Source organism: Abrus precatorius, unplaced genomic scaffold (assembly GCF_003935025.1).
Source record: "Abrus precatorius isolate BTA unplaced genomic scaffold, Abrus_2018 Scaffold7, whole genome shotgun sequence".
Lineage (NCBI taxonomy): Eukaryota > Viridiplantae > Streptophyta > Magnoliopsida > Fabales > Fabaceae > Abrus > Abrus precatorius.
The window spans coordinates 30,349,281-30,414,223 of record NW_020874417.1 but is presented as its reverse complement, the minus strand read 5'-3'; the positions used below and the strand labels follow the sequence as shown (position 1 = coordinate 30,414,223).

Here is a 64,943-nt window from a genome sequence, read left to right as displayed (position 1 = left end):
TGAACATTAAACGTTAATGTAGTGGTGGAGAGCAATTAGGCCTGCAAATTTGTAATGTTAAAGTAGTCAAGAAATACTCATACAAGGGGCCACCCCGCCAGTTACTCTCCCACTATCCATTGTTTCCTGAGCCAGCCCTACGTACACCTTGTAACATCTGGTTCAGTGCTTCCACAGTTGGAATTTCGAAACTAGATCCTCAAACAAATTGCCTTTATCTCTCAATGCTTGAGACATTTCTTGTATGCCTCCAAAAGAAAATGGCATGCCAAGAGGGCTCAAGATTTTAGACTGTGTTAATGAATAACTAAATTAAATGTTAATATCATTTTTTAAAAATAATAATCTATATAAATTTTAAAATTTATTAAAATAATTTAATTTAATTAACTATTTTACAAAATTTATTTTAAAAAACTTTAACAATTGTAAATTGCTTTTATAAATGTTTATAACCTCTTTCAACCATAACCCTTGGTAAGAATGTGGTTTTGATTATATAATCAAGATATAAAATGCCATAAGGTTGATTTGCAAATTATGTACAAAAGGGTTCCAGATTCGAATTAGGGGGGTGTCCCCTCTCACAAAAAAAAAGAAAAAAAAGCAAAGTCTCTCACAAATAGGCGAATCTATTTCGTCAAATTTTTAAAGTGGGCAAAATTTTTTAGTCTAATCCATCTAAGAGTAGGCTAGTAAGATAGCAACTCGCTAAAAAACCAAAAAATAAAAAAAATGAGTTAGTGAATTAATGAATTAACAAATTTACCTATACTTATAATTAATATTTTAATTAATAAATAATAACAATTTTAAATTTTAAAATAGGTCCAATGGGCTTGCCCACGTTTTAGCTGATTAAGTGGGACAGCAAGTGCAGAACTCACTCAGCCTAGTATACCATGTTTTTGTTAATTGCAGGCCGGCCCAGCCCACTTTGCCAAGCGCCGCGCTGAAAACTGAAAGGGGCTCATAATGTTTAGGAGCTGAAAGAAGAAGAATGCATGTTCGCCACCCAATTTTATGATGTTTCTAATTATTTCTTAAGCGTATCATCAGTTTGCACAAACATCTTTGCAAACACTTTTAAAACCAAAATAAGCAGATAAAATAAATCATTTTTTAAATAAGTTTAAATTAAATTATATACTTTAACTTTTATAGTAGTTAAATAATAAAGTTCAAAATAGTTAAGGACTTAAGGTGCATAGATTAATTTTAATTTATAAAAAAAGTCTAACGTGTGTTATTTCCTTATATCTTTTCTTCTATAAGTATTTGTTTAAAAAATTATATTAATCTACAGCGCACTTAACGTGATTCTTCCACAATCACGTGCCAACCATCGTGAACCTTTAAAGATTGAAACATATACACTAGGAGAATACATTTGAAAAGTTTATAAACTTTAAATTCCGTTTCAGAAATGAACATTGTATACACGTGTATAATAAACACATAAATCTAAATAGTAGCAAAAAAAGAATTTAAATTAAAGCCTCAGATAAATAGTTTGTTTATGATTTAGTATTTCATTATATTGTGTTTAACTTTAAATGAATGCTTTTACTTGTAATTGTGTGCCTTAAACAGAGCCCAAATCAAGCTTTTAGCCCATCTAAGAAAGACGTTGAAAAATACCGAAGCCGATATAAGAAAGACTCGAGTGAATTTAAAAGACAAGTGCACTACACTTCCTCAAATCCTCATTCATTGTTGTCATATGGGCTTTTCCCCCGTGATCTAAGTTTTTTTTTGTCGTTTATCCTATTGTTATTATAATGTTTTTTTTCAACAGGCCATCACAGTTGGAAAGCCCATAATTTCGAACTCTTATAATCGAAAATGAAGTTAATTTTTTGCACTCCATTAAAATAATATAATTTTTTAAAAGTATTCTCTGTGATGATAAAAAAAAAATTATTTGGTTTTTCACTGTTTATAATTTAAGTGCGAAATTGAAAGTTTTAAAATATGTCTAAATTTGACTTTCAGAATTAAATTTAAAAAACTTGTATAAAAAAATTGTTTTGCAAACTTCAATTTAAAAATATACGTAAAAATGATTAATTTCAGAAGTGTAAAATTATAATTTTATAAAATTACTTGTAAAGATAGTTAATAATTTTAAACATTAATTTTTAGAAGTATTATAAACTAATTTTTGAAAATGTTAAATCTTAATTATGAAAAATTATTTTCAAAAACATGAAATCTTAATTTTAAAAATAATTTCTAAAAAACGTTACTCGTTTCAAATTTTAATTAAAAAAAATGTGAAAACTTGGTGCATTCTCTCTTGCCTTTTCGTACGAAGGGACAATGATGCCCTCTTTGTGTGGATTAATTACTGGGAGGCAGGTTTCTTATGTTTGTATATACGTGTTATGATGTAAATATGTTCGATTTTATAAAGAAGTCCTTCAGGGTTTAAATTGTTAATTTTAAAGGTTCATTCATCTAATAATAATTTAGTGGATTTTAACCAAAATTAAATCTTAGTTTTTTTCAGTAAGAATAAAAAAACTGAGAGGAAGTAGTCCTGGATAAAAAGGGGGTGTTTGATTTTAAAATTTATTTATTTCCAATGGATAGGAAAATAATATGAAAAATATACAGAAAAATGAAAAGCACTAATGAATAAGATTCATATTCAGATCTTAGATACGACCACTTTGGGAGTAAATCTGAAATTAGCCCATGTTCTTGGGAATAAGTCACTTGCCCACTGCCTCTGTGCCATTTGTTTCCTCATTCACCTCTCTACCACACTATTGTGCACTGAATCCACGGTCACGAGGTTCACCTGCAGCATGTTGTGTTGTACGCCATGGTCGCTCCTCATGAGAATGTAAGGGTGGCAAATCGCAAGGAAGAACTCAACGGCGAAGAGGTGGTCATTGACAACTACAATGGCGTGCTTGGGAAGTGATACAAGTGTCGCAGTGATGGGCTTCGAGGAGGTCACCATAGATCTCTATGATTATTATTGCAAACATTTGAATGGCTTAGGGTCAATGTCAATGGAAAATGAAAATTTATTAAGTTCCAGGTAAAACTGAAAATTTTATTGCCATCAAAATCAACCCCTTAAATTAATAATATTAAACTCATAGGAAATATTTTTTTGTAGAGTCATATAATTAGTCCACATAAAGATAATATTGTTGCCATGTAGAAGTACTAGACAAAACCTTGTTAAAAATTAATTTCACGATTAAATTTTCACTTTAATGGATAATATAGTAAACATGAAGCATTTTATTCTTTAAAATTTTTAAAAACATTATATTAGTATCTAACTCTTAGTCTATTATTTTAATTATTTGAGTCATACATCTTAAACACATAATAATACAATGTTAACATATTATATGGAGTGATATGTGTAATTTATTATGTAACAAAAATAATATAGTATATTGTGTGATATATATATTTTTATTTTATTTTAATATATTAAATTATTACACATAAAATATTTTACTTTTTAAATTTAAAATTATTATTTATTAAATATTTTAGTTCTTAATTTTTAAAATATTTTATTTAATTATTATTATTCTTTAATACTATCACCATCGGCTATTTTTTACATTTCTACATTTTTTTTGACAATTTTTTCAAGTTTCTCTATAAAATAATATGGTTACCTATTAGAAGGTTAAATATATCAATGTTAAAAACTTTAATAGAATGAAAAATATTAAATTTAAATAATTATCCAGAAATCCGCAAGTGGAGGAAAAAATGACACGTAAGAGTGAAGATAAAAAGAAATTGACAGAAAACTTCAAGTTATTATTAATGAAAATAAAGAGTAGCAGTAATATATAATTATTTTTTATGAATTTTTACTAAAAATTTATATATTTCCAAACAACTTTTAAACAAGTAATATTTTTTTATATTATTTTTCAAATTTGTATACTCGTATTTTTTACTAACTTTTGATAAAACAAACCTTTTTGAAGAATTTTATTTAATATACATATTTTAAAATTATATAAAATAAAATAAATAAATTGTATTAATAAATAATTTTTTAAAATATAAATAAATATAAATTTGATATACATAATTATTAAAATATTAAATTTCCAAGTTTGACGCTGTCAATTGATATGACTTTTTAAAAAATATATAATATTAGCCATGATCAAACACGTTCCTCGCGTGCAGCACGTTGTATCAGTTTTGCATAATCATCGTTTAAGTAGGAGCAAATTAGCTTATTTTAGAAATGTTTAAACTATATTTTGTTATTTTATTTTGGTTTATTTTCATGTTAAGTAATATGTGTATATATATATAAATTATGTAATATACATTAAAATATGTTGATCTTAGTAGAGTAAAGCATGTGCTATGGTGTTTAAAGTCCAGTTCATACTAATTTTAGCAGTTCAAAGTTGGTTTAGTGGTTTGAAGACGGATTCCTTAGTTACCGATTTTAAAAGGTTCGAGCCAACCGATTACAGAGAATTGACTAATTCGATGTCGTTAAATTTCTTAAAAAATATATTATAAAAATTAATATTTTTTCTTTTAAGTTATAAATAATTTATTTTTAAAATTTTTAAAAAATTAGAAGAGAACTTCAATATATATACATATATACACACAAATTTTTCTAATCTATAAAAAATTATTTATTTTTTATTCCAATTTTTAATAAATAATGTAGTTTAATCATTTATTATTAAATAAATTCAAGTATTGAAAATTGTAAACTACGATATAATACTCAAATCAAGAAAAATAAAGACAGCAAAAAATAGAAGAATAATTAGTTTTGGGGTTGATATTTGAAGAACTATAAATATCTTCTTCTCTTTTAAATATAAGACTTACACGTGTTTACATATTACGGCCCACATTCCTAATTTTGTGATCTCTAAATCCACGCGACACTCGTACTCGACTCCTCTCAAATCTTCTATTTTAACTTTTATTTCGGTTAGATATTTTAGATTTTAAGCTAAGACATAGTTAATAAAAAATTATGTTAAATAATATGTATAATTAATTGCTTTATAAAAATAATTTTATATAAAAAATTATATATGTTTTTATTTTATTTTTTAAATTATTATATATTAAATATTTTTTCAAATTTATTCATAATAAATTATTTTTTTTTATTATCACTTTAACACTCACTTGGGTCGAGTTAGTCTCTTTAAATTTTTGGATTTTTTTGTTTTAAGGATTTTGAACTGAATAATTTCGTTCTTGAAAGTTACACTCTGGATTGTTTGCCAATTTTTTCTTCTGCAATTTGACTTAATTAGTGAACTTCATTTAAGATTTTTTTTTCATTGATGAATAAATAAGTATTTATCATACCTGTATTCTGTAGTATTGTGACATGACATTGATATTTTTTATACAATAAATAAACTAATCAATTTATTCAGTGTAATGGGAAAACTACACTTACTAATTTAAAAAGCAACTTAAATTTAATATATAATACAAGGATAGATGATTATATTTTAAAAAAAAAAATTCTAGTTGAAGCATAGGATGCTCCAATTTTTTTGGGTGGACCAAGTTCCACCAACTTAATTCATTAGAAGATGGGGGGGGGGGGGGGGGCATGGGTAGTTGGCCCTTGGCAGGTAGTGCTATTGATATTTTTATTTGTTTATTCATTTTGTCTGTTGATAATATTCTTGAGATTATTATTATTATTATTATTAATGTAATTTGAGTATTCTTTAATTTATTTATCATCTCAGAATGTTAATTTTTTTAATAATACTTTATTTATTAAAGACAATTTTAATCAACCAACTATTAATATAATTTTAAGATTAATCATTACTTAACTATTATAATAAATTTAACATTTTAATAGAGATATTTTGGTTTGATTATTTTATTTTGTCATCCTACCTAATAAAATCAACCTTTTTATCGACATATGTGTGCATTAGTATCGAATGAAATGAAAAAATCATCATTCCTCATCATATTCATAGTTACTCTTTATTTATTCCGACCACTAATTAATATTTCTTTGCTACCGCTGCCGGTTAATTTCTATCAAAAATAAAAAAATTTAAATAAAATGTCAATAGTAAATTATATGTCTTGAATTAAATTTTTAAAAACTAAAAAATCATAAAAATTAAATTATATATTTCTTTTAGAATAAAACAAAATTTCACTTCAAGCAAACTCTGATATGTATCTTTTTAGAATACTTCTCTTTTCATGCTTACAAGAATTGTTGATTTGTATGGTACTATCACATAATTTGAACAGGGTAATAGATGGGTTTAGGTGGATTCGGACTCTAATATTTAAAATTGAAGGAATCAATTTTATAAAAGTTTAAGATTGTTTCTGTCTGAATCTTCTCTTAATGAATAAAAAGTGGAGCATAAAGTATAAAAAAACATACTGTATAGACAGTGTGTTTCTTTTGTAGAAGGTTAATTGTGAATCAATAAATGTTTATGTTTAGTTTCTTGTACTTTAATTGTTATGATCATATGCAGCAAAACACTCCTTATCATGTGAGTAAATGAATACAACCTCTTTTAAATTTCAGATCAATTTTATATTACTGATATTGTTAGTCGGTTGAAATTGTGTCTTTGTCGTTATTGATATTTATTAAATTAATCAATCAAAAATTAATATTAGTTAGTCAATTAATATGTGGTCATATTATTCGTGAATTAATGAAACTAAGAATTAATTTGAGTTTTAAAATTATAAAAATTAATCTATCACTTAAAATGAATTTAACAAATTTAAATGTTACTAATGCTTTTATTTATTTGTTATTATTTATAATTATTAAACTAACATATAACTAAAAAGTCTACAATAACTTTATATTCATTTAGGTAGTTGTAATGATTGTTTAAATTATTAGTAATTGGTGGAACATAGTTAAATAAAACTAATTCAGAGATATACAAGTAATCATAATAAAAATCTGAAAGCTCTTAACGGTAAAATTAAAATAACAGTAATACATGCTTCCGATTATAATATTTGTATAACAATATTGGAAAAATTTAAAACACTTTCTTTTTATCATAATTGATGAGTACACTGCTTGTATGTCAGAATTTTTTTTTTTAAGAATTATAAAACCATAATAGTGTTATAACTCTTTAGAAGTAAATTTGTCTATAAAGTAAGTAAATAAAAGGTATTTACTATTTATTTAATTTAAAATACATGATAATGCTAACTCATAAACATTCAAAGATAAATAGTTACTTATTCTATTATCTTGTAAAAAGATTAAACTCAAAATATTTTTTTACTATATTATTTAAAATTATATTTTTTAAAACTATCATTAGTTTATATATTTGCAAATATTTAAATTATATAATTTTTTATCGATCATATTAATGACAATAGTAAAAAATTAATAGTTAAATTCACCTTTAATAAGAAATTATAAAAAATATTAGTTTACTAAATTTAAAATAAATATATCAAATGAGCATATTTAATATTATACAAAATTGTATAAATATCCAAATGAGAGGATGGATATTTACTTCACGTTATCTATTAAATATACGTAAAGCATGAAGATAAATATTCTTACTATATCCAAAAAGAAACTTTAAATTTATACATGTTAATTATAAAGTTATGTTATAGACATTTATATTATATATAAAAAATTTAATATACTACATATATTTTGATTTATCTATTTAAAAGGAAAATAAAAAAATGATTTATCTTTTGGTACATAGATTTAAAATAATATTAATTTATTAATACATTTTTTTGTCTATGTGAAATATTTATATTATTTAAATATTTTAAGAATCAAAAGATGACCTTTAGCAAAAGACATATAAATTTAACAATTAATTATAATAAATTAATTATTTCTATTGGTATATAAATTATTTTTTTCTGAACAATAAATAAAAATGAAAAAAAAACGTATTATAAGAATAAATATTTGTAGTTTAAATCACATATAAATTGTATTTCAAAATATTTGTTTATTATAAAATAATTATATAGTCCGTACATTATCCGAATTAATAATGAGTTAATAAATAGAGTGACGTGTCAGTTTATCTATCTCAAGAATTTAATATATAAAATTGGTGCTCCTTCTCAACAAAATAAAAAAGATCTATATAATGCGCACTCCGAAAACTTCTTATTCAATTCAACCAAATCATCTTTCAATTTCCTTCCCTCCAATAACTCAGTGCGCGCACACACACACACACAAAACAACGATCATGTTTGGTTCAGTTGCATCTAAAGTTACTTCAGCTGCTTCTAAAGTGGCTAGTAGTGTGCCTGTGCCTGTGCCTGTTACTACTAAACAGGAGACAAGTTTCTCAGAGGCTGAAGCATTCAAACATGTCAATGCTTTCTCTCAAATGGCCTCTCACCCTGGTGCCTCTTCTCATCAGAATCCTGCCCTTCAGGTTATTTTATCTTAATCTTTTCATATGATATAACATACATTCACGGTCCTTCATACTGTCACAGTTAATAAATGTACATATATGTGTTTTAATTAATTAATTACCATGGATGCTTGCAACTAATTGCAGTATGTTTTGAAAGAGAGTGAAAATATTAAGGAAACAGCTCACGGGGACTTGAAGGTTGAACTGGATCTTCTCCCTGCAATCTCTGGTGGATCGGATCAGAAGCATGTCGCTCTAAAATTTTTGCCAAAACATGAATCTGAAGTGAAGAACAAATCTATTCTGGTCTCTGCTCATGTTGACACTGTTTTTTCAGAGTATGCTTTCCTTCATTTGCTTGACATTAATGTGATCCGATTCACTCGCATAATTTTTTTTACATGTTTGTCTGTGATTATGAAGTTGATTTGTTCGTTATTATAAAAAAAAAAATTCATATATTTTTTTTCTAAAGAAGAGATTAGGATTTTGTTTTTTTCAAGTATTTTTAACATAGGTGAAGAGAAAATGGAAGAGACATAAATAATTATACACAATGTTTCTTTTATTGGAACTGTTTTTTTTAAATGGAAAAACAAAGTTTCTTTTATTGAAAATCCAAATTAGTAATAAGATTAAATATATTTTTTATTTTTAAAATTTTCAATGATATTTTTATTTTTATTTTTATGTTTTCTAAAACGGAAAGTTTTTCAATTTAATAAATGAAAATGTTTTAATAATATATTACTGCATGAATTGATGTTTAACGAGTTTATAAAAATTAGCTTGTAACATATATAAGTTTTTCAAAATTTTATTATAATAATTTTTTTAGAATAATTCATTAAAATAAGTAACTTTTTTTTAATGAACTTTATACCGTAAATCTATATATAAAAAATATTGAATAAATATTTAATTAAGTTGTTTAATCGTATTCATTCTATTAATATAAAAATTTAAACTTAGCGTAAAAATAAAATTACTTTAAGTTTACTGTATTTGATGATTAGAAGTTTTGTGAATTAAATACATATTATTTGCTAATAAAAGTATAAAATTGAATTAACAGAGATGCAAATGACAATTCAAATGTTGCTGTTATGCTGGAACTTGCTCGTGGATTGTCTCATGCTCATAGTATAAAGAATCCTGTTATATTCTTTTTCAATACTAGCGAGGAGGAGGGTCTTGATGGTTCTCACAGCTTCATCACTCAGGTCTGGAATCATTTGTCAATATATATATATATGTATATATATATATATATATATATATATATATATATATTTTAATAATAATAATAATAATAATTATTATTATTATTATTATTTCACATGAAATAGTTGGAGTTGGTCAGTTGGAGATAGTTTTAATTAATTACTGACCTACAGATGTGATTGTGTGTAGCATGGAAAAATATTTAAATTCACCTTATAGATTTACTTAAATGATATATATATTATGTTATCACATAATAATAAAATATAATATTAACAGACCAGTTGGAATAAGTTAAACCCACGTAAGAAATTGAATTTATTACATCAAAGTTGCATTTTGATAATGAAATTAAGAGAGTTTTAGAGGGTTTCTTTAATTTCCTTCTCTTTCTTTCTCTTGTTCTGCTTTTCAAATTTTATGTTTCATTCTTCCATACATCTTCTTTATCATTGGAGCAGTTATTATGATAATTTATCATTATTTTATTATTAAAAGAAATTTGTTATGCAGCATCCTTTTGGTGAAACTGTTCGTTTGGCTATTGATCTGGACAGCATTGGCTTGGGAGAGAAGTCTAGTACTTCTGAGGTATGCTATCAAAGTTGACTATAATCAGTATTTGATTCCCAATGTTATTTGCAAATTACTTCTGTTTTTCAAATCAACAGAATTATATGCGACCACATGGGTTCGGGTCTGCAACTTTGGCTTGCAAAATCTTTGCATAACATGGAGGTTAAACATATAGCTTTAAATATTTAAAATCTATCTTACTTAACTCACTAAACAAATTTTTTTTAAACTGTTTTACTTATTTTAACTTTAAGCTCCAATATATCAGAAAAATGGTAAGTAACAATTAAAAATGGGTTAGCTAACCTTTAAATTTCATTTAAATAAATTAGTTCAAGCATTTTCATAATAAATAACTTAATAAATTTAGTTAATGTTATTTTTTATTATATATCTATTGTAACTTTAAAATATTTATAAAAAATGTTTCTAAAACAATTTTATAAAAGAAAAAAGAAAAATGTTAAAATGTAAATTTTTTTTATAGTTAATACTCAATAATATTATAAAATAATGTGTTATAAAATTATATAAATATAAAATGTAACTATGATTTAATAGTTATCAATAATACATGAAAAATGAGATAAATATGTAACTTAATTTGACAATTAATTAATATATTTTATTTAATATTATTCAATAATAATATTCATTCTAAATATTAACATCATACAAATTTAATTATTTTTTCAAATAATTTTATTCATCTATAAATTTATAATGAAAAATATATAAAATAAATATTTTTAATAAATAATAATAATTTTTAAAAATAATTAACTTATAATTTATTGTTAACTCACTTAATTTTATGGACTTCTTAGTTCATATAAACTTTTGACATAGTCAATTTTTTTATCCTAATATACATAAATTAGAACTAAATTAGTAACAACTAGTCTATTTGACAGCTCTAGTTAAATAATTAAACCTGTAAATTTGTAAGTTAATCTACAATCATAAACTCATTTATTTATAAGTTTATGCAAATTTTAACTGTAAACACGTTTAATTTCTAGCTTTATTACTTTAACCCATTTAATTAATGACGGCCATAGGTAAGATGCTGCGGGATAGACCCACATACCTCCCTGTAGATTGGATGTAGATACCATATTATGATGTCATAATTTGTTTTAGTTGGATGAGTAATATCATGCAAGTCGTTTATGTGAAAATTCTAAAAATAAAATAAAATAAAACTTAACTTGTTTAGGAAGGTGCAACTCATGAACAAATTATTATTGCTTTTTAATTAAGCTTATTTTTTTTTATCTAATTTAATTCAAATTTAACTCAAGTTACGCGTTGAACGTGGTGAATAAATCTATTATAATAAGCTTATTTTCGTTTGTGTGGTGTTTTGCTGATGTATTTATGCATATAATAATGTGAAATGAAATGGGTTTTAAAAAATGAAAATTAATTAGCTTGAATATTATCTGCAACGATTGTTCTTGTCATAGTTGACTTGAAGCCTTGTTTCTAAAAAAATGACCGCCCTTGACTTTCACTATATGTTATGTTGAAATATTGAATATGATTTTTTTATTAAATTCTAAACAGAATGCAGTGAAAAAATAAAATAAAATCTTCACCCCATTTTAATTGTGTTGTTAGAAATAAAAAATAAAGTTATTTCTCGGTGACTTGGGCTGTACGGTTTTTCTATGTTGCATTATCCCACTTCTTATATATGAATCTTCATTCATTGAGACTTTGAAAATAGGGATGAAATATATTCATCCGATCTCCAAATTTATTTAGTTTGTTTATTCTGTGAATAATTTAAGTTCATGTCACTTACAAGTTTGGTGTTTCTATTTAGGATAGTGGATTAAAGGATGCTTTTATTACCTTATTTGACATGGAGAAAGAAGCTCAGGTATGGACTTACTTGTGAAATAATTAATTTTTTATTGGATTCTCACCCGTTTGAAGACTAGGTTTCAATCAATTACTGAATTATAAGAGTTAAGCCTTGGTTGAATTAAATCTAACTTAGATTATAATGGTTTAAAGAAACTATTAAAAACAAGTTTCTAAACTATGTCTCAAATTTTTTAGTCCGTTTCACTTTTTTTTGTTTTGTCATGCTTATAACTTCATAAAATTGAAAATTTAACAATATTATCATATTTTAAACGTAATTTCAAATGCACGTTAAATTCCATTTAAAAAGATGCATGTGGACTCATAACTTTAAAATTGAAGGTTTTGGTGCATAGTTGGTAGGATTTGTACTCCTATCAGATGTGTGCATGTATTCACTCTTTTGTTGTTCTATATTTAGAAGTTTTCTGAAGTGCACATAGTGCAGAATAATCCTTATGTTGCCTGTAAAATAAATTTACAGATGCAGAGATATGTTCTTGATTTGGGCGCCTATTCCACTTATCCTCGAGGGTCTATAACTACTCAGGTCTGGTTGCTGTTCACAATTTAATCATATCGAAATTTTAATGTTATTCATATACGTCAAGTGATTGAAGTTTTTAAAAGTTAGACTTAAAATCTTTCGTGCATTAAGGATATGTTCAACAAATATGTAGCTAAAGTTTCAAGAGATTGCACCTTGTTTTTTGGTTGAATTTTTCCGTTGAGGCAGATATTTTTATATGCCTTCACATTATTTTGAGTTTAAGTTAAAATAACTAATAACTCAACTTGAAATAACTTTCCAATAAATTAATTATTTTAAGAGATAAAAATAAAAAAATAAACTGAATATTTTGCATAATTTAAAATTATTTTTTATTTTTGAAAAATATTTTCACTTGATTTATCTAAAAGCTAAGATGAATTTTTAATTTATGAATTTTTTTTATTTTTTATTTTTTATTTTATAAATATTTTTTAAAATTTTGTTTTAATGGAGTTTGCTTATAAATCTCATAAACTGGATCAAATTTATGACTGACATAAATTTTATATAAAAAATATTAAATAAATTATACATTAAAATATATCTTATGGATGTGTCGTATATGGCTAAAGAGACTTGTATATTCAATTAAATGTATATAGTATTATAAACTTTACTCATAAGAAATAGTGCAAGGGCTTCCTCAAACCCTTATTACCAATATGGCTCGGGCCGTTGAAAAATTCCCATTGGGCTTACTTTATTTCGTGACTTTGTTTAACCGATGTCTTTGATGAATTGATAAATTGGAAAATATTAAAAATTACTTTAAAAAATTCGTAAAATATACAATGAAAATATATTAATAGAAAAATTTAATTTCTTAGAAGACTGATTAGTATTTGTCTAATTTTTATACACAATTATTATATCATTGGTTTTTATTTTCAGTTTTTTTTAAGAAGCCACATAAACTAACCGGAATCATTGCTGCAGGATCTTTTCGCTTCAGAACTTATAGCTAGTGCACCAGATTTCAAACCAATCCAACCTAACAGAGGGCTTTCTGGCCTTGAATTCGGATTTGAAGACCGGGGTGTTACACACCATGCCAAGGTTTCCTTCTGTCTCCATGTTTTACTTAATATTCAGACTGTTTTTTTGTTCTGCATTTTATTTCCAAACAATGTCGAGGCCCAACAATGTCTTCGAAAAAACATGTCCACATTAAAATGAAAGTAAGAAGAAAAGTTCATAACCACTTAATAAATGAAGGTGTATTATGCATTGACGTGGCTCAAGTTATTACAAATAATTAATTATTAATTTAACTTGACTTAATATGATTTAGATTTTTGTTAATCTCAGCAGGTTGAGTTTAAGCATTTACAAATAATTTTTTTTTATAAAAAAGATATATAATTATTGTATTGAAGTTATAAAAATATAATAAATATTTCTCTTTCTAATAAAATTTTACTATTATTATCTGTTTATTTTTTGCCATTCAACCTTAAGGATTGAAGTTAATAAAATCTTATAATTTATTGTAGTGAAAGAAATAATGCTTTATTCAAATATTTGCATATATGTAATAATAGTAATAATAATAATAATTTATGTTTTTCCTTCACAGAATAAAACTCTGAAGCCAGGATCTCTTCAACATCTGGGAGAGAACACGCTTGCTTTCTTGCTTCAGACGGCGACCACTCTGGATACTAATTAAAAGTTTAAAATTTATTATTAGTTCTTATATTTAGTAAAAACCTGAAAATAATATGATTTTAGTTCCTTATCTTATTGAGGACTAAAAACCTATGGTTTTTGTAATTTTTAAGAACTAAAAATAAGGAGTGCAGAAGTTGAAGATGTGTTAAATAAAAAATGACTTATGTGTTGTGTATATTAAAGTGTGATGGATAATAAATATTGGAAAGTTTGAGTGTTGAGATTTATGTGAATTTATGTTTTTGCATGTATCAAAACAGTCAAATCTTTGTGTTTAATTGCAACCTTTGAGTGAAAGAAATATTTGAATATGTGTTTAACCAATAACTTTACAAAATTGTAATAAAAATATTGGCAATCAAACAAATATTTCACTGTGGTTAAGAATGTCAAATTAATATTTATTTAAATTCCAATAAATTATGAACATATGAAAAATAATTTAAGAGAAAGAACTTTACAATTGCTTTGCTCCACTATTTGCAATATTACATTTCAAAGTTTTATGAGATGAAAGCCACTAGCAAAAATCAGGTTTTTAATTTTGAAAAAAGAAACTTTATTGGCATTGACCTAATCAAAATACATTGTTAGAGTAAAAGTTTTTGAATCATCAGTAAGTACCTATGCATTAGAAAATTTAAAAAATATAAAATAAATAACATACTTAAAAGTTTTTAAAGCTACAACACAAGACAACATAGCTAATTTAAATAAAATTTAAAATGACAATTTAGAAATACTTCAAATTATAAAGCATACATGATTAATTTAAAAGTACATTCAAGTTAAGAATGTTGCATGTTATTTTTAAGAGAAGTAAAATAACATATTAAACTTCTTAAAAAATGTTTTAATTTAACATTTTAAACCGCCATACTTAAAATTATTTCACATTTGGCATAATTAATATGTGAAAATATTATTTATAAAAAAAGTAGCATTGAAAAGAATATGTAAATAAAATTAATTAATTTTGAATTGATTTTATAATGATTACAATAAAATCAATAATAAAAAATTCAATTTAGTTTATAAATTAATTAAATTTGTCATGTCACACTTGACATCATTTTAAATATAGATTTCAAATATAATAAACAATATAGTTTATCCATTTATTATTAGAAAAAAATTAAAGTATAAAACACTAAAACTATAACTGTTTCAGTGTTAGAATCAGAATAAAAAAAAAATTCAAAAACAATAATCACTTTTTTTTACAATATTAAATATATATATATATTCCTCTTCTTATTCAAATATTTTCACATTTTTTTTCAATCACAAGACATATACATGATTTTGTACTAGATGCTGCTGACTTGATTAAACTAAACTTGTGGATTTTGTAATTTTTAAATTCACACAATATATTCAAATTCTTTTATGTTCGGGCATGAACACTAGCTTTATGTTGATATTTGTTTAAGTAAATTTTTTTATTTACATTTTATTATAAACAATTTTGGACCATTAATGAAATGAACTATTTATTTATGTTTTGTTAGCATATATTAACTGTCTTTGGATGAGAGAAATTAAATATATAACAAATTTTGAACTATTTTAACATGTTTATTTTTGCATAATTTGTCATTTTTTCTGCATTATTTGCTTAAATTAATATTTTTGCTTAAGTTATTTGCAATTTGCTGCAATATCACAAAAGTTGGTTCAAGTGGTAGTTACATTCACTTAACTAGATCCTTATTAGCTTAAGCGCATTGGTGTAGGGATGGCAATGGGTAAAGTACCCAATGGACACCCGCAAAATTTACCCATAATGGGTAGAGTATTTATCCGCTATACGGGTACGAGTATGGGTGTGGGTAAAAATCCACAAATTTTAATGGGGATGGGTGCGGGTATGGGTATCTAAGTACTCACTCTGCCCCATACCCGCATATATATATATATATATATATATGCTTGAACTTTATTCTACAATTATGCATTAAATTTTTATATTATTATATTATTTATGTGAAGTTATATAAGATTAATATAAAAATATATTTAATAATAAAGTAAACCAAAAAATTTATTTTGGTTTATATTTTTAATAGAAAAATTTATTTACTATTTTATATCATTTAATTAGGCTAACACAATTTAATTATTACATAGTTAATATAAGATTGACTTTTTTTAAAATATTATTTATATATGACACACATAAAATATTTTTTACACAAATATTTTTGTTAATAAAATCATATTGATGTTTAAATCATAAAGTGAATGATAAATAATAAATATATTATAAATATTTTATAAATTTTACAATCACCTACTATTACTGTAAACTTATTATTTATTAATAATATTTAAATTTTATTTTTATATTTTAATTTAAAATAATATTTTTCTATGTAACATATGTATTACAAGCACAACTATAATCTATTGAATCTAAATAATATTATTCTAACTATTTATTCACATTCAAAGAAGTTTTTGAAAAGATATAAATATAAAAAATTATTGTTAATTTTTATTTGTTAATTTTTTAAGATAAAAAAGTATAATTTTTTTAATATACACGTATATTTCTTTATTATAAAATTTTATTGTAACTATTTATCTTTTATTCAAATTCTTTTTTTTTTAATTTATATACATTATAAATATTTAATTCACTAAAATAATTTTTCAAAAATTTATATTTTTGATAAAATACTTTCGTATAGTATATGAGTTAAAAAATACTAGTATTAATATATATATATATATATATATTAATTATATTACATTATTTTAATTAAATCTATTATTTTTCTTACAATTTCAAATTCAAAAATTAAAAAAAGTATTTTATGTATCAACTTTCTGTTATTAGTATTGAACTTGTCTACTTTAACTCTATTCTCATTCTCAATGTCTGTCTCACTAAAACTTAATAACTATGAAATGTTATTCATTAGAGTTAGTTGTTAATGCCGTCACAAGAGGTTATTAAGTGATTCTACACGAAGGGACAACCATTGTATAGATCTATTTTGTTGTCGTTTTGACATTACCAACAATCAAATCTCACACAAGATAGAATTATCACTGACAAATAACTTGTGTATTTAGTTTTTACTTATTGTTTCTAAGAATTTTAGTTTAGAAAATTATTATATTAAGATACATTTAACATTTATGATCTTTGAATATTTGTTTTTTTTATCTATATTTGTACCTTATTCGGCAACTATATATTAAATTTTTGTATTATTATGCTACTTATGTGAAGTTATATAAACATATTTTTCTTTATAAATATTTTTTTTCTCAAACAAGCGCGGGTAATGGGTACAAGACGGGTATGCGGGTACTCAGAGGGTACGGGTACGGGGATTAATATTCATACCTACGCGAGTGTGGGGTCGGATATGGGTATTTTTTTAAAACGCGGGTATGGGGATGAGTACTGTAGTACCCTACCCATTGCCATCCCTACATTGGTGCTCTCTGTCCTAAATTCATTTAATAATAATTAAATTTGCATGCTAATTTTATTTTCACTAAAACTAAATAAAAATTACTTAAGTGAGTACTTAGCATGAAATTTATGATTCTCTGTTCTAAATTCGTTTAAGAACAAATAATTTTGTTTGGGTAAAGTTGAGTAATTCCTGATTTGCTTAAGCTGTGTGTGAATTATTCAAGCGAACATTGTTTGTCCTCACCTATACTCATTTTGAAGCTTGAATTTTTAACATGTGTTGCTTAAACCAACAATGATATATTTAAGTGAAATTTTACTTAAATTCATTTAAGCTACTAAAAATTTGCTTAAACAAATATCAACATGAGACTAATATTTCTACCAAAACATGAAAGAATCCAAAATCCTCGTATAACACACTTATCTTCATATTTTTCTTCCAAATATTCTTTCAATTTTCTTGTCTCAAATTCACTTCTACATCCACCTAAACAGGTTCTTTCTTTATGAATATACCCTTAACTAATATAAACAACAGTAAAACTTGATTTATTATATTAAAAGAGTTAAAATAATTAATATAATTATAAAAATACAAATATTACATGTATGTTACACTTGTGTACATGTATGCATTATATATTATTTTTTATTTGGACTTTTGTTATTAATATTTAAACTTTAACTATTTGAATTTTAAAAAAATTATAAAAATATTTAAACTAAAAAAAGATTGGGAGAGTTTGCTAATACAGAATGTATATTTTTAATGAAATTTATTTAAAAGTAATGTAAATTTGATTAATTATATTAATATAGTTAAAATGATATTATATAATTAAAAAGTCATACATGCTGCACGCACACTGCACGCATCCTATTCTTTTAGTTAGTTAATGTTATAATTAGTATAACTAAAACTACTTTTGTTACAAAAATTTTATATTAATTAAAATTTAAATAATATTTTTAAAATATATTTTTCTTTTAAATTAGCTTTTGACATAATTTAGACTTAATTTTTTTAATATATTATTAAAATTTATCTAATTTAAATGTAGAATCATCTAAAAATATTTAATTTTATAAACTTTAAGTGCCAAATATTAAGTCTTATATATTTTTTTAAGAATAAATTAGGTTTAGTATTTTTAATACTTGTTTGCATAAAATTTAAAATAAAAATGTAAAACTTATAATATAAAAATGGATGATTAATTTAAAAATACATTAAATTCCTAAAAGTAAATTTTTAATTTGATATTTAAAAATATATTACTTAGAATTATCCAACATTTGGTATATTTAATATGTACACAATATTATTCATAAACAATTTGACATTTTAAATAATTTGAATAAGTAAACAAATTAATATAATTTGAATTTATTTTATAAATATGATTACCATATCAAGGATAAAGATTGTAATTTATTTTATAAAAATAAATTAATAAATTTTGTCACATCACATCTAACAGAATTATAAATACACAGATTTTAAATTTAATCAATAATGCACTTTTAACAATTTGTTATCAAGTATACATTGTAAACTACAACTGTGTCAAATCAGAATCAGAACGATACTCAAAGCGAGAAAAGATGAAGAAAGCGAGAAGAAAAAGGAACAATAATTGTTTTTGATAATATTGAAGTACTATAAATCCCTCAGTTACACAGATTATAGCATGAAACACCTCTCTTCAAATATAAGACTTACACATAGTTCCATACTAGTACTAGGTGTCATTATATCGATCAAACTATGCACTTGTGAGTTCGGCCATCTCTAAATCCAGGCAACACACTCATTCTCAACTTCTTCGTTCCTCCAATTGACTCCTCCATCTGCGTACACAGGTTTTTTCATTCTGATTTTACTCGTAACAATATAAATTACTCTTCTTCTTGTGACTTTATGTGCTTAATTAGTTGCGCGATAATGGGTATAATTTGGATTTAAAGGTTCTGTCTTGTTTTTCCTGTGGAATTTGGCTTAATTTGTGAAACCCATCTAAGATTTTTTAAATGTTTTTCGGTTGATCAATGAATAAGTATTTGTCATCCCTATCTTCAGTGTTATTGTGACATGACATTGATGTTCTTTTTCACAATTTTGAGCAGGTAACTGCACCTAAAATTTGTTTAAGATGAGGCAGAGGCGTGAAACTGCTTCAGCTGCATCAAAAAGGTCAAGCAGTGGTGAAACAAGTGAGGAGTATAGTAGTAATGGTGTTGAAATCAGCACCAATGTTCATGTTGGAAATCCAAGGAGGTCTTCATTTGTGTGGCTGGCCTTGTTTCTCATAATCACTTATTGCTGTTCAGCTGTTTATCGTTACCAGTATCAGAACTTGCCTATGCCTCTCACTGCAGAACAGGCTGGTAAGAGGGGTTTCTCAGAGATTGAAGCATTCAAGCATGTCAAGGCCTTGACTGAGGTGGGCCCTCATCCTGTTGCCTCTGAAGCACTCAATCTTGCACTGCAGGTTGGCTCCTCAACTTTCTTAATGTTTTCCACATAGTTGTTCTTACTTTTCATTGATTCCTTGGATCACAAGAATCAAGAGTAAGATGTAGTGAACTTCATGAAATTTACAAATAGCTATCCAATTGATTGTGGTCATTTATTAGTCCACTATGTGTAAATTATACATTATTTTGACAAGTTTCCAACTGCAGTATGTTTTGTCAGCATGTCAAACTATCAAGTCAACAGCTCACTGGGAGGTAGAAGTTGAAGTGGATCTTTTTCATTCGAAGTCTGGTGCAAACCGTCTGATCAGTGGCTTATTTACCGGGAAAACACTTGTTTATTCGGATCTAAGTCATGTTGTAGTAAGAATCTTGCCGAAATACCTATCTGAAGCAAGAGAGCAATCTATTCTGGTCTCTTCTCATATTGATACTGTTTTCTCAACGTACGTTTTCTTCATCTAATTGCTGTCAATCATTGCTTTTGTCTGCTTTTAAAATGATGTTACAGATTATTGGGATGCAATGCATTCATATAATCGTGTGTTGTTGTGATGAAATGGAGAGAAATTGAAACAATAATATTGCTAATAGTACTTTCAAGTATTTACCAAATACACAAGTACCCCAATTTGGTTAAGACAAACCTTAATGTTGGATGCAGTATGGTAAAATTCAGAATTCTCTAGAAATGAATTTATTATTGATTAATGAACTCAGTAGTGGCTTCTTATATTTATACAGAGAACTACGTGTTACTACAGATAGTGATCCTAGCTGACACAGTTAAGACACAACTAACATAACTAGCAATCCAGCTCTTAAATTATTTCATGTATACGGTATACCAAAAATAAACATATATCTAACAGCACATTTTCACTATGCATTAAAAGGAAATAATGATTTGTTGAGAGGTTGCATTAAGATGGCTTGAGGTGCAACTGCTTTTAGTTTCATGTGAAATTTATGACTTGCATTCTATAGATCAAAAGACAAATATTATACTTAAGAAAACTTTCCTTTTTTCCCCATTGAACAACAGATACTTTTCTGTACATGAACCAAGAAATTGAAATTGTAATATGTTTACATTTAAATGTGGCTGATTATATAATTAGGTTGAACATTGACCCATTTCTTCTATGCATTTATTATTTTCTTATTATTTTTATTGTTTTCATTGTCATCATTACATAACAACTTATCAATGATTGAGGGAATGTTGGTCTGAGGCAATTAGCTTGGTTCCTTTTAAGCAAGATCTCAGGTTTCCCTTTTGTCGAAGAGCTTGGTTCCCTTACGTGGGCCCTCTTGGCCGGGTTCAAATTAGCCAGGATCTAAAGTGGCTTCTGAACACCAGGGGTCTTGAACCAAAAGAATATTACAAATTTAGTTTTAAAATGAAGAAACTAATTAAAAATAGTATCTCTAATGTAAAATTTCCAATTCTTTCTTTGATATGCTGATTTTGTTGTCTTGTCACTTGTGCATGTTAAAATTACATGCCTTTTCACATCTGTGATACATCATATGTAATTGAATATTGTTCAATAAGATTTTGATTACTATCCTTTGTCAATATAAAGCTTTTTTATAAGATCATCCAAGTATATGTTGCTGTGTTAGAGGCCAAAATCTTTCTGTGATTTGACATCCCATGATTGGATGATAATGAAAAGAAGTTTGAAACTAAAAGTGGATCAAAATTAAACTCACTAAATAATAATGTTATGAAGCATATTGGTCCTGGAATGGGATTGTAATAATTCAAAATCATAGCAGGGACAAATATAATAGTGTAAGTCATAGTGAAAAATATTTACAGTCTCAAGCTTTTCTAGTAAAGATCATTTTGCTAAAGTTTTTCTTCAGCCCTCCCTTATGCTACTTGTGCTCTGTTTCAGAATTTCCATGCAATCATGTAAAAGTGTCAGCTCTGAATTTTTTTCTTTGGTGATATTTGATTATTTGAAGTTTTCCAGTTAGTTAAAGTCACTGTATTGTTTACTACTAAAAATATAACATTGATTTAACAGAGCAGGGGCAGGAGATTGCAGTTCATGTATAGGTGTCATGCTGGAACTTGCACGTGGAATTTCTCAGTGGGCTCATGGATTGAAGAAATCTGTTATATTCTTATTTAATACAGGTGAAGAGGAGGGACTTAATGGTGCCCATGGCTTCATAACCCAGGTATGGAATTATTTGTTAATGCATCTTTATATTGATTGGTTTTCTTATTTGCTTCTCAGCTGGTTTGAAGATGTGGTTTTTAATTTTACTGATTATAAGACTGATGTTGGCATTAGAAGAAATCTAAATTATAAATATTGGAGGGATTTTTATTGGCATCTAAAACATAAATGTTATATAACAATCCTTATCTCATCAATAAAAGAATTTTTTATGCAGCATCCTTGGAGAAAAACTGTTCGTATGGCTATTGATCTTGAGGCCATGGGCATAGGAGGGATGTCTAGTATTTTTCAGGTATGATTATTGATCGCTATAAAATTTAAATTTTCACAATTTACAAATTGCTTCTGTGCTTTTGCTCATTGAAACTGTTTTATCTCAGTCTCTTTTGATTGTACTTGGTCCTAATAACAGTGATATTTCTTTCTTTGTTGGTAAAACTCATGGTATTAGAGACTGTATGTCCTAATGGTCCTATGTTCAGTCTCCATTGCTTTCCTTCTTCTAAATAACACCTGAATTTCAAAACAAAGTTGAGTTGGCATGTGTATTGTCCATGCTTTAAGCTTGAAGGGTTCTTACAAGAGGGGGTGAGTTGGAAATAAAACCAATCTTGTGCATTCACTAAACTATTTAACTTTGAAGAAAATTAGCTATCGACATCTGTATATTCTTCATATTAATATTTTCAACAATTTAAGGTTTAAAAAAAAAAGTGTTGTACAGGAAGTTGCATGGCATGAACTGCATAGATTATATTTTTTTCTTTTCCCACATCCTTGTTATCTTTATATAAATGCCTTATTTTAAAGTATTACTAGCTGTCTCTTCTGCATGTTATGTCATTTTGAAAATTTATGTTTTATCTTTTAATACCAATATATTGAAAATGGGTGACAACATTATTTACGCCACTTTTCTGTTGGAAATAAAGTTGTTTTTCAATGGCTTGGGCTGCATGGCTTCCTGTGCAGTCTTATCCAAAACTTTCTAGGTTCTTCATTCTCTGATGAGATATTTTGATTAGAACTTTGAATGGCCACAGTATTGTTTACCTTTTCTGTACTTGTGTAACTTGAGTTATGTCACTAATTGCTCATTTTCACTCGGTTTTACTAATAAAATAAAGTGAAAAAAAAATAAAATTTCAATCTTCACTGAGTAGTCATCCGTTTTTGGTGGTTGTTCATGTGTCACGTTCAATCTTGATTGCTTTCTCCTTTAAAAGAAGGGAAAAGATATTGCACATTTGCAGATTAAAAATAATGGTTCAGTCTTCGTTAACCGAAATTTTGAAAAGATAAATTTATTCAATTATTTGATATCCAAATATATTAGGAATTAGGAAGTTAGGATAATAATTTGTTAGTTATGGGATTAGTTAGTTAAATAAATATAAGGATGTAAAGGGAAATTATTCATTCAAGTTTTGTATCTTTAAGAATTGAACTTTTGCTCTTTTATGGAAGGATAAATCCTTTGTGAAGAGAAACCCTTTGGATGAGAGTTCTCTTTCCTTTGTTTTGTTCTTTTGCAATCAATCAAGAAATACAATCTTTCTTTCCTTTTCTGCATTTTCTAATTTGTTAATTCTAATATTAAGTTCTTGGCTTCTTGCCTCTTGCTAATGGCTTTGGTTTTAATTTTAGGCTGGTCCTCATCCTTGGGCTATCGAGAACTTCGCTTTAGTAGCAAAATACCCATCTGGTCAAGTTATCGCACAGGTTTGCATGTTTCCTTCATATTATAGTTTTGTTCTTTACCGATTTTTTATTGATTACTTTTAGGCTTAGTTGCATTTTTGGTTTTTAACTTGTGTTTGTTCGAATTTAGTCTCTCAATTTTAATTTTGCGATTTTAGTCTCCCTATTTTCTTAATTGAGCAAATTTTGTCATTTTATTAAGCTATCATCCAATTTTTAATGACAACTGTACAATCTTCTTCCTCTAGTTAGAATTTGCCATTGTTGATGTAGCTCTTCTTCCTCCTCTCCTCCTAGCCGGACATTGGCAACAAAGCTCTTCTTCTTCTTTTCCCCCTAATTGGGCTCTATCATTGCCGATAGAGTTCTTTTTTCTCCTTTTCTCTTGGTCAGAGTTTTACTGTAAAGAGTTCTCTGTCTCTGCCAACATCCTCTCCCTCTACCACCTCTCCACCATACTCATTACATTTAGGAGATTCTTTGTTTTTTGGAACAAAGAGAACACAACATTGAACCTCTTCGTTGCTGATTCTTGTGTCATCATCGAAAGGCCATCGCAAAGAGACATTGGTGTTGAATTCTTTGCTAGGGACTTTGTTGATGGGACTTCCAATTTGTGCCTGAGGACAGTGAGATGCAGTGGAGGATGGTAACATGCGATTGAGGACAATAAGACACAGAGGATGTCGGAGATCTAGTAGATACAGTGGTGGCTGTGGGCAGCGATAGAGGAGGAGGAAGAAGTGGAGTCTGGGTAGGGAAAAGAGGAAGAAAAGCTCTGTTAGCAATGGTGGAGTCCAACTAGTGGAGAGGAGAAGCAAGAGCTCCATTGGCAATGGCAAATTCTGGCTAGGGGAAGAGGGAGTAGAAGAAGACTGTACAATTGCCATTAAAAATTGGATGAAAACCTTACAAAAGGACAGAATTTGCTTAATTACGAAAATAGAGAAACTAAAATCTTGCAATTAAAAATTAAGAGACTAAAATTGAACAAATAAAAAAATTGGGGACCAAAAATGCAATTTAGTCTTATTTTTTATTTTTAAATAATCACTTACAAGTCACATTAACCAATATTTAACCAATATTTATGCTCCAGGATCTCTTTTCTTCCGGGGCCATAAAATCTGCAACAGATTTCCAAGTGTACAAAGAAGTTGCTGGCCTTTCAGGACTTGATTTTGCATTTGTAGATAACACTGCTGTATATCATACCAAGGTTTCCTTCTGTTCTTATTGTTTTATGAAATAATTGGATTGCATTCTGTTTGGCATTTTATTGCAAACATTAAATTCATATTGTATCGGTTGAAAGATTGGGACTTCACAGAGCAACTCTTGAAGAGAGCTCTCAGTACAATAACAAATTCATTACTGAAGTTTGACTTGATTTGAAGTACTAAGCCAGTTGTGTCAAAATCCAAACTTAGTTGTCAGCCATGTGTTCCCCTACTTGAAAGTTATTTTTTGTGAATGAGATAAGAGATATGAAGAAGCAAAGTGAAAGACCTAGCGTGGATTGACCTTTTGCTGAATCCTATTACATTAAATACACTTTACGTTGCTCTTGTGGTGTTAGGTCACTGAAGGGGATTGGAGGCTTGTTTCTGCACAGCTGGTATTGAAGGTTGGGGATGGTAAATGCATGTTTCAGGATCATGTTGCAATAATGAGAATCCTTTAAATAATTCCCTGATTTTATTTATTTGGATTTCATAGAGAAGTTACTAGGCTAGTGGGCCATCAAGTGATGATGCTGATGCATATATTTCTGATTGATATTGCACATATTCTTTGCACTTAAATCCAAATATTATTTTTTCTACATAATTAAAATCAGTATGCTAATAGTTGAATGTGATTTACGTGCATATTCTTTTAATAGATTTCTTTGATCTAAGGAGATCTTGTCATAATATTTTTCAGCTACCTGTTACCACAGTTATATACAAATTTTTAGAACCTATAAATAATATTTGAACTTTGTATTATTACTTAATGGATGCATAACTTCAAATTTCCATCTCTTACTTTTATTATAAAGTGTATGATGGGACAGATGGGTAACTGGGTGATGTCATCTCTTGATATATTCCTTTTGGCCATTCAGGATTTGCTTTGAACTATTTCTTTAGTGTAAATAGTGTTTTCCGTGCAACCAGTTAGTAATTTTGCTGAAAATATGAATGTGCTGGAGTAAGTTATTGAGTAAATACGCAAATATTTTTTTTGTCTATGTAACGAGGAAAATAAGAAGAAAAAGTAAATCCATGGTAAGTGATGATATATTATTTCTTCTTGTTGATTAAGCTAATACAAATAATGGTAGCTAAAATAGTTCAAATTAATATGATTTTATAACTAATGACATTTTCTGGATTGACAACTATACTTTTGCCTACAATTTATCTATTATTGGTTCAAAGTTGGATGACAAAGTGGCGGTGGAAGTGAAAAGATATCACAGGGAAAATTAAGGTTTTATTCAAATATTTTCATATCTGATGACAATAATTGAATAATATAATGCTATATTTTTTCCTTGTGCAGAATGACAAATTAGAGCTTTTGAAGACAGGATCTCTTCAACATCTGGGCGAAAATATGCTTGCTTTCTTGCTTCATGTCGGTGCATCATCTCATTTTCCCGGAGGGAATTCAACAGAAGCTGAGGAAGATACAAGCAACAATAATGCCATATATTTTGACATTTTGGTAATTTTAGCTAAAAAACTTTTTTGTTCTTGGTTATGCAAATCATATTCCCATTCTATGCTTTATTGTGTGCTCCATGTGTTATTTTTTTCATATGAGAGGGTGGTTGTAGCTTGCTATGCTACCATCATATCGTTAGGCTCTAATATATGGTACTTATCTGACCTTTTCAGGGAACATATATGGTTGTATATCGTCAAAAGTTTGCTAATATACTCCACAATTCAGTGATAATGCAGTCATTTCTAATATGGATTACATCATTGGTTATGGGTGGTATACCAGCTGCAGCTTCATTGGCCTTGTCATGTTTGAGTGTTCTCCTCTTGTGGATCTTCGCACTTTCTTTCTCCTTTCTTGTTGCGTACCTCCTTCCTTTGATATCTTCATCACCAGTGCCATATGTCTCAAGTCCTTGGTTGGCAATTGGATTATTTGGTGCACCTGCTTTTCTTGGAGCATTGACTGGTCAACATTTTGGTTATCTTCTACTTCAAAAATATCTTTTGAATTCACATTCAAAGAGAAGGCAATTGCCCCCTATTATTCAAGCTGCTGTTGTCAAGCTGGAGGCAGAAAGATGGCTTTATAAAGCTGGATCATTTCAATGGCTTATACTTCTCACTTTGGGAAACTATTTTAAAATTGGTTCTTCTTACTTGGCTCTTGTGTGGTTAGTTTCTCCGACATTTGCATGTAATGATCACTACCCTCATCTTTGTCCCTTGTAGAACAACTTTTGTTGCCTATTTCTAAATCTTGGTTGAAATATACAGATGGATTTTTTGAAGCAACGCTAACTCCAGCCAGGTTACCAAAGCCACTCAAACTGGCAACCCTACTTCTAGGGTTAGCCAGTCCAATTTTAATTTCTGCTGGCACATTCATTCGGTTGGCTGCTACAGTCATAGGGGGTATGGTTCGACTTGATAGGTAAATCATTTTTTCCCTAATCAGTATTCATGGACTAGCATGTTAATGAGCCATGTCTATTGCTTAGAACTTTGCTGATGGTGCTTATTTTCTTTTTAGGTTTGGTGTGGGTTTAGTGCCTATTTTAATTTTACATATTTGTATTCTTCACAATAGTCTGCCTGCTGCCAATAGCAGGTTAAGACTTGACACATCAAAAGCAAATTATGGAAATAGATAAAAAGAAGATCCTGTAGGATCTCACAATGTTTTACTTTTAATGTGCTATATGAATACCTATTGAAGCCAAAATTTAGAATGGGATTTTGGTATTCAGTTCTTATTTAGTCATGTGTTAATTATGCAAGAGGCCATTCTTATGTAAAATTCATAGCATTTATTGTTATTAAATAAAATTTCATGATAGTTTCCCCTCATTTCCACTCCCAGCAAAAAATAAAAATAAAATTGTACTAATAAAAAAAGTAAATTGATTAATCTTCCACAAATGCTAAAATGAAGTCCAAAACAGCTGTTAGATTATTGCTATTATTATTGTGTTAGGAGTTATATTAGGTAATTATTAGTATAAATAGGGATATAAGGCCAATGTTATGTTTTACATCACATATAACAACTAGTTCTGCTTTCTGGTGGGTGGTGGCTATGTTCATTGTTCCAGACATCATTCATCATCGTATTCATCCCTTTGTTTTAGTGTGTCCTCTATTCTCTTACCATTGTTTCCCTGAAGTTATCCTGCAGCCCTCTTTTCTACACTTGCTTCCATGATTGGGAACTTGCCTTCTATTTCATGCCTAAAACATGAGGAATAAGTAGAGAAATCTTTGCCATCCAATCTTGATTCTTGCTGCATGACTTGGTTGCATTTACCACCACTTCACTATTGTTGCCATTAGATTCACTACCATTACTTTCACCATCTATTTTGTCAAATGTCAATTTTCACTTTAAGTAGTTAGCATCTAATTTATTTTTCTTTACTGTGCAGGAATCCTGGTAGTACTCCTGAATGGCTGGGAAATTTTATGATTGCTGCTTTTATTGCTGTTGTCTTGTCTTTGACCTTGGTGTACCTTCTTTCATATGTCCATCTCTCAGGTTTGTTTACTGTATCTCGATCTTTTGCTAGCAACTTTGAAATCTTATAATTTATGATAATAGAATGCTAATTGATTGATTTTTTGTGGATGCCAATTTTAAAAGAAATTCTCCTGTCACACAATATGGTGTTTCAACTTCATAAAATTTTGATGACCTGGGGCATGACTGATCTTTTCCTGTGGTCTATTTCTTTTTGGTTGGGTGGGAGGTATATGAAATGCAAGTTTAGTAAGAAGTGCAATAACTTTATCTTAGAAGTAAAACTTGGAGAGCATATTTTAAGTTCCATGAGTTAAGTATCAAGGGTCCATTTTACAGAATGACAGTGGAATAGGATTCAAGTGGGTGGATGAAATGAAGGAGCATTTTGAGTGCAATTTGTGACAAAAGGGTAACTTAGTTGCCAGGGCAATGAAACATAATTTCTTGGTTTACCCAAGGAATCGTGAATTGCTTCATGGGTGCCATTCATTTACAAATTGGTTCACTCCCATTCTAATTCTGGTTTGTGAAAAAGACAAACCAAGTATAGAGGCATTGAGGTACATGAGGTAAGGCAGTGAAGTTAGCAATAACAGGGATTTGATGAAGACGGAATAAGAAATGGAGATGGAGCAGTAGAAATGTAGAATGTGAGAATGATGATGATGATTGTGAATGGTGAGGATGTCTTGGGTGCATCTAATAAATCTTTAATTTCTTCTTCATAAAACTGTTATATATGGTGGGTGTGTGAATAGGCAAAGTATAAAAATGTGTCACAAACCCATAGCATACCAACTAAGTATATCCCTTACCTACCGCATACTTGGCTAAGTACTGTATTGCATACTGGAGAGTATTGAGAACCTGGTCCTCCATTTATACATTAAATTTGTCCTTCAAAATGCCCTGAAAGTGAAGTTAAATTGGTTACTAAAAAGACAAAATTGATGTTTCCAAATCCAGTAAGTGAAAAGGTCAATGTGACGTCATACATATCTTTGGAGGATCATAATTGACACACAAATTTTGATTAGAAGGCCCTGAAACATTACTTTGCTCATGGAATTTTCATTTGTTTATAAAATTTAACTGTAAAGTTTCCTTATATTTTGTCATTAAAATTTTTATCTAATTTCAGTTTTGTGACATTTGGGAGTTAGTGGATCTGTGTATTGAGTTTGTCTTGCTTGTCTCTGGCCATTTTGCATAACCTGTTAATCCCTTCGTGCTCCTTGTTGATACATAGCACTACCACTCTTCTGCCTCGCTGGTTGACCAATGGAAAGGAAATGTTCAGACTTATGAATTCCTCTCGATTTTGACTCTGCAGATGAATGAATGCCTTGATTGAGATTGGCTTAAGTGTCTTACTTATTTCTAAATCAATTGTATACTTTATTGACTCTAATTCAAGGGTGGTTCTTGGACATTATTTTTTGGTATCAAGGGATTATCAACTTTGTAAATTTGAAGTATAATTTACTGATACATCTTGTAAAACACAAAGCAATATACTTTTAAAACATGTTATTTTAATATTCCATGTTGTTTTTCATTCAATTGGTAATTGTGTCCAGATGCAAAAAGGGCAATCATCCTAGCTACTTTGGTGCTGTTTAGTATATCACTTGCAATTGTATTATCAGGTGTTGTTCCACCATTTTCTGAAGACACTGCTAGAGCTGTGAATGTAAGTTTTCCATTTGCACTTATATTTTACTGTCTTTTTGCCACTTAACAGACAATCACTTGCCCCTGGTTCGTATCATTTATGATATGTCCATCTACTATCGGTAGTTTTAAGTGATGTATCCAATACAGATGTTGGAAGTGATTCGTGATCTGTTTATGAATAGTTTATTATTGTTGTTAACTTGCTTTCTCTTATTGTCATGTACTTTTCATGAAAGAGATTTTCATGTAAAATAAGGCAACATAGCTTTTATATCGGACAGATTTTGTTAAATTAAACATATCATTTGCATGTAAAATTCATAGTTTCTTGAAATAGTTGCCGTTAAATTGTCATTTCATGGTCATCTATTCTCGTGCACATTTACCAAACCCCCACCCACCCTATTGTAGTATTTATGCCACTCTACTTCCTCTTCATCTTTAGCAGTGTTTATTACAATCTTAGGTCATCGAAAACCTTACTTGATGCATGTGTCATTATTTCTACTGCCCTTGGAGCAACTACATGTGGCACTTCATTAGAACTTGAATGTCATATGCTTATCTGAAAATTTTATCACTAATTTCTGTTTTCTCTTCATAATGTTTCTTGATTTATTTGGGTCTGGATTTGTTACTTAACTGAAGTGACGTGTCTTATTATCACTAGTATTTGATCTAATTTTAGTATTAGTACCATGTATATTATAACACATTTTTACACATCATATCAACATAATCTCATTATTCTCAGTAGTTTTTTTTTCTCTGTCCTCTTCTCTTTCCCTACCATAACCATATAATTTCTACAATTAACAAAAAGAAGCAAGTATAATAAATCAAAAAAATCTCCCTGTACTTTCAGGTTGTGCATGTTGTGGATGCAACTGGAAGACTTAATGAAGTGCAGAATCCTGTATCCTATGTATCTTTATTTTCTACTACTCCAGGAAATTTGAACAAGGAGGTAGAACAGATTAATGAAGGTTTGGTATGTAGTAAAGATAAAACAATTGATTTTGTGACTTTCTCAGTCAAATATGGTTGTTGGACCAATAACGACACCATGAGTGGCTGGACTGAGACAGATATTCCATCAATGCACGTAAATAGTGATGCTAAAGGAAATGGAAGAATTACAAAAGTTTCAATAGATACAAAGGGTTCTGTCCGTTGGGTTCTTGCAATCAATACAGAAGAAATAGAAGATTTCAAGTTTAAAGGTATTGAATTTTTTGTTAGCTAGCATATTTGTAGTTTTTCTATATGTATACCAATTCATTCATAAAATGTGATTTTTCCCTTTTTTTTTTTTTTGTTTTTCTAAACAATACTACTATGACCAACAGTCAAAAAATAGGATGACCAACATCTTAGATTAAAATGAGATCAGTTCTCATTTGGTATGCTGCCTATATATATAAAAACACTGTCATGAGTCAATTATCCTAAATTGGGTAAATGATTATTTATATTAACAACTTTAATAAACATCATCATCATCATTAGGAATCTTGCTTTTGGTGAATGCTCTGTTGATGGATTATGTTTAGTCTTTAAAGATTCACTAGAAGAATGAACACAAGCAGGCTGAAGTACTAAAAATTCTTTAGAATTCTCTGACTTGTAATGCAGAAATGTGTCAACAAACTGCAACAGTACTTTGGTATCATGTTGCTCTAGGCCAATGCCATCCCATCAAATAGAAAATACTCTTCTTTTCCTTTTAAATCTTTTACATGAAGTAAATGTAAATTTGCAGCATAATCCCTCCTGGCATGTTTCTCACACCGAGTTGCCAGTTCAGGAGCTTTGAATAGTCTGTCTTATAACCTACTTAAAATCTTAATCTTTTATGAAGAAACCTACTCAGTAAAAGGGTAACTTCAGTATAAAAGTTTAGCTTGTTGATGTATGCATCGAATAAAATGATCGTTATTGGTACTTCATTGCTAGTGTTGTTGCTATTTATTATTATATTTTATGGTCTGAAGTAGTCTTTGTTCTTCTCACCCAACCTCAGATGCAGTGGACTCTGAAGAATTGATTTCAGTTGATAAAAAGAGTAGTGTGGATGGTTGGCACATAATTCAATTTTCTGGAGGAAAGAATGCACCAACATTGTTTGATCTGACTCTTTATTGGAGGTCAGGTTCAACTCATAACACTGATGTTCCTCTTCTGAAACTTAGGACTGATGTGAACAAATTAACGCCTATAACCGAACGAGTTCTTAAGAAGCTTCCTCGTTGGTGTTCATTGTTTGGAAAGTCTACATCTCCTCATACCTTAGCTTTCTTGAAAAATCTTCCTGTTAATTTTTAGGTACCAGAAGTTTATCCTTGATTTACTAGTGTTAAAATCTTAATATTTGCAGTCATAGGAGTTCTAATTCACTATACCATTTTTGTTCTGGTTGTAGAAAATAATTATATTTAATTTTCGCTGATGTGTTTAATGACTTTAATTATGGGATAAAATGGAATAAGGAGTGGCAATAATTAGATTTTATTGCTCTTTGGCCTGCTCTACTTTCACCTATTTCTTTTGCGATAAAGGGTAACAACACACAGGTACTCTCTGTTATTGAAATGAAATTCATGTTGAATCTATTAAAAATGTGTCTCACTGGATATCCTTCCTCATTTATCAGTCACGTGAATTTCGCTCAATAGCAAATATGTCAAGTGTTTTAGCATTTTTTTTTATTGCCCAGGAATTTATTGAGGTAGGAACCAGTAAAAGAAAATTTTATTTTCATTGTGTTTGAGCTGATTACCTTTTTGTCCCATGTATAAAATACTTGGGTGTGACTTAGATGGACTTGGTCCAAAAATGTGTTTGAAAGCTTGAAATTGAGTAAAGTGATGAAATGCTGAATATAGAGAGGTGTCACCTAACCCTGGTAGTATCGTGGTAGGTTTATCTCTCTTCAATAGGATGGTCTCGTAATAAGAGGAAATTCGAATAAAAGGAATAAGGTAAAAGAATTAATTTTAAAATTGAGTTTATTCCAGTATATATTTACTTTTGAAATATTTATTGTAGGGATGTTTTGAAAAAAATAATCTCCCTTCTTAAAATAAATTTCTTTAGGGATTTTTTTAATCACCAGATCTTACCCTATTTTATTTCTTCGGTATGAATTAATTTTGAAAATACTAACTAAAGAATTGTCATCATTATAAAACTTAACTTAATTTGGAAATCTTGTCATGAACCATTGTTAATTATATTGATGATAACTACCAGGCACCAAGACTTACGAAGTAGTTTAAACCAAAATTAGTGGCAAATTACAACTGGGTTTCCCTGAATTGTTCTAGGGATTCATAAATTGATGGGAAAAACGTCTTTGGATTTAAAAGATCTTATTTACCCAGAAATGACTCTCACTAAAAAAGTATTTTGGGTTAAGTCCAATATGAAACACTTTATTTTAAGTCGATTATTTATTTGTATTACTCGTTGCTAGTACCATTTTTTTCATAATTTAATTTTAAATTTTTCTTTAATAGTTTCCAAAAATTAAATTTTAGAAATCATTTATAAATTACTTTAAAAATTTACTTTTTAGAAGATATAAAATTATTTTAAAATTTAAATTTCAAAAGTGATTTGCAAATTATTTATAAAATATATTCTTTAGAATATACCAAAGAATTTTAAAATTAAATTATAAAATAAAAAGAGTTATAGAAATAGTAAAAGAAGGAAATAGCGATTCCCAGAATTTAAAAGCATTTTAGCAAGGAAATGTACACTTACACTACATGTTCACTTATATTTACTACATTTGCTCTTAAACAATCTAAATGACAAAATTTCAGTTAAAGAATGTATGCACACTTCCTTCTTAAAATTTATTGTACTAAAATTTTCATTCACTTGAATATCATAATGTCATTATGTAGGTGATTATCTTATTTTTAACTTTACATCCTTCCTAGTTTCTGAATAAAGAAATATTTAAATTTTCATGAATTTCATGTTATCTATAAAAATTATAAAATATATGTTTTTTCTGCTCACATAAGTGGATAAAAACAATGAAGACAAAAGAAAAAGTGGAAAAGAACAATATGATTGTAATTGAACCTTGAATTGAATGCTGTGTGTAATTGTTGCACTCCACCACCGTTCAGTGCAGGTAAGAAATGCAAGGTGTTTCTACTTCCACGCAACGTGCGTTGCTTTAAACAACCTTTATCAAAATCAAGGAAATAAATAAACTGAGAAGCACATGATTGCTATGAAACTAATCCCACAATAACTCTCTCTTTTATTTAATCCAAAGTCAATTAGGGATAGGTTAATTAATTTTTTATGAAAAATTAAAAATCTAACAGTTTTAGAATAGATATTATTTCATAGAGACTTTTTTTTTGTTTTTATCAATAATCACTTAAATAAAAAAAATTAACTTTATCTAATCCTAAATATTAGTGTTAGGAATAAGAAAAAAATGTTTATTTAATTTAGGGCTACTCATAGCTGAGTTTAAATTGATTTTTCGATAAAAATTCTTTAATTTATCATAAAGTTATATTGAATTTAATTTAGATAAATTTTAATAAAATGTTCAATTCAATTCAATTTGATACGTTCAGAGAGAATTGGATTGGGTTTGATAGTTTAATTTTTATAATTTTTTAATTTAATTTAAAAATAATAGATAAATCTTATTTATTATATTTTATAATATTTTAATTAAATATTTTATATAAATATTAAAATTTATACAATAACAAAATATGACACATTAACAATTTTAAATCAACTTAAAAGTAATAAAATTTAAAAAACTAAAATCACAAAATATAACTTTAAAATAAAATTATATATTATATTTATAAATAAAATTAAATATACAAAATTTGGATTTAAATTAGATTAGATCGAATTTTAAGTTTTTAGATTAATTATTACATTTAAATTAAAATCTATCGATTCATGATTACAACTAATCTAATCACAACTCCAAATTTTAGTGTTCGGAATCGGAAAAAAAATCTGAAGACGTGGATGGGAATTGAAGAGAAATATTAAACTGTAGTCGATGATGGTGTCAATGTGAGGTGACCCCACAAGTGTGGAAAGGATTGTTAAGTTAACCAAACTTAGCACTCTAAATTGTGTACTGAACTTGGCTAACTCAACTTCACCCTTCTCATCATGTTCATGTTCATGTTCATGTTTTGACTCAATCTCAGTGTTGCAATTGCAATTTGAAAAAGAGAATCTTAGGATTCTTTGAGTGATCAGAAAGAGCAAGACACGAAATGCGGTCTATTCCTTTGGGAACCTCTGTATCTCCAACTCCTATAAACACTTCAAAGATATCATCTTTTAATATTAATTTTAGGAAACCAAGCACTTTCCCATATTGGCCTTCACCTCCTTCTCACCAATTCTCTCTCTTTTCTCTCTTTCAATCAGGTACCTTTCTTTTTCTTCATTTTTTGCATAGTTTGGTTGTTTCGAAACTTAGTTAGATGGCTGGAGTAGTTGAATTTGCTGTATTAGCACATCTGTGCCAAACAATGGGTTTGTTATTGGATGAAATTCGAATTTTGTGGAAGCCGATGATGTCTGAGAATTTTTAAAACGTGCTCAACTAAGACAAAAATATGGGGAAAATGAAGGATAGATTATTGGTGGAGAATTAAACTAGACGGTTTTCAATGAGTGTTGGGGGAGGCATAAATTTGTATAGATGAAATTTTTAAATAATGTGTAATGCCATTAAAGCCATTTTCCACATCAGAAAATGGTAATGCCACTCCCCAAAATTATTTGGAATCACACATAGTTCTATTTCCTTCAATTATATTCAGACATCAATGAGGAGCATCATATATAAGCATGGTTAAACTCACTATCCAAGTTTCCATTTTCAGTACTAAGGATTTTGACTTCATCCAATGCAAAAGCATAGTCTTTTGGCCTGGTTTTATTCATGGAAACCAACAAGTCAATTGGTGGTTTGGTTATATGGGATGGTAGAATATTTCCTACTTATTGTTGTGTATTTGTGAGATGTTAACTTTGCTAGGAACTAAGGTATGGTGTTTGGATATAGGATTATGCAGAGCCAGCCAAGTTGTTGATTTGTTCCCAACCGTGTCTCCTGAAATAATTGTTCGGGAGGCGAGGTTAGAGGATTGTTGGGAAGTGGCAGAGACTCATTGCAGTTCCTTCTTCCCTGAATATTCCTTTCCACTAGATTTTGTGCTGAGGATGGACAGATTGGTGGGCATGTTAGCAGGATTCTCTCTACCAAATGGTTGCAATAGAATCTGTTTGGTTGCTGTTGTTGGCAGCTCACTTGGTGAAACTCTCTTACTTGGAAGTGAAGATTTCAAGATTGGTGGTTTTGATGGGAAATTCAACCTCAACAAGGGATATGTGGCTGGTATATTAACAGTAGATACCGTTGCAGATTTTCTACCTAGGAAGGGGCCATTGCGACAGAGAAGGTGAGTTGAAGCTTGTTTCTGGACCTTGGGAATTATTGAGGATTTATGTCTTTATGACATAAATCTGACACAAACCTTTTGATTATTCAGATTTTTGAAATTTTGGTTTTTAACCGAGTTTAATGATATCATGTAATTCATATAGCTGACCTAACCTAATAGGATAAGGCTTGATTGTTGTTATTGTTGTTGTATGTCTTCATGCTTCATCATTTTCCTCAGGACTGTGGCTTCTAAATGATATTCTTCTTATTTTTCACTTTTGCAACTATCCTCCTCTTTTGTCAAACTTTATATAGCTAGTCCCTGGATAAAAAAGGAGGAGGATTGTATGAGAAAATATATGTGCCAATATGTCTATATTGATTGTTATACCAGACATAAGAACTGATATATAGAAGATGTCCTGCACCAACTAAATGATAACGTTTTCTGAGATTATGTTCTGTTAAATCATACAGACCCTTAATACATCCAGCTTACCCTGTTTTAAGTTTCAAAACTACTAATAAATAGCCATGATATATATGCCCGCACAGTATAAAACTTGTCTGTCATTTGTATTGTTTGTTAAAATAACTGGTTACACGTTCTTTCATATCGCACTGACAGTTTCTTATTGGTAATTGTAACCTTTCGCTTGTTTAAAATTGAAGTTTAGATCTCTCGAGATTGATCACTATGTTAAGAGTGGACTTGCCTTTAAAGTTTAAACTGAATGTGCCAAAAATCTTTTGTGCTTTATTAGAATCTTATATGAAAACTTTTGAAGCTTTCATTACCCTTCAAACGGTTAGTTTATAATGTTTCTAATTCTGTACATGGCCATGTTGGATTATGATATTCTTAGTTTACATTTCACTTTAATGGTGAATTCTTGCTGATGGCCGTTAATTTTTTAATAAATACTGTAGGACCGGCATTGCATACATATCAAATGTGGCCGTTAGGGAAAAGTTTAGACGGAAGGGAATAGCAAAACAATTGGTAGCAAAGGCAGAATCACAGGCCAGAAGTTGGGGCTGTCGTGCTATTGCATTACACTGTGATTTGAAAAACCCTGTGGCCACAAAGTTATACCAAGGTCGAGGTTTCAAATGTATCAAGGTTCCAGAAGGAGCCAACTGGCCTCAACCAAAGACTTCATCGGACGTAGAGTTCAACTTCATGATGAAGCTTCTCAACTCAGCGGCTTCAAAATCTAATTAGATAATTTAGAGTAGGGATATTTATGTTCTGAAACATAATATATTTAAGAAAACATGCACGAGGAGGTAGGAGAGGACCGTCCATTATTGAATTGTGCACATGAAAAAAAATCAATGATTTAGAGGAAAAATCAGAACATTTTGGATTGCTCCTGTAGCAAACATTTGTAAATTGGCATTCTTTTGCATCTGAGTGCATCTAGACAAAATAGCTACGTTGGAGTTAGAATTTCCGGACCCCACTAAAAAGAAAGAAATAAAAGAAAACACCCCGTCAAGGTGGAGATTTTTTTTTCTGCTGTTTACGCATTGAAATTTAATAGCGGAAGGCTTGTTAAGATAGGAAATCAAGAGATGATTGATTCTTTCCCCAAATGGGAAAGACCACATCCTGTTAGTGAGACTATTGAGCCAAAACGCATATCAGAAAAAAGTCTAATATTCAATGCAAAGCACAACAAAATAACACCATATATACTGTTCTCAAAATGAAATAACATTGCAATTCTACCCTAAAATCATATTTATAATCAACAACGGACCAGACTCCTGACACCCATATAAGGGGTTATTCAGGTTCCCTAAACCTTCAATTCACCCTCTTTTGCTGCTGATGCGCGTGTAGAGAATCTTTGTATGACAAAGACAACCAAACTTTATCTCATAAGGTCGGTTACATAGATTTCAAAAACTAAATTTTCAAAAATATAGTTATGAAAAAAAAAGAGAGGAGAAAGCATTTCCAGGACCCAACTCAATTTTCGTATGAAGCAACAACTCATGATGCTCCTACAAATTTTTTCAAGGCTGATGTATCTAAACTTGAAAACTCCTTCAAAGCTGCAAGCACAGCAATTCCAAGCTTCACAGCATCATCATTACTAGGTGCCTGCAGTAACAATTATATGTTCATTCTGAAATAGTTGAATTGTTCTAATGTTGCAAACAAACACCCAAATCTGTGAGGACCTTTACCTCAATGTTAAGGGGAAGTACAGGATCATGGAGGGATAATCTAAGAAGGAACCATCCACCATAGCCAGAAACTCGGACCTGGTTGAAGATTAGATCAGACAAGCAATAATTATATTAGAAATATAAACTCAGTAAACCAATCATTGCAGGGCAGAAATTTGCACAATGATCTCGAATTGTAGGCTATTGCGAATTTTAAATTACATTAATCATAACTTTATAATTTATCACTGAAAAATTTATGGTTTATGGTAATTAAGCAGGTTTACAATTTAGCAATAAGCAGGGAGAAACATACCCCTTCATAGTTCACAGGAGCCTTGTGCAGACTTGGTTCAGAAGCAATTGAGTTCTCCAATTGTTTCAGCACAGTTTCTCCATATTCCCGAAAAGATTTGAAAGATCTGTGATATGTCGTGAATTCATAACATTAATATGGATGCATGCAAACAGAGAACCTTTATACACTAACTTACCCTCTCTTAAGATCTGGATGGTTTTGGTCTATCTTTAATCTCAGCTCTACAGCAAAAGCTGGTTCCTGAAGTCCTTCTATTAGATCAGTCAAAACCTTGCTTCCACCACCCTTTCCAGAAGCTCTTGCAGAAGCAAGTTTATTTAAGATCTTGACCTGCACAATGAACAGCACATGTAGACCTGGGTAGTGGTTCTGATTATTAAAATTAATCTTGGGCCCCCACTAAGTTTATGCTTGTAGTTAGAGCAGTTTTTGAACCTAATATCAGAACCTCTTTGATCCAATATGATATATTCCCTCATTCTACAGCACAGTGCTATAGTCACATTCTAATACAGGGTAGTGTCAAGTAAAGGGCCATTTGGTGCAATATAGAGGTTGTCCATTTGAACTTTTAGTTTAACAGTTCTTTAACCCGTGAATTAATATACTAATGTCATGTGAATTGATTACTGGAGAACAAATAATTTGGTCATTATTTGCTTTACCCAATTTGATACAATGAAAAGCCTACCATTAGGTATGCACCATCATCAAGCCAATGATTCTCCTTGAGAGCTCCATGTCCACTGGTTTCAATTGCCAAATGTGACTCCTCGCCAATAGAATTCTGTCAGCAATATTGCTTCCATAAGTCAAATATTTAACTTATATTGGGAAAATATGAAAGTAAGAAAAAATATATCAAAAGAAAATACATGACGGACGCTAGGTATCTTATTGCACATAATTTCTTTTAGACTGCTGCCGTTTAGCAATTTAGCCAGGTACTACTACTAGGACCCATTCGGAATAAATTTAGCCAACATGTACATGGTTCAAATTTGAAATAATGGAACGATCAAGCATTCAGATGAAAGATATTTCTCAGTAACTAAACTGATGTATAATATACTGAATTATAGGCGAGCACTCATCATACCAAACGGATAGCTTCATCAATCACATTTTTGTAGCCTCTTCGGAACCGATGGTGTCTGCCACCTGAGAAAAATAACAGTAACAAGTTATTAACACTATTTCTGATTTCAAGTAATTTGAAATTCAAATTCAATAAAAGAAATTCTGATTTATGATGAACAGGAAGGTGGGACTAAATAACATGTCAGTTTAGATTCCTCCATACCAAGTTTCTTCTCAATAAATGTGGTAAGGCCATCAGAAGTCACACTGTCTGTGACAATCGTTGTTCCAGGATGCTAGGGAAAATGATAGAAGGAAAAGAATTAAGAGGAAGTATACATAGAAGTGTAAGGTTAAAAACAAGGCCTGAGACATAAAAAAATAAGAGCCTCACTTCCTCAAGAACAATAGCTGCCATCAAGGCAATCAAACGATTCCGGTTGAATTCACGGCCAGTGAAATCCACAGCAGCAGATCTATATAGAAGTGATTCATGCTCTAAAAATTTTAAGAACAGTATACACATCAGTGAAACCAAATAGTAAGAATATCCTTACCTGTCCACATCAGTATCAAAAATAATTCCAAGATCAGCTTTGTTATCAAGGACTGCTTGGGTTATAGCTTTCATTGCTGTCTTGTCCTCAGGATTTGGGATATGGTTTGGAAACAAACCTAACAAATAAACCATTGTTATGTCACTCAAAGTCCAAGTACCATACCCAGCTGAAGAAATCATTCCTCCAAGTAAGAGTTATTACCATCAGGCTCCAAAAATTGACTGCCAGTAGTTTTTGCACCCAGAGGCTCCAGAACCTTCGCCTGTTATTTACCAAAAAGCAATATCAAATATCAAGCTTGATGCAAGAGCAAAAAACCTTAACCAGATAAAATATTCTAGACTTCTGTATGATTTCAAATTTCATACAAAAATCTAAATACTTGACTGAAGGATAAGTGATGCAGCAGGGGTAATGAACCGGATAGCAGTTTTAAATGAATCAAAGTTAATATTCTTAAGTGTTAGTACCTTATGAAACTTCAATATGACAACAAAGTCAAGAGGTCAATAACTTCTAAATTCAATTCATTATTTTATGAATTATTAGTCTTTCCCAGTCTACACAGACGAGAAGTTTTACAAAAGTTCCTAAAGCACTATTATTAAAACTATTCAGAAAGTTTATTATTGTAATGCATAATATGAAAAAGTCACCATCAATAACTTGTTTAGCTTGTTTCATTTTTAAGATCCCTTACCAAAAACATGTACCTTAGATCCAGATCTAAATAGTAGAAAATATCATAAACCATTCCCAATAAATATATTTCATCTATAGGTTATCCATTCAAGATCAGTTTCACAGAGTGTTCACATGCTTGTCACTTTTGTTTTACAGAAAGTTCAAACACATTCGTGATAACTAAAATTTTCTTGTCTTATGGTAGGCAACAAAATTCAACTCTAAGCACAGATTTCTTTTTCCAAGATTTCTTGCGGAAAAAATAATTTGTAAGATTTCACATGAGATGATTCAGAAACCAAAATAAAACCAAATTATACTTATCATCATATATATCTGCCCATCTGTAGCTATTTAAGATAAAAAAATATATATCCAAAAGTCAGCTTTTACAGAAGAATTCTCATTAAGACAAATGATTACGAGTAATTATAAACGTAGAACAAAAGTTTCTTGCAATTAGATTTGTCATTTAAAAAAAAAATCAAGATTTTGCTCCTCTACTCGCTAGTATATTGATATAAAATCTTGGATTTGACTCCTCTAAAGTGAAGGGTGCACTTTGGAGGGTAAAGTGGATATTTATAACCACTGATTGGAAAATCAATGGAGTAGTACTAATAACTTCATAGTTGTTATACTTATGAGGGTATCTTATCATCATTCTAACTGTTGATTTTTCAATCAGCAGTTATACACTTTGCACTTTATCCTCAGTGCACTTTTCACTTTAGAAGAGTCAAATCCACAATCATTTCCTGCATACAGATGTTTTAATTTAAAAACCGTTGTACTAAAAGCTTTTAGAAAACAGTAAAAGTTGAAGAGATTAAAGGCAACTTACTGCAAAAAAACCTCCTGCTCCATTGCCTGCATCAACAACTATATGGAAACCCTCCAATGGCCTCTCTGTGAGTAAATAATACAATAAAAGTTAGCAAACAAGATTAAAACATTCAGGAATGATAAAAGGAAGAACTATAAATTCTTCAATAAAAAATAAATCATAAGAACATAACGTCTCTTAATCATAGTTGGATTATTCCTCCACTTCATTTAAAGAACTACCCATTAATTACGTTTCCAAACATATTGAGTATATATAAATACTTTGGCAAAGTTGTACCTATGTTTCCAGCTGCTTTGCGAACTGCTTTTACTAGATCAGATGTATACACAACCAAGTAATCAACTTTCTTAATAGATAATGCAGCTTTTCTCTCTGAATTTGTCAAACTTTCCGCTGTAAATTGATTGTATATGTCTGCAGCTCGCTCTAAGATATCTTTGATGTCAGCCTTCCCAAGCCCACCAGCATTTGTGAAAAATTTGAATCCATTCCTGTTGAAAGGCAGATGACTTGCTGTTCACATATGGGACATTTAATAATTAGTAGACAAATTAATACTCAAATTCATTTATCTCTGAAAACAATTTTATGAATTATAAAATCAAATTGAAACATACATAAATTGGGACGTTAACAAACAAGAAATAATACATGAATAACATACAATATAAAATGGCAAGAGAAAACCACTCAACCTAACAACTTAAGCTTTTTGGTAGAAATAGTTCCCTGACATTGTTCATGTAAGTGATTTTGTGTTTGATCTGCGCTGGCCACTTTCTACGTGATTCATTAAATTTTCAGCAAATAGGAGGTTGTGCTATCCACGATCTCCACAGATCAATCAAAAAGGGCTTTTGCATAAAAAGGAATGCAAAGAGACAAAAGCCAAAGTTTATGTATGCCTTATATGATGAAATTAAGAAAATATTTCCAACAACTATGATATTTTAAAAGTTAGAACAATGCCATTTAGCTAGAACTTTATAATGTACCTGTTATCATAATAGAGCCATCAACAGGACACAAAGTTGCATCATTTTTTGTAAGTGTGCTATTGAACATGGCTGGTGTTGATGCTAATCTAGAAACATATCAACAGTATTAATTCATTAGGCCATCAAAACATTTAGGATAATATTATGTATCCATGTTGAAATTTATCAAATGAAGTCATGCTTACTGAAACAGAGAACAAGGAAATAGTAAAATAGTCCCCTGAGCTAATCAAATGGCTATGCATAAAAGATCCAACCACAAGACAGAAACTTTGGCATCATCAATAATCCTATGATATGAAAATTACAGTGACCACTTAATAGTTACAGCTTAAAAACTAAAGCTGGTTTCCATTTCGAGGTGATTAGACAACGAAATAACCAATTAGTTGGGTAAAAACCAAGTTCAACAACAATCTAAAAGTACATTCAAAATAACCCAATATATTTGTACAATCACCCTGAATGTTTGCATAAACTTGCAATCAAGCATCATACTAATGGCAAGATTCTTACCAAATAAATCAACCAATAATTTTTGAAAGATCCAGGCTACTTTGTCAGAAAAATAATCAATCAAATCAATTTGATGTCAAGGGCAATAAGATTTACATATATACATACATATAACACACACACACACACACACATATATATATATGTGATACCTTATAAATCTAACTTCAAGAATAGAATCCCAAACCCAAACTAATGCAAATTTTCTTTTTCAATTTAGTTTTCCAGTTTCCCACTTCTCCCATATTTATAGACCATTTCCAGTTTTTTTTTTTTTTTTTTACTGTAGACTCATCTTTGTCCCCCAACCCCAACAACCAAGATAAAAAATTTCCAAGAGAAAAATAACAACTCATTTAACTTCCAAAAATAATAAACTGTGTTAGAGACTTAAAACCAATGTCTTTAAAAACACACCGGTCATGGAGCTGGTGAAGACAAATAATTGATACGAAAGAAACAATATCACCTACCCATACTGGACAACTTCTAGACCAGCACCAGCAAGACCTCGAGAAATTGCATTCTGGAATTTGACAAGTTGAAAACCAAATAGTCAGTTTTAAACAAAGTATGAAATAGAAACCAATTTAAAAGCATGTATGCTCTCATACTAGGAAGGTTTCAAAGAAAGATCTCTTTGCATAATCAAATTAAAAAATATGAAAAGCTTCAGCATTATGCAGAGTCTCCCAAGAAGGAAATTAAAAGTTAAAATTAAGTGTCGCACCTCTATGACTTTAAAAGACTGACAATACTCAACAGCAATATAAAGCAATAGGTTTTCATCTAAGCATTGTTCATTCCAACTTTCAGGCTATCAAAAAATATGCATATAATTGAGAGAATGGACTTCCATTTAGTTTCAAAACCATCATGAAACTTTAAACAATCAACAAACCTTTTATATGTTAAAGGTGGGCAGAAAAAAGCTTAACCAAATGATATAAGGAACAATCTAGACCTGTAATAATTTGGCTGATATTCGAGAATCATGGCCAATAGAAACTCTCAAATGCTGAGAAGCATCTGCTTTCTTTTTCTCCACTAACCATGCAGCAAAAGCAGCTCCTATTGCTTCAGCAACAGGTTCAGTGAGGTTAACTGGCTCTCCCTCAACACCATCCACAGCCACACCGCGTATGTCACTGTTTAAATTCATTTCATTTGTAACTTATACACAAGTCAGCATGCAGAATTATAAGACCTGATAAATGCAAGCCATCTAAATACAGAAGGACGATGGGATTCTGTAGCTGGAAGCTTTACTAAAAATAATCTCCACCAGATACAGTCATTATTAGTTTATTACATTGAAAATAAAAAAGATTATATTTCCATTATCAATGAATTATCTATGACATGGTTAATCTTAGTTTTGTGTTCAGGGGGAAAATTAATTCTTAATTAGATAGAATATGCTAAGTTTTATTTTTTCTTCTCTATAGTCTAAATGCTATCACACAGATTGTGTACAGCGATTAACAAAGTAATGAGAAGGAAAGAAGCAACTAGGAGTCTATTTCACATCCATGTCCACCTTGCTCCCGTTTTCACCTCTTTTTTTTCACTCAATCTGTCTCTTTCTCCACATATAAAACAGTGATGGGAACCAAGGAACAACTAATGGGCCAGAGGAGCACTTGATCCAAGAAGCACAAAGTCAGCCCAAAAAATGGATTGTTTATGTTAGAAAAAAAGAAAGAAAGAAGGAATTAGGAAAAGGAGAGGAATGAGCTGAGGTGGCTGAGATAGTTAGGGAGAGAGAGAGGGGGGGGGAGGGGGTTTAGAAGGCATGATGAGCCTGGGATTGGGGAATATTGTGATTTGGTTAAATTTTGCTGGCATGGAGAAGCTTTTGCTCTCTGTGAAGGAGCCTAGCTCTGGGGCATAAGAGGGTCTGTCCTCTTATTGCATTGTTTTCTGTTTTTATCCTTTAATTCCAAGAAGTTCCCCATTAAATCTTTTCTGGTTGCTGTTTCTTTTCTGTTATTGCATCTGTGTTTGGTTTCTGGTTTGTAACACAGAGACACACCATCCTTTGACCAAAATAAGTTATGGAAAGTCACAAGGCACAAGTAAATTTCTATTGAGATGAAGATTTCCAATCATGGTAAAATAAGACAAACAAAGGGGGAGAGGGGAGAGGGGAGAAATAGTCCACTGAAGAAGTATTTTCTTAGCAATATAAACTTGTCAGCTAGGTCTTGACCTGCCATTTTGAAGCCTTAGAAAATCCATTGTGTCCAGATATGGCACGGCGGTAGCAGATGCAGAGGCTGCAACAAAACAAGTCCAAATGGAAGGTACAAACATCCATTAGAAAATGTAGTAGTTAAAAACTGCCAAAAGGAAAGAATAATACTCAAAAAAAAAATGCATGCCCGTATACAGATACTGATATATTAGTACATAACATACTGTTCATGTATAAAGCTTGAAAAGGAAGTGAACTAGTTTAAAAGTGTTTAAAATGAGTTTTTTCACTTGATATTAACCTGTACAATGAGAGTCTAGAACAGACCATTGCAGTGAAAATATCTCTGGATAACAAAATCATTCTGAGGTTTGAATAAAGTGCGCAATTGCATGGAAGGGGTAGTCCATGACAACTTCCCTAGCGGAGAGCGAAGGAAGTTGCGCAAATAAGGGGCAAAATAGTCCCTTCGACCCTCTCTATTCTGTTGGTAGTAGCAGCGTGACACAAAAACATTTTGGACAATCTTCCCTGATGTTGCTGCATATAAACATTTACACTTTTATCAGATTCATAATTAAAATCCCTTTCTCTCATTTCCTACCGATTCATTTTCCATCAATGCTATCTTTGCGGTCATCACGCGACCGACATTGTTACTCTAGCTCTATCAGTTGAAGCATAGAGCACGGGAATTTCACGAAAGTTGCAGCAACGCAGAGCAGTTTCGATTTCAATTATAACTCAATTTAAATTAATTTAACGGAGTTTTCAAATTCAAGAGCGATTAATTAATGTCTGAAAGTGTTGGTAACAAAACAATGAGAGTATGTAATTGAAGACATGAAAAGAAACGGTGAAAGGAGTGGAATAAGAATTCACCTGCCATGTGATGTATCGCAGAGAGCTTCAATGGCCGCGACGGAGAAATAGAGAGAAGTGTGTGTGCGGAACCTCACTCGTGTGTTTGTCTGTAAGCTTCTACTGTCACACTTTCACCAACCTCAATCTTATAACTACCCTTCCACGTGTCACTCCCACGTCGCTGTTCTACTACATTAATATTCCATGGCTTTTTTCCGTCTGCTTCAAGGTGCCCTACACGATCATAAGATAAATATCATCAAAATTTTAAAATAAAAAAATCGTCCTCCACTTTTATTTTGCATTATAAAATTGTTTTTTTTTTTTTTATTTTACGGGTAAGTGTTTTCTATTTCCTAAACAACCATTCAATAAAAAAAATATTTATTTGTTGTGCATCAATTTTATGAAAGAGTAGGCTTACTTACCTTTTACTTTAAATAATTAATATTTATTTTTTATGACTTATTTTCTATATCACATGTTAAGCTGAAATATCTCTTAATTGATCATTAGTTTGATGGTATTAAATAATATTTTAAAGTATATAATAATATTTTTATTTTTATTTATTTGATAAGTTTTTGTTTTGAGACTTCTATGATGGGTCTGGTCTTCCTTCTATTGCGCTTGATGGGTCTCATTTTCCATTGTGATGGGTCTCATTTATTTATTTAACTTGTTGTGGAACATGGCCCGTTTTTCCTGGCTGCTGCATCGGTGAAGATTATAATTCATTTTTGGGAGGGTCATTGTGAAAATTAGATTTGAAAGTTAGCCAAAAAAAGTTAGCGGGCCTAAACTTGGGCTAGGGGCCTGCTATTGATCTTGTGCCCCTTTGTTTTTGCTTTGTTTTTCAGACTACACGCACTACCTACAAAAAAGCACCCAGTTAAAGGTTTTGGATTAATCATGGATCTTTCTCTCCGGTCAACACAATCATGGATTAAAAAAAAAACAATGGGAAAAAATAGAAACAAAAAAAGAGTTATAACTGTAAGACTGTAGAACTTCAAAGCGAATATTTATCTTTCGTTGTTGCTAATTGTACAATCTTCCCTAAATATAAAGGGCTTAGTCCATGGTATACTTAGCATTAGAGTCATATAATCATATATTTAAGGAAATTTATTTGATTTAGATAGGCATTATGATTTCTTTTATTTTAAAAAATATATCATTTTATTGCAAATAATTTTTGTAAAGTGTGACAATAATTTTATCTGCCCATTATTGATGATGTAATTTTAAACTATGAATTTAAAAAGCATGTATTACTATGAACTTCCCAAGTCTGCGTATAAGTCACTGCATGAAGCCAGTCGGATTAATAGAAGTTCTTCATATGAGTGATGTTCACAGTGCAATCACTGAAGAAATTGCTTAGGGACAGTCAACTCCATAGACAGATGACAACCAAGAGCAAATTAAATCACGATCACATCCATGTTTGAAAATGGTGTTTTTGACTTTTAATTTTGGGGCACCAACTTTGACTCAACCAATGTGAACAACTTGTTCATTTCGACGTTACATGTCTACAGTATGAATTTTTTAAACAGTTGTAAATGTGTATATACATGAAGCAGATACAGAACCAATAGAGGTTGACAATTGACAATTCCCAATCCCCATGTGGGAAATCTGATATCTTTAGTTGACTTATGAAGATGTCCTTGAAACCTCTTGGGATCTGTGATTGATCCTAAAAAATAACATGGCAGGGTTAGCCAACTAATTCCAGACCTTATAATAAACCAGCATTAACATTCACATGCAAACCTTACAATTTCATATTAAAGTATTAAACAAGTGCACATAATCTTTGTCCAACACAAAAACACAGCTTGTGCCGATGTTGGGGGCATGAAATGGTTGAACTTAGCTGTGTTTCTTGACCTTTGTACATCTTTGTTTGCTTAGAGAAAGTTAATTATATTATGTAATAACGCCACACACATACACACGGTTGAGTAAGTCACAATCTGAACTACATCATGTTATTAAAAAAATTATATAATTGAGATCCCAAGAGATCATTTACTCTTTTCCTGTAAGTGCGCCATACTTGGGGATCGAAATGAGGATTACCAAGTTATTTGTTTCCGCCATTTCTTAGGCGGAAGAGTAGCATGTATTTTGTATCATATGTTGTACGCTATTATTTTTTTCTTCGTTTCCATTTATTTATAACAACTCTCTTACAAAAGAATGAAATATAGGCAAGTTTGCAGTGTAATTGGTCAATGCCATGGGTACAAACCAACTGTAACACTCATATTAACAACACACTGAAATATAACTATTTGTTACTGTTACATTTGTCATTTAGTATTATGTTCTATATTTAAAGTGATTTTTCTAATGTTATAGTATAATTAAAGTGAATTAAAACTTTCTTAAATAAAGACAAATTTTGCTACAGTCAAAAGGACGCCAAGATCACCTAAAATCCCCGAAGCCAACTTTAAAATTTGTATAATTGATTTAAACTTTTTTTCCTAAAAAAAAGTAGTCAAGTGATGTCTCGACAAATTTGTATGAACTTTGATTTACTTACCTTCTCAGTCCATTTAAAGAGTAGTTATATGCAAATAATAGACCTAGCAATTTATAACTTGTCATATATAGACAGGTCCTTCGCGTGGAAATTGATGCATTCACAAAATTATATTTCTTATAATCTTATCTCAGTTAACTAGTATCCGTAGAATTCGGTTGCAAATAAAATTTCTAAAACAGGTGATTTATGACATAAGGATGATATAAGCACGTAAGACAATAATGTTATACAAACAGCTGGTAGCTTCTTTATTCTAAAAAATGTACATAAATTATATTTTTTATCAGCTACTAGCTAGACGGGGAAAAAAGTTAGGTCCACTTATATTATTTGGCAGTCAATATAGTATTTAAAAAAAATAAAAAATACATGCACATAAGTCATTTGTAAATACTAAACTTACAATTGATTGGTGGACATTCAATTATAAGGCATGTCTTACCTTTAAAATTAGACAACTTCCCTTCCATCTAAATTTTGATTCTAAAAAAAAGGTCACGTGCATATTTTTCTGCAAATTAATGTCTTTTGTTTGATATTGTACCACACTATACCATTTACCACTTTCTTCTCTGGTAGACTATTTAGGTAAACTATTCAGTTAGATGGATTCTATATATATGGTGGTCCTGCATAAAATATACTTGGTCCTATTGCACAGAACAATTATGAAGCTAACTTGAGTTCACATATGCTGAACAGAATGAGTTTAATTATTAACGAATTTCGCCAATTTCCCTTTCACATTCAACGACCTCAACCTTGTAGCATGTTTTTCCTTGTAGAAATAAAAATTTAATGATTTTTTTGGCATATAATCAAAGGGTGATATTTGCATCACAACCACCATTGTATGAATTATTATGTGATGGAGGTGACATCCATACGTTGAGAAGGGAAAATCCAATAAGAACAGCCATAAATATGCATGGTCACGTACGGCAAGTTAAAGTTGACAATCATGGATGGCAGGAGTTGTGTTGCCAATTTTGGTAATTAAAGTTGCTTTCTTGAAAAGCTTGCATTGGTAGATCTGTGATGATTGTGAATCCCTTGGTCCATTCCAAACAACCTTAGCTAATACCTACCACCAAAGATTGGGAAACTAGATGCAACTTGCATGGTAACAGTAGAATGATTCACTATTGTATCACCGCTAGCTAGGATATTTATGGAAAGAAAATAAAATATATAAATATATTATTGATGGCAATTTTTTGCAATAAGTTTTTTTCACTCTTTGTAAATATAATTTTAATCTTTTAAATTTTTTTATCAGTCTCAAATATGATAAATTTTAAAATATTTCATTTTATCACGTAATAAAAGATACATTTAATTATGTCACATTGAATAATACATGAAGTGATGTAATTAGATTTATATATAATGCCATCATTAATAGATAAAATAAAATTTTAAAAAAAATTTAAATTTGATTGAGTTCAAAATAATTTTGAAAAAATTAAAATGTTAAAATACTTCAAATCATATTCATAATATATTTTATTTGTCGTATTAAAATGGCGACGAGAAGAAAAAAAACACTAGCAGTTTTTGAGCGGAAACTGAAGTGAATATTCATCGTTAACATATACGAAGGCCGTACCAGAGTTGGATATGGAGGAGAAAATCTAAAGAAAAAGTAAAGGAAAATATGATATAATTTTTAAGGAAAAATATACTTAGACGACACGAACTATGAAGACAATAACTGAAAAAAATACAGTAGAACTACGATAAGATTTAAGTTAAAATTCAAATAATACTGTGCTGTAACATTGACTTTTGATTTGTTGAATTAAATTGATTTTATACTGCAAAAGAAGATAATTATAGATTCAAACCCTTTTAACAATGTTATTAAACTTTATACAACAATTTCATAGTAAACATCAAAATTAAACTTTATGTCTTCTCTTATCTATGCATTTAGTAATTTATTATTCTATTTTTTTAACCTTCATTCTTTACCTTGTTTATACCAATTAACTGAATAAATTTCATCAAAAGAGACAACTGTCTCTCTTTTTAATTATACCTAACATGATTGATGTTGGCAATATTTGGCAGTAGTTATAACGTAACATCATAATTCTTTGTTGTTTTTTTGGTACAAAAGGTTAATGGAATCTTGTGGAACTAGATACTCTTCCAACTAAGCCACACGGTTTATTGTCCAATTGTGGGGTAAAATGGAAAGGGGCCAACGGAGTCTACAACAAGTAGTTGTTGCCAACTTCAAATGCTGCTAGTTACTAAGTCCTTAAGAACCAAATTCGCTGATGTTACCAACATTGTGATTATCAATTTTAACTTAATAATTAAATAGCATATATTGTTATTCACCCAATCTCTGTATCAATATTTTATATTGAGAATTGATATCCTTGTCTTAACGCTCCATTGTCTAGAAAACTTCGTGGGCAGTGTGAGAGATTTCAACCCCATTATGTGGGCCATAGCTGAGTGAAATTCAAAGAAGAAGAAATCTAAAAAGAAAGAGGTTTTTTGTTTTATTTGGGACTGCAATTGCTGATTAGTTGACTGTCTCTTAAAGTAACTACAGTAGGAAATTAATTAATCGTCATTTCTCATTTTTGCATTGTAAAAATTAACCACTATTTGAAGCAAACAGACTATAGCAAAAACTAACTACAATTTACGTAGTGTCTTTAATTTATTGAATATTTTTCTGTCACTTGAATTGACTTTCACTTTTCAAATTTAAGTGCTGGCATTTATGCTGTTGTGGACCGTTGCAACTCTTTTAAGTGTTATTTAGTAAAACTACTTTGTTTAAGAACTATCTCATTATCAGAAATGATAAGGTCAAAATTCACCTTAAAAAGTAATAGAAACTTCAATATTGTATCAAAACAAAGACAAACTCTAGGATAAGATTCCTTGATAGAAATTCATGAGTTACATCATCTCATAATTGGAAAAGGGATTCTCCCTCATTAAAGAAATTTAGCAGGAGATAGAACTTCAGTTTAGCGCAAGTTAAAGAAAATATTGCCCCTCAGTGGTAACACATAGTAGCTATGATGTTTATGAAGTATTATTTTTTTCTGAATCAAATGGGGAATATTTTTGTTAACTTGCACCTGAATTCCAAAGGAAAATCAGCACCTATACAACATAGAAACACTTTTGTTACTGAAATGTGTTAAGAATAGTTAGCCGCATTGACGTCTTCAAGAACTCACTGGCACAGCAACTGAAAATAGATAGAATTGTTATAAAGCCATACATAATGTGTTAGCATTTTCGGTTCCAAGATCAGACTTGTGTTGATCCTTGTACCAGGGAGACCCTCCATCAGAATTGTTCTCAATTGGACTACTTTGATGCAAAGCAGAACCAAGGCCATCGGAAGCATTTGATGTCTTCAGTGAATTCCCTTCAGATGCACTATTGCCAGTTGTGGTAGCAGAGCAAGTGTTTGAACTCTTTTGCTCAGTGTGGATGAGTTTTCCAAATAACAAAATGTGGGGTGCTTTCGCTACTTCATTGGATTCCTTAAAACTTTGGCCAGGACTTCCCACAGTCAACAAGCAAGTTATATCAACATTGGTCTTAGTTGTGTTGCTCATGTAGGTTCTACAAGGAGGCCTAATAGGTTGTGCTGCATGGTCAAGCCTTGAGAACCCACCTAGAAGCATGTCTGGTTGAAGCTTGTTGAAGGGAAAATCAGATGGAGTTAGTCCAATTTGAGCATGCCTGGCTCCCTGTATGCCTGCAGAACTATTATTATCTTGAATGTTACATAGAGGGTTTGTATAATTGAGAAGATTGCTAGAGAATGATGACACTGGAAGTTGATTGATGACTTGAAAATATGGGTCTTGTAGAAACCGTTGTTTCTTTCTCGGAGGTGAAAATGGAGAGATATTGAAAGTAGGCATGTTTGAGACTAGTTCAACCAACCAAGGGTTTACACACTTCACATTTTGAAGTAAATCTGGTTCATCCCACACCACCTGAAACATGACATAACAAATAGAGCAATCTAGATTATTTTAAGCTAAATAACCAAGAAAAGCATGTAACAATAGTAATGCCAAAAGGTGAACTCCACCTTCCAAAAGTAAAATTCAATCAACAGTGCCACTCAATAACTTCCTGTCAAGGGTAGTACCCAATTCAAGCAACCATGGTACTTAGTAGGAAGAATTGTCAGCATGAACAGACACGCTTGAAATGATTTGCTACTTTACTACAGCTCAACAGTTATTACTATTAACCGCTATTCTTTTATTCAACCGGACCCAAAACATTAAAAAAAATCCATTTATAGCAAACAAACATATATACTGTAAATTTAATTGTTGTTAATTGGCACAAGAAGTCAATATCATCCTGTAACTATTTTAATAATAAAAAGGCGACAGAAATGAAGAAGATAAACAAAAGCTTTGCATCAGAAAAATCTGTAAACTCTGTTCCATCTTTTTGAAGCATTGTAACAGTACATTATAAACTTTTTAGAAGGGGGTAAAAAAGTAAAAAGAGTTAACAAGAAATCCAAGAATAGTTAACAATTCAAGATGCAATATCAAAATCGGTACTTAGTCTCTGAGCAAAGAGAAGTTGAGGAAGAGGGATCTGAAAACAATGGTATTATAATAGTAAAAGGAAATCGATAGAATAATGAAAATGGTGTACCTGCAGAAGGCGCCAAGGAGAATCAGGCCAACGAATGGGATCTGAAACTTGAACAGAAGATATGGTTCCCATGAACCAGCTGATCCTAGAAGAATCCTCAGTTTCGAAGGGCATTTTGAATCTCATCCCAGAACACCACTGAATTTGCATTGCAGTCTTCACAGCAGAAGACTTAACACAAAACTCTGGAGTACTAGCCCTTGGATAGTACACAACCTCAAAGGGCCTACCATTAACAGCACTAGTCACAGCCTCAACAACAGATTCAGCAGCCACTCTTCCCACCATCTCATCACCACCTTTTCTACCACTCACCAAGTTGCTCTCACCACACAAGAAACCAGAACCCCCACCAAAGAGAGGATTCCAACCAGAAGAAAACTCAGTTCCACCACCAATCCCCTTCTTAGCCCTCCTTATCCCAACACAAAGATCCCCATTTTCTGCCCTCAGAAACACAATAGAATCACCAGCAACAAGCTTCTTTTGGTTCACAAAATTGCTCCATCCAGTGGTCAAAAGATGCCTCCTAGGTGTCCCTCTATAGATATGCCTGAATTTCCAACATTGTCCATGCATGTCCTTTGCAATGATGGTCTGAACTGGAGGTTCAGCTGAATAATCCAACCTTGGGAAGATTGTTTCCGCACAGTAACGAGGCACAGAGAATCCTCCACCGTTGTTGGCATCAGATTGTGTCAGTGTCTTGGCAAAAGAGGTGGGTGGTTTCTCTTGACCCTCCACTCCATTGTTTCCAAAGAAACAATCATCTTCCCTGTCCAATTCTTGTTCTCTCAAAGGGGTCAACCTCATTTTCACATACACCTCATCTGTGTCAGGGTCTGCCATGTATCTCATAGCAGAGAGTCTACAAGGGATGAGTGGTGGAACACGTGTTTGGCCAAAATCCACTTTCCCATGAGCGTGTTCTGCGTGGCCCTGTGGAAAGTAGAAGACTTTTGTGTTGAGAGGTGGCATTTGAACCATGGCACCAGCACAGGCATGCCATAGTTGAGAATCTAAGCACCTTTCTGAACCCCTCTCAGTGGAATCCATAACCATGAACATGTCAGGGGAAAAATCCTTGCTTTTCACAAGAAAAAAGACAACCCAGTAATATGGGATGAATTTTGAGAAAACCCAGAAAAAGGTCTGCAGGAAATGATGTATCTATTGTAAGGGTTGGTAGCTAAGAAGAATAGATGAGGATAGAATTGCTCTGAATGAATTGCAGAGAAGAAAAGGAGAAGGTGGTTAGAATGTGACGGTTGTAGAAAGAAGAAGAAGCTAAGATTGTAGTACAGAGAAAAGTGAAAGTGTTTTTGATTGGAGGATGAGAAAAAGGAGAGAGAGAAAAGAGAGAGTGATGGGGAAGAGAAAGGAAGAGTGGTGAGTGAGAAAGAGAGAGTTGGAAGTTTAAAAGTAGACGAAGACACACACTACTCTCCTCTCTCTACTCTCTCTCTCTCTCTCTCTCTCTCACTGTCACACGCGTCTATGGTTCACTCAGTTGCCGACCACAACATCAACCACCATGAATTGAAAATCGATATTACAGTTTACATGTCACATAGTTTTAAAACAAAATATAAATGAAAAATAGAACATTATATCATTATAATTGACATGTGAGATAAATATATTTTATATTTTTATAAATATACTAAATTTTAATTTTAAATATTTTTAAATTAATTTTAATTTTTATAACTTTCAAAATTAATTTATATCATAATGTAACATCAATTTAAACAAGTTATACTATAACTATGTGTTAGTTAAGATGATTACTAACGTAGTTTCGCTAGACGTATCAAAATTAAAATCTTTAAAAATTATGAAGGTTAAAAACTAAAATTAAATTTATCATATTATTTTTAAAATTTAGTTTGTTATAATATTAATACAATAAATGCATTTTAAAAACTTTAACTAATGTTATTTTATTGACATCAATTTTAAAATATATTTTAAACACTTAAGAAATATATTAAAAATATGATTTATTTAATTGTTGTGTTCTTTTATATAATAATTTTTTAATAAAAAATATATCAATTTTAGTTGTTTAAAATTAATTTTAAATGCTAATTTAAACATTTGCTAAATTAATACAGTTTATTATAATAGACTGAAATATTTATTTGTTCCATAAATATGTATTTGATATTTTTCTTTCGTTGTCAACAACTCAAACTATTTTTATGAATTCTTTATTTGATTATTTAAAAATTGTCCTTAATGATATATAATAATAAATAATAAATAATAAAAATTTATTTAAAATTATAATATTAATATTATATATTTTAATAAAAACTTATTATATATAAATGTTTATTATGTATACACACATTGTAAAATTTCTTTATTTTAAACAAGATGTAGTGATAGATTAAGTTACTACCTCTACCTAAAACAACTTGTTTTAAAAAATAGAAGTTCTTAAATGCTCGCCAAATTATTAGACCAATGGTTGGAGTCCACAAATTTTGCTATCCACTTCCTAGTAAATATCCCCTTAAGCATGAGACAGTGGCCCAATGCAAAAAGTGACAATATAAATTTTATAAGTAAAAGATATTGCAACTTTTATCTTTATCATAAATATCTTTACGTTTAAATTTGAAATTAACTATTTAATTTATTTATCTCGTTCAAATCAATTATCAATTTTTATTCATACATTATAAATATTAATTATTAAAAAATGGTATTTTTATGACAAAATTAAGTAAAATTATTTTTAAGAGTATTTTAACTTTAATTAATTTGCCGATATTTGGATAAATTGAGTACCTAGCCTCTTTTTTTACATAGTTTATGGTACATTCGAATGTATAGCATGTGATATTTGTCATTGTAATGTAAATATTTGTTTCTCTGATTGATATAGTCTTCATAAAATTTATCTTGTATGACTTGTATATCTATTCACGTGATTAAGATAGTGATTTTTTTTTTCATGTTAAATATTTATTTCAGACAATTTGCATATAAATATGCTCTCACATAAATTTTTAAATAATATGAAAATGTGAAAATTGTATTTTATGGTATACAAGAAACATCTGATCAAAGAAACTATATTTGAATATATTTTAGATAAATTTTTATATCCATCCCCTGCATTTATTTATTTATTTATTTTAATTTGATATACAAAATGAGATAGCCTTCGTGTAAATTTTCTTTTAACCTTCTTATTTTTGTTATGATTATTTTTATTTCTTTTTAGACTAGTTAACATTTTTTGGAAATATCGTGCTTATGCTTTGGCAAATTTTAACAAATAAAATAGGAACATAAAATTTCTCCTAAACGAAAAAAATATCATCGGTAAAAGGCTGTAATAAATAAATCACACAAGCTCCTACCACGAAAAGGAACCACATGCAAATTAACGCATACATTTAAAGTTACGAATATTGATAATGGTACTATATTTTTTAATGCTAACACTAATCATATCGATGAAACTATAAATGTATACAGATCATGCAATAAGAAAAGGAAGCTTTCAATGTGATTTATGGGGTCAAATACAAAGAAACACTTCTTACGGTACACAAGAAAAACTATATTAAATCATCTCCACAACAGCTTTGAGGGTTCTAAGAATAATTATTAGAAAATTAATAAATAAAAAATATAAATGATGTTAGAGATACATAAAAAAATTATTAAACACACTGTTTTTAAATTAATTTTAATTGTATGAAAATAATAGATGTTTTATTATATTATATATAATAAATACCTTATAAAAAATTTGTTATTTTTGAAATATTCAAATTTTAAGGACCAGTATTAATATTTTTTTATATTGAATTTTTTGGTAAAAAAGGTGTTATATTAAAAAAACATAAAGAAACTTTGAGTTCTTTAGACAATAGTTAACATTCGCCTCTTTCAACGAATATCAGAGAACAGAAACTTCCGGGAATTTGTGTACTAGCTTTTAATATTAGAATGGCAAGTGATTACAATTAATGCTGATTAGAAAAAAGAGGTTTATGAGAAGTGTCTTGAGTTTTAAATAAAAAAATATTTGTATTTAAAATCGTATTTATTTGTAAGTTTTATATTAATGGGTCAAAATCTTAAAATATAAAATGATTGAACATTTTTAATTCATAATTATATGGATTAATTAAAAATATTAAAAAAATTAAATTATACAATCCTAATTTTTACTCTCCTTTAAGGATGACAATTAATTGGATTTGAGTAATGTACTGTAATATTTATCTTTATACTCGCATTTTGAAAAAATTATTTACTTATTTTCGTATTGCCTAAATAACAACTCTATTGCTTATATTCAAACTCTTTGTGTAACTAAATTCCAATACTTATATCCATTATTCACGTATCGTTAATTAACTGAAATGGAATTTTGTTTATGTCAATTAATAAAGCAAAAATATAATTATAGAATTAAATTTATTTTAAAAATTCATATAAAAAAAACTACAAATAAAATTATCCATTTAAGTCAAATAAAATATAAAATAATACATGTAGGAAACTATAATAAAATTATTTTTAAAAAATTATTATATACTTATTTATATATATTTATTATATATACATATACACACATTTTATTTTATTTTTCAGGTATACGATGAACATAGGATCCATTCTTTATCTACTTCCTTATTTATTTATAGCCAAATGATCTTAAGAATCTTATTAACCAGTACTCTGTATTAGTTATATATATTTTTTGTATTTTTAATTTTACTTTTAAAATAATTGTTATCTCTAAATATATTTTGTATTTTCTCTCTCTATTTATTTATTACATAAATAAAATCTAAAACGAGTATAATAAAAATAGGATAATTAAATGTATTTTTAATTCTTACAGTAGAACTTGAAATAATTATTTTTGAAAGAAGGATTGTGAAATTACGTCTAAATTAATCCTAAATAATAAAAAGGGAGGAAATGTGTGTAGGTTTTAATGATGCAGTACTGAAATTAAGGGAAACGTAAAGTGATGCATTAACCAGAGGCTCTAACTCTTTGGCCCTACACTCACTAAGCATCGTTTCATTGTTTCATTGTTTCATGGTTTGGTTCCCCAAACCCATAAAACGAGGAGCGTGAGAGGACTTAATTAACTTGCAGATTAGTCAACACCGCTTCGAGGTTGTTGCTCTCAGGGATAACTTAACTTGTCCACATTATTTTAGTTCAGCACAATATCATATCATATCATAATAATGTGCTTAAGGATAAGATCACAATACAATTAATATTCTGTTCATAAGTGCATTCAAAATACTTTTTAACAAAAATACTATTTTATGTTTCTTCATTCGCATTTTAAGAATATTGATCAATACTTGTCGATTTTATTAATACTGGTTTTTAGGATAATTATTTTAAAATTTTCAATATTTATTATTACAGTGATATTTACCCAAAAACAAGTACGAGTTGGATATTCACCTGTTTATAGAAACTAGAGTGGTGAGGTTGATAAAATGAAAAGGTTTTAAAAAAGAGTAAGTAGACAAAAACTATTGAGGACATAATCTAGAAAATTGCAGGCATTGATTATACTAATTTTGATATTGAAAGTAATGGTACTAATTAAGAGGTACGGTAAGAGGACATTGATATATTGAAAGCGAAAATGCAAGGTTCGTAAGACAGCAACTACAGTTGCATGGAAAAGCCAAATTATACGGTGAGTTACTCATGTGGGTCTGGTTTTAAAGACAACGATGTTGTTTTCTTCACCAAATCAAAAAGGGGCAAAAAGGGCATTTCATTTTTTAATTGGCTGTGCTTATTTTATACATAACATGCCCCATGTAAGTGAACAAAAGTCTCAGAATTTTACCAAATACTAATTAATGAAGAAAAATCACATCAACTAAAAATAGCATTTTTATTTGTCTTTATTCATTATTAAAAAATGACACTTAATTAAACTGTTTTCTTACGGAACTTTTTTTATATATAGTTTTTTTTTTCAAAATTTAAAAAATATAATTTTTTTATAAAATTACAAAAATATAATTTTAAGAAAAAATATTATTCGCAATTTTTTAAACTTAATTATTTTTTTATTTTTTTATTTCTGAATATTTATATTGCACCAAAAATTACTTATGATAATTTTTGAACTTCATATTCTTGCAATTTTACAAAAAATTTCATATTTTTTATATTTTAAAAATAAAAATCATATTAAAAAAAAGTAGTTGTTTTCTTACGTGGTGGTACTTAGAATTAACTTAATTTAAAAATTATTTTATCATAATATTTGTTAACTCATTACTCTCTTTAGAATAATAATTTAAACTTTGAAAGTAAGATAAAATAACTCAAGGAAATTAAGTATTATATATTATTATTAAACAAATATTGAAAATAATTTGTAATATAACAAACCATCATAATCTTGAATGCCACTCTCAATGATTTGACAAATTTTTAACTTACGCAAACGTGCATTCTAACTCTATCAAGAAAGAAATAAAAGCAAAAAAAAAAACTGATTATGATATTGCAATAAATTGATATATCATATATCAACAATGAGATATGTGAAACGATGTTGGCAGATAGAGAAATATGATATGTTTGTGATAAATATGCGATACGATATTGGCCATATGATATATCATATATCATACTACATTGCAAATTGATATAAAAATGTTTCTGAACAAGTGTGTGCACGTAAGTTTATGTGAGCACAAGTGGTAAAATCTTTGCAAATAATGTCTTTTGTTTGGAATTGTATTCAAGTATTCAAATAATCATACAATTGTAGTAATTAAGAAATTATCGGGCTGTATAATAATTAACTTATTTAAATCATTCATGTGTATAATTGTTATATTATCTCTGATAAATTTAATAGATTCATTTCTGTAATATGAAAAATGATAGTTTGTCACTAAAAATATATATTATTTAAAAATACGAATAAAAGAAAAATCGTTGTTAGAAGTCCTTACTTTAACATTTAGCTGTATTCTGAGAGATATTAATTAGTCTCTTGTATAAAAGAAAGACACAAAGATATAAGCGTACTTTGTTCATATAATTGGTCAAAACTGAAAAAAAAATCCTAAATTCAATTTTTAAAGGAAAATATATTTTCATCAATTTTTTATTACATTCACATAATTTAATCTAATTTATTAAACGTAAGATGATACATGACGTGTTTTTTTTTTCTAATTAAATAAAATTCAACTTTTTTTCAGTTAAATTATTTTTCTTGAAAAGATTTGAAAGGCTTCGTAAAATTTAAATTAGTTAATATCAAATTGTACTTGAAAAAAAAAAATAGGTGGATTGATCCCACCACATTTATAAGGGGGGAGGAGACATTTTTTTCCCATTTGATACATGTACTCAATCCAAGATATTTGTTATAATATCTCTCCTACAAATTAATTGGGATAAATAAATTAGAATTTAAGAGCACGAACGGCATTTGATTGGCCTGAAAAACTTTTTTTTCTTTTTCCTTTTTTCGTTTTTATGTTCATGGGCACAATAAATTGTAACCACTGGAAGAAGATGCAGCGAAAACGAAGCTGAAACTGACGGATGAACCTGAAATAAAAGATCAATAAAACTTGTGGTAATAAAATAGACACCAACTTCATAAACAATAGACTTTAGCTGTCAACTCCATTTTAAATTTTAATGGACCCAAAAAAAGAAAAACAACTAAGGATCCAGGGCATTTATTTAATGTATGTGGGGTGGCAGTAAATCAATTTATTGATACAATTTCTTTTCTTTATTCTTTGATCATTAAATCAATACTCTAAGATTGGCAACTTGTCACTAACATAATATTTAATTAATTATAACAATAATGTTCTCTTTACTTCTCAACTATAAAAGTTCTGGGGGAAAAGTGAACTAAAAAGAAAATAATTAGTACATTTGATTAATAATTTTAAAAAATGAAATTTCGTAAATTTTATCATTCACATGAAATAACGTGACCAGTTTAAGTGAAGTGCATAATTTGTGGAGTCTTTTCAATGTCGTCTTTAGAAGTTTGATGAGGGCCACACAGTAGCTAACATGCATGCCCTCCAGAACATGATGTTGTTTTCAAGTTTTTGTCTGATATATATCCTCCAAATAGTTCTTTGTAGGTAATCTGTTTTGTTGTCTAGCTCCCACACATAAAATTTAGTCTAGAGTCTTAATGATGTTTCTTTCTTTTTTTAATTGCAAATTTGTATACAATCCAATTAATTAATGTTTAATACATCGCGTGTAATCCCGAGGCAAAGGTCTCCATTGCAAAAAAGAGCATAAATATACAACTTCACATCTTTCTTCCATAACATCAATTTTATTAAGGAGTGGAGAAAGATTCTTAGACATACAAATTATTTTTGGTTCTATATATATCTATATTAATGATGAGAACATATTTCTAATGTAAAATATGTCCTGGAGAAGATGGCGACATTCCTACAATATTTAGGGTATTATATTATATTATAGGATAGGGTCGTTTATTAATCAGTACAATCGATATAATTTTATTTAATTTTGATAGATTTATTTCAAAAACTAATACTTATTAAAAAAAAAAAAACACTTTGCTTTGAAAATTGTCAAGTTCACATGTGTGTGTATATATATATATATATGCAAGCAAGACAAGCTAAATGCATTTACGCTACTATTTAATTATGCGTTTTTAATTTAATTAAATACCTTTCCTTTTACAACAATTATCAACAAAGTATAATTTTTTTTCATTGACATGTGACCGCATCATTAAATATATTTTAAAAGGTCACTACCTATGCTTCAAATTTAAGCTTCATAATAATAGCAAAAAAAAATAAAAATTAAGCTTCATATATCTAATCTATGTCTCATTACCAATTAACTGCTATGCATATATATATAAAGTTTGCAAGATTAAACCCTAATATTATATTAAAAATAAATCGGATGTGGATTATAGCTTTGTGTAACGATCAACCCAAAATCTTAGTCGAAGAGGAAATTGTTGTGTTATAAGGATTATTGCTTTGTGAATGCACCAAGCAAACGTGGATGTTATCAAATCATATAAGATAGTGTATGAACAGTGAGAAAAACAAATTTAAGGAAACATGTAACAGAGTTGAGGGTCAATTTCCAGCATTGTATCTAAAAAAAACAAACCTTTAATCATTCACAGTTTGTCTAGCGATGTGGTAGGATATCACATCGAAAGGTTGGGGGAAGCTGGAGTAGTTAGCAGCTCAAGACAACATTTATAGCTAATAACACGTTTTATAAGAGTTTAAAAGCATAATTTGCCATGAAACAACCATGTATGTGTATAACTAACCATTATCAAGATTACACTTAATCGTCGTCTTCGTAACAAGTTTTAATTCTCCTTTGGAAGGACTTCAAGGTATTACATCATCTTCTTGGGTTTTAATTGTGTCGGTTTCAGAGTTACGTTAAGTACTGTTTAATTAAATAAATATTTTACTTTTATAGTGCAAAATGAATTGTAGCTTATTTTCTACTCAAGTGTGGAGGAATGTTAATTAATTTCCTAACAAAATCTTAATTAAACGTAAAAAAAATATCAATATACGTAATATTTTTATCATGATTTATAATGTACTTTTTGTTAAATTAATCCGTTAATCCTTATAATTTTATCAAAATTTTAATTAGGTCCTTATGATTTTTAAAATAATAATAAAGTCCTTACAATTGTAAAAATTTATAAAAATATCCTTATGATTTTAACAAACATGGCTCGCTATAATTGAATTTTTTAAAAGTAAAATTTGTTATCTGAAAAGAGGAACATTAATTGAAAGACACCTTTCTTCTTATATTGCATGGGCATCTTATATGACAGAGTGTGTTCACAGTCTTCTTCTCTTCATATTATATAGATGGTAGAATTTTGTTTGTTATAATAGATATTACCAAAATAAAAAAAAATAATTGTTGTCTAAACCTCTTTCATTATTTGAAATATCTTAGAAATGAAGAGGAAGAATTATTGATGTGGGTCCATATAATTTTTATCTCTCTCTAGAGTAGCCAAGAAAATCAGAGACAAAGGAAATAATTTCTTTTTCCTTTATGCTCTTTTGTAGATATTATATTCTTTATTTTTAATTAAAGACATTTTTTAGTTCGAAACATAAACGTCCTTGCAACAAAATATTATTTTTCTTTTTTAATTTCTTTCATGTTTTCTTATATTAAATAATTTAAAATATTACTTAATTTCTCATCACTTCCCCTTTTAATTTCCACAACCCCCCCCCCCCCCCCCCCTTTCTATTGAATATTTTTTCCCTGAAACTAAAGAGAGTGCAGGAGTGAGCTATGTAGTGACTGCACTGGACATAAATATAGGGGTAACTTGCTTCAATGACATTGTTTAGGGTTGTTGATTAGGCCAACCCATTGTG

General features: G+C 29.4%; 5 protein-coding genes across 8 annotated transcripts; 3 read left to right on the top strand and 2 right to left on the bottom strand.

Moving 5' to 3' along the window:
- The first annotated feature begins 8,173 nt into the window (after window positions 1–8,173).
- Window positions 8,174–14,615, top strand: LOC113873387 (endoplasmic reticulum metallopeptidase 1-like). The gene is made up of 8 exons (XM_027511485.1): window positions 8,174–8,438; window positions 8,568–8,761; window positions 9,499–9,646; window positions 10,161–10,238; window positions 12,055–12,111; window positions 12,583–12,648; window positions 13,588–13,707; window positions 14,228–14,615. Exons 1-8 carry the CDS (start codon window positions 8,247–8,249, stop codon window positions 14,318–14,320), a joined length of 948 nt encoding a protein of 315 aa, XP_027367286.1. The 5' UTR covers window positions 8,174–8,246; the 3' UTR covers window positions 14,321–14,615.
- Window positions 14,616–19,273: 4,658 nt separating this feature from the next.
- On the top strand, window positions 19,274–33,158 carry LOC113871199 (endoplasmic reticulum metallopeptidase 1). Its single transcript, XM_027508117.1, has 14 exons — window positions 19,274–19,621; window positions 19,886–20,250; window positions 20,444–20,682; window positions 22,276–22,432; window positions 22,652–22,729; window positions 24,085–24,159; window positions 25,238–25,357; window positions 26,689–26,853; window positions 27,027–27,549; window positions 27,630–27,786; window positions 28,778–28,887; window positions 30,453–30,565; window positions 31,415–31,772; window positions 32,573–33,158. The coding sequence occupies exons 2-14, from the start codon at window positions 19,912–19,914 to the stop codon at window positions 32,872–32,874; spliced, it is 2,736 nt and encodes a 911-aa protein (XP_027363918.1). The 5' UTR covers window positions 19,274–19,621; window positions 19,886–19,911; the 3' UTR covers window positions 32,875–33,158.
- Window positions 33,159–35,625: 2,467 nt separating this feature from the next.
- Window positions 35,626–38,287, top strand: LOC113871159. The gene is made up of 3 exons (XM_027508018.1): window positions 35,626–35,988; window positions 36,632–37,028; window positions 37,943–38,287. Exons 1-3 carry the CDS (start codon window positions 35,832–35,834, stop codon window positions 38,235–38,237), a joined length of 849 nt encoding a protein of 282 aa, XP_027363819.1. The 5' UTR covers window positions 35,626–35,831; the 3' UTR covers window positions 38,238–38,287.
- LOC113871158 (phosphomannomutase/phosphoglucomutase) lies at window positions 36,027–47,444 on the bottom strand. 4 transcript variants are annotated; one of them, XM_027508015.1, is made up of 19 exons: window positions 47,280–47,444; window positions 46,699–46,937; window positions 46,413–46,479; window positions 45,165–45,348; window positions 44,674–44,726; window positions 43,682–43,770; window positions 42,963–43,199; window positions 42,681–42,745; window positions 41,354–41,414; window positions 41,150–41,267; window positions 40,987–41,068; window positions 40,816–40,888; window positions 40,612–40,673; window positions 40,204–40,299; window positions 39,688–39,842; window positions 39,510–39,615; window positions 39,212–39,289; window positions 38,991–39,125; window positions 36,027–37,334 (listed from the first exon to the last, which is right to left on the bottom strand). In XM_027508015.1, exons 3-18 carry the CDS (start codon window positions 46,439–46,441, stop codon window positions 39,015–39,017), a joined length of 1,599 nt encoding a protein of 532 aa, XP_027363816.1. In that variant the 5' UTR covers window positions 46,442–46,479; window positions 46,699–46,937; window positions 47,280–47,444; the 3' UTR covers window positions 36,027–37,334; window positions 38,991–39,014. The 4 variants fall into 4 exon arrangements, with proteins under 4 accessions (XP_027363816.1, XP_027363814.1, XP_027363817.1 ...); XM_027508013.1 differs by lacking the exon at window positions 36,027–37,334 and having other exon boundaries at window positions 38,383–39,125; window positions 46,725–46,937; XM_027508014.1 differs by lacking the exon at window positions 36,027–37,334 and having other exon boundaries at window positions 38,663–39,125.
- A 5,232-nt stretch (window positions 47,445–52,676) lies between these two features.
- On the bottom strand, window positions 52,677–55,899 carry LOC113872620 (auxin response factor 18-like). The gene is made up of 2 exons (XM_027510315.1): window positions 54,496–55,899; window positions 52,677–53,810 (listed from the first exon to the last, which is right to left on the bottom strand). Exons 1-2 carry the CDS (start codon window positions 55,561–55,563, stop codon window positions 53,067–53,069), a joined length of 1,812 nt encoding a protein of 603 aa, XP_027366116.1. The 5' UTR covers window positions 55,564–55,899; the 3' UTR covers window positions 52,677–53,066.
- Window positions 55,900–64,943: the final 9,044 nt, after the last annotated feature.

What these genes read in the sequence shown, in the direction of transcription:
- LOC113871159 (XM_027508018.1), top strand. Translation starts at nt 35,832, where the DNA reads ATGCGGTCTATTCCTTTGGGAACCTCTGTATCTCCAACTCCTATAAAC. An exon ending in CTTTTCTCTCTTTCAATCAG is followed by an intron (nt 35,989 to 36,631) that starts GTACCTTTCTTT and finishes GTTTGGATATAG; the next exon opens with GATTATGCAGAGCCAGCCAA. An exon ending in GGGCCATTGCGACAGAGAAG is followed by an intron (nt 37,029 to 37,942) that starts GTGAGTTGAAGC and finishes TAAATACTGTAG; the next exon opens with GACCGGCATTGCATACATAT.
- LOC113871199 (XM_027508117.1), top strand. Translation starts at nt 19,912, where the DNA reads ATGAGGCAGAGGCGTGAAACTGCTTCAGCTGCATCAAAAAGGTCAAGC. An exon ending in CCATATATTTTGACATTTTG is followed by an intron (nt 26,854 to 27,026) that starts GTAATTTTAGCT and finishes TGACCTTTTCAG; the next exon opens with GGAACATATATGGTTGTATA. An exon ending in ACACTGCTAGAGCTGTGAAT is followed by an intron (nt 30,566 to 31,414) that starts GTAAGTTTTCCA and finishes CTGTACTTTCAG; the next exon opens with GTTGTGCATGTTGTGGATGC.
- LOC113872620 (XM_027510315.1), bottom strand. Translation starts at nt 55,563, where the DNA reads ATGTTCATGGTTATGGATTCCACTGAGAGGGGTTCAGAAAGGTGCTTA. An exon ending in CTCCTTGGCGCCTTCTGCAG is followed by an intron (nt 53,811 to 54,495) that starts GTACACCATTTT and finishes GTCATGTTTCAG; the next exon opens with GTGGTGTGGGATGAACCAGA.
- LOC113873387 (XM_027511485.1), top strand. Translation starts at nt 8,247, where the DNA reads ATGTTTGGTTCAGTTGCATCTAAAGTTACTTCAGCTGCTTCTAAAGTG. An exon ending in AGAAGTCTAGTACTTCTGAG is followed by an intron (nt 10,239 to 12,054) that starts GTATGCTATCAA and finishes GTTTCTATTTAG; the next exon opens with GATAGTGGATTAAAGGATGC. An exon ending in GAGGGTCTATAACTACTCAG is followed by an intron (nt 12,649 to 13,587) that starts GTCTGGTTGCTG and finishes TCATTGCTGCAG; the next exon opens with GATCTTTTCGCTTCAGAACT.
- LOC113871158 (XM_027508013.1), bottom strand. An exon ending in CTAGAAGTTGTCCAGTATGG is followed by an intron (nt 43,771 to 44,673) that starts GTAGGTGATATT and finishes ATATGTTTCTAG; the next exon opens with ATTAGCATCAACACCAGCCA. An exon ending in CTCCTGTGAACTATGAAGGG is followed by an intron (nt 39,290 to 39,509) that starts GTATGTTTCTCC and finishes ATCTTCAACCAG; the next exon opens with GTCCGAGTTTCTGGCTATGG.